The sequence below is a fragment of the Triticum aestivum genome, chromosome 4B (assembly GCF_018294505.1).
Source record: "Triticum aestivum cultivar Chinese Spring chromosome 4B, IWGSC CS RefSeq v2.1, whole genome shotgun sequence".
Classification (NCBI taxonomy): domain Eukaryota; kingdom Viridiplantae; phylum Streptophyta; class Magnoliopsida; order Poales; family Poaceae; genus Triticum; species Triticum aestivum.
In genome coordinates, this window is record NC_057804.1 from 517,365,282 (window position 1) to 517,437,370 (window position 72,089).

Consider the following 72,089-nt stretch of genomic DNA (forward strand, 5'->3'; position numbering starts at 1 on the left):
CTAACCTGGTCGTCTTGCAACTGGTATAGCGATTCGGTCTCTTCGGTCGAGGACTCGTCGCCGGAATAGACGACGGTCTCGCTACCGTGTTCTGACTCGTCCTCACGCTCTCCTCCGTGGGTGACTCCAACGAAGGCATGCTTCACGACCGGTTTAGCCTGGGTAGATTTCGCACGCTGAGCCGTCTCGACGAGGTCGGTGCAGATGTTCGGCTCAGGCCCAGGCTCACCGATCTTGCCGATGAAAATGTGTATGCCACCAAAGGGGACCCGGTACCCGTACTCGATCGAATCGGCCTCGGGACCCCATCCTGCATCGTCGATGTAGATCTTGCCATGACGACTCTTGGTCATCCGGCCCACACCATAGCCTTCGAGTCCATTGAGCTTGCCCTCCAAGATCGTCAAACCATCGTGCGATAGCCCCACGGTGGGCGCCAACTGTCGTGGATTTGTCACGGCAGATGTCCTAGTGAAAGGACTTAGTCGTGGAGCCATCGCTACGGGTTGACTCGAAGGGGTTAAAGCGGACACAAAGACACGAGGGTTTATACTAGTTTGGCCTCTTCGATGAAGGTAAAAGCCTACGTCTAGTTGTGATGGAATTGATGTGGTCTCGATGGCTAGGGAGCAAACAAGCTTCGCCTAGGCTCGAGTTGGAGTTGTCTGTCTTGAACCGCCGTCGGGTCGTCCCCTTATATACATGGGTGACGCCCGTCGGTCCATAGAGTCCCAACCGGTTCATACTCGTATCCCGGTTGGTATCTCTCTATTCCTAACTTACAATACAAGTTATACATTAGGCCGGTTTATGGCTACAGGTTCTAAACCGACTATAGGCCTTGGGCCTTCATCTGCTTATACTACTAATGAAGTTAACCCAGCCCAAGTAGGCCGGTTCACGCCCAGTGGTAATATCCCCAACAGAAAATGAGGAAGAGTAGAACATGGTAGGTCGCCGCCGCTCGGGTCCAAGTAAGGCCATCGCTGCTACCCTCCGGTTGAAGCCAAGCTAGGCGGGTTGACCATTGACGGCCGGTTAGCTTCTTAGCGGCGACGTGGAGTAGGAGAGCTGCGCTGGAGAAGAACGCTGCTTCTACTTAACTGCTGGTGCAGTTGGCTGACTGACACGTGGGCCCAACAGGCCACATGTCCGTTACGCAACTTCACCTGCAGTTAAGTCACTGAAGCTTCTGTTCGGCTCAGCTGGACACATGTGGGTAGCTTCGGTTAATTAATTATACCTCCAGCGCACCCCTTTTTAGTTTTTTTTCTGAAAAGGAGGATGACCCCCGGCCTCTGCATCTGGGAGATGCATGCAGCCACAAACACCCCTTTTTAGTTGAAGAATGTATGAAATGTAATGAAATCCGGCATGTTTATATGAAATCCGACCGTGTATGAATGAATTTATTTGGATCAGTTCAAATTCCTGTATCACTGGCATTGGATGAACATGCAAAACAATACATACTAGCATTATTCCCAGGGTGATCACCACGTTTGCAGCAGTTTCACATGTACTCCCTCCGGTCCTTTCTAGTTTGCATACAAGTTTTGTCTGCAGTCAAAGTATCTCTACTTTGACCAATCTTATACAAAAAAGTATGCACTTTCACAATGTGCAAAGTAAAAAGTAACAGAAGGAGTACAAAGAGTTTGAGCAGCTTTTTAGTGTTTTTGTACATTGCAATCAAACACACAGGCCTGGCAATTCATAGAGAACATTCAAAACAATCGATGATTATGCATCTCAGCGACTCACATGTCAGAGGCAATATTTACTTCACAACTAAAGAATAAAGAAAAAATTGATCGCCGCTGCTGACAGCAAAGGGCATCCCATTCGAAAATATCAAACGCATATCTTGCTAAAATCAATGAGCAAAATTTGACAACGTTGTTCCATTCCAAAATATCAAATGCCTACAATTGTGGAATGGGCAGGGTTTGCCATCAGTTCGGACATTGACATGGCAGCTCGTGCTAAATAAACTAGCTGTTCTTTTTGTGCAGTTCCACCAAAATCAACCAAATTCGTGCGTAACTTGTATGATTTTGCCCTTATATGTTGCAACGCCTTGAACTATGGGAACCTCCTTTCTTGTGGTGGAAATGAATGATTCGATGTATTCATGAACATTTTGTGTAGTTCCCGTTGAAATCAAGCTGAGCACCCCTGTTTGCACAAATACAAAAAAGTGATTAGTATAAAGCAAATTGTACTATGAATTGACAATTTCAACAGGCACATACATGGTCCATGTAGAGCACACTTTTAGAAAAATGGAACTCACCAGAAAGAATCCTAGAACAACATTGTACTCGCGCATCACAACAAAAAAATGGAGATTTGTTAGTCCTTCTGAGCTGAAGTTAGTTTGGTCTTGTGGGGAGTAATGTAACCATCCTTCAACTGCTCCTTCTGATGAGAAGATAGACATGGCTTCTTCATCCTGGCATAATCGGAACTAGTCACTTCACGTACTCCATATTATTCTTCAGAGGAAGATGATCCCTGTTTGCTCGAAAAAAGGAAAGGAAATATTTAAAACAACACATATAAAGCACTTCTCAAGGACAATACCACTTTTTCATGACAGTATCTAAACAGTAGCGCGACACCAATAGAGATGACAAAGCTCAATCATATGCATGAAATCAGTGGGTGAGTACCAACATTTGTCAGGAGGCTGATTGTGTAGAGCATGCATATGAAGCACTTCTCGGGAACCATCTGTTGCTACCTACGGGGGTGGCCATGCTTACTATATACTCCTCAATTAGTTTAATGTTTCCAACATCTTCTTGTGAAGTTCCACTAAAATATATGGTATCTTCAAAGAAGATCCCTGTTTGCACAAGTAGAGATAATTACGTATGGCATCAAATTAGTGGCAAAACAATTGCTCGTTCCAGCCATAGCAATAAATTAAGATGCAAAAATATATCATTACTTGTGTCATCACAGTTCCAGTGCTTCATTATAGCACCGGGAGTTGATTTTTGTTTTTCTTCCGCTTATTCTTCCCCTTCATCACTTGGTTTAATAACAGACAAGCTTCGCCTTCAATGTAAGATTTGGCATGTCAATTAGGGAGCACAAGTATAGTACTAAACTTAATTTTCTGATGAAAGTGGCAAAATACAGGCCAGCAGTTGTGAAATATCCTTATCTTACCTCAATGGGATATTACGGTGCACATACAAATTGGAAGTCTTGTCTCCCTTTGTGCAGTTCACTAAAATCAAGCAACATTATCGTACAAGTAGCACAACATATGAAAGCACACTGCAGAATCATGTGAAAGAAGGATAGTACTAACCTCTCATGATGCGGAATTCAAACAACTCACAAGAAGAAGATCTGAACCAAATTCGCCTTAACGGATAGGAAGTAAGATCTCCTCTTGTGCAGTTCCACTAAGATCAAGCAATCAAGCAACGTTGTCGGTGTGACATTTTGGTTGAACTGCACAAAACACTCTTAAAACAAAAGTGTTTTATGCAGTGCAACAAAAGGTCACAATGGCAACGAGGTGAAGTAGATAACCCTGTTTACACAGAGGTGCAAAGGAAACAATTAGTGGTCAATAACGGTGGATGACACAGAAGCCAACAAAAAGAAGCATCTACCTTATCTAATGGGAAAGAAAGCAAGACAATAGCATTTCTCAAACGGTGGCATTGATTAATATTAACATAGAGATTATATTAACAATAAAATTCGTTAAACATGTAATTTGCTTTTAACTGTGGCATTGCATCAAATTTCCAGCGGCATTATTAGAGGGTGTTTGTTTACAGGGACATTTTGGTGTAGGGACTAAAAAAACTCCATGTCAGTCACATCTAAACCAAACAGGAGGGACTTTTCGGGACTAAAAGTGGGCATTTGGGACTAAAGAAAGAAGACCCCGAGGGAGTCTTTTTGGGACTTTTTCCAACAGTTGCCCATGCAACGCATCGCACCTTGTTTCTATTAGTTCATTACTAGGGGTAACATGGTCTTTTATCATGTCATTTAATAACCTCTAGTCCATATTTAGTCCCTGGAACCAAGTAGGTAGGGACTAGGGAGTTTTTAACCAAACAGGGCCATAGATTAATAATAGCTATTGAGTTGCACGGGATAGTGGACGCACCAGCACCATGTGCATCTACCGATGTACTGTGGTCATGCACAGTCTGTTGCAACAAAGAACAAACAACCAAGGAGCATATTTGTGTTGGTCCCAGTTTTGTTATCTTTAGACACCTTTCCCTATGTGAGCGCAGCAAATCTAGTCCTGCTCAAACTCTACAGCCTTGTCCCTTCCTTTCCTTTTTGAACTAGTACTTTCGCCCCTTCCTTTCCTCTTTGAACCACGTCCTAGATTTATGCGATACAACTTTCCCCACTACTTTCCCCCATTCCTTTCCTCTTTTAACCACGTCCTAGATTCATGCTATACAACTTTCCCCCTTCATTTCCTCTTTGAACCACGTCCTAGATTCATGCTATATACAACTTTTCCCACTACTTTCCCCCACTCCTTTCCTCTTTGAACAACGTCCTAGATTCATGGTATACATGCAGCTAGAGCAATGCATGTGGAGTAAGTAAAATATACCTTAAGGTTCTTGGGGCGTGGTTCGGTGGGCGACGGGACGACGACGAAGAACAAGGGGTCGGAGGCCCTCCCGCACCGCCGCTGGGTGGAAAGTGAACAGCAGTGCCGGTAGTGGATTCCCTCCCTCGCCGACGACAACAGTGTTAAGCCTCCTTCCCTTCCCGGTGGACGGATCTTGCTGGCTCTTTGAGCAGCAATGAGGGGAGAGGGAGGCCAACAAAGTCTTGTTTAGATCTGGAGAGGGCGAGAGAGTGTGAAGAGAGCAACTACAAGCGCTGAGGCTCTAGCGGGAGAGGGCGAGAGAGTGTGAAGAGAGCAACTACAAGCGCTGAGGCTCCAGCGGGAGAGGGCGAGAGAGTGTGAAGAGAGCAACTACAAGCGCTAAGGCTCCAGCGTGTATATATATACTGGAGAGAGAGTGTGAAGCATGCAAACCCTAGAAAACATTTTGACCAGTCAAAGAATCCTCCTGGCAAAAATTATGCTCAAGTGTAGTTATCGAACCCGAGACCTCAAGTTTGATGAGCGAACAGGCTAACCAGCTACACAACCCTCCCGTTATGTTCAACGAGAGGAAAATAACCTTTTATACATTCCTGCATTCGTGTGATAGGCATGCCGTGTTTTGTGTGTGTGTGTGTGTGGGAGTCATTAGGATTTCAATCATAATCGTGTCATGTGGCTTTGGTGGTAAGACTATCCACAGTGGTGCAGAAATAATGCAGCCTTAGTCACCTTACCTCTCTCCACATAGTACGTTGGGTCCCACCAGTCAGTGGGTGAAACAAACAAATTAATAAGAAAAATTAAAAGCACCAGCGGTGTATCTTACTACCTCACAAATCTCGCTACTGCTCGGGAACACTGTCCAATTGATCCCTCTGTTCGCCCACATACTATTTTAAGTGAATCCTTATTATAACATGCACACAAATTTTGGGCACCTGTATTCGACTTAAGTCAGTGTGCCACCGTATCTCCTATACTTACTACCCCCTCCGTCTAGGTGTAATTAGTCACGTTAGAAGGTGCAACGGGACCAAGGTGCGTGTGTGTGCGTGTGTGTGTTTAACAACATGTGTGTGTTAGAGAGTGCGACAGATCGACCTACTCCTATAGAGATATGGTGTGTAGTGTACGATTTTAGCCGCGAGAGTCGGTGCATCCTCTCATTTCCGGGCATGTCCGGTAGGGACATGCGGACAGCTGCCATGCCCGCTCCTGACCAGCCTGGCCCACCGAAAGCCCCTCCACCGCCCGCGCGCGCTTCCCTCCCGATACGGTTAGTGCCGCTCCAAAGAATCGGTGTCGCATTCGTGCCCGGGCAGAGCGGACGCGACCTCTCACTGGCGCAAGAGTGATGGTTGCTTCGTCCGTCCAACTTACTGCTGGGTCTATGTGATTTGACGGCTCATTGGTCTTTATTACTGAGGTGGTAGGACTGCTGGATGTCCCACGCTTTCGGCGAAAGGAGGTACTAGTAGATTACAATTTTCTCCATTCTTACAGTGGATAAGTGCAAGAGCAGTGAAAACACGCAGGCTCAGTGATTACATGGCCCACCTCACACTATCACCGTGCGACACCTAACTCTTTACATAGTACTCCCTCTGTTCCTAAATATTACTAGATGAGTCCTCGCTCATTGCCTCGGAACAGCAGTATATCTCTCTGCGCAAAATTATCGATTTCATAGAACTAAAAAAAAATCTATAACCGCATGACAAATGTGGTAGCCAAACTAAATAAACTCCCATCATCATTTAGATCATCCCACGTAAGGAAAAAAGATCAGCCAACTCCTACTGCATAATGGGATTATATTTTTCTTTTTGACCTGTTAATGGGACTTAAAAGCTCACTTACATGCATGCTATCGGGGCATGCTTGCATGCAGACATGTTGATGTGATTTAAAACCCACTCACATGCATGTGCCACGGTATTTCTGCATGCTTGCATGTGGCTTAGTATGGAGCCTCTCAACGTCTAGATCAGACGGCTATTATGACTGATTTACTTCATCTAACGGCTACGTCAATTTTGATGATGTGGCTCAAGGAGAGGATAGAGAATTCCTAGTAGTGGGGGCTAGCTATTACTAGTAGATAAGTCTTTGTAGAGATTCCACTAGGTGAACTACATACGGAACAAAATGAATGAATCTACACTTAAAAATGCATCTATATACATCCGCATGTGGTTAATGGTGAAATCTCTACAAAGACTTATATTTAGGAACGGAGGAAGTACTAGTATAGTACTAGTACGTACTGTAATTTATCAGCGAGATAAATTTGTACAATGCTATGAAGCTTCCAGCTCCTGTTACATGCATCTTGCGTCCAAGGTTGCCCGTTGCAACATTTCATCAAATACAAAGGAGACTAACATGCATGCTATTGCATCTCAATGATTGACAAATCATAGCAAATATGTACTCCCTCCGTTCCAAAATAAGTGTCTCAACTTTGTGAAACTTTAGTACAAAGTTGTACTACTACTAAAGTTGACACTTATTTTGGAACACAGGCAGCTAAAGAAAAAAACGATCCATGTAGTCCCTAGCCCTTGAACTGTGAACCCTGACCAGGCTTCAATTTGCTGGCAATGTTTGAGCTTCCTAATAAATGAAGTTTGCAACCTTTTGACCATCAGATCATTTTGTGCAGTTTCACCAAAATCGAGATGAGCATCCCCGTGGCAAAGAAATTGAAGAAGCGTGATTAGAATAAGATTACTAGGATTAGTTGATGAGACATAAACTCATCACAAATACAGTACGTAGAAGCCAGTAGATGTATCAGGTATGTGCGGGGCAAAGAAGTAGAGAAATATCCACAGGGAGTGATGTGGGCAGCTAGAGCAGTGGTGCAAGCCGGCTGTAAAGGGAGTTGTACCTGAGGGACGTAGATCAGCCTTGAGGAGGGCGGCGGGAGGTGGCAACTGCCCACGTCGCGGTAGTGAGCAAGGGACGAAGGCAAACTCACCGGCTTTGTGAGAGAGAATGGCGGGGACCCCTGATCGGGACATGTCGACAGTGGGTTTTCGCCGTCGGTGACGGCCACCTCATCTACACTAAGCATCCACCCCTTCCCCAAGCGGACGTGATCCGCTGGGATGTTAAAGATGTGGCCACAGTCGTTTTGTGCGAGAGAGTGTGAAGAGAGCAACCCCAGCAAGCAACCGTGTAGGCTGGCCCGTCCTGACTATGTATATAGTGGAGCGGTTTCCTTTTCTCTCCATATGAACCTATCATATTGCGTACATGCCACTGAAGAAAAAAAAATTATTTATAAATGACGCGGCACCTACTACTCATTCTCCTATAACCTTGCGCTTGGCATCTCCAAAATATTAACCTTGCGATTGGCTCTTCGCCTCTTCGGGAAGTCGAGCAATAATGGTAGTGCAGTATATATCGTTCTGGCTATATGAGACCGAATGAATTGCTGCAAGTCCACCACGTGGGCGAGGGAGAGTGCTACTACATACGGAGCAAAATGAGTGAATGTACACTCTAAAATACATCTATATATATTAGTGTTTGGAGTATGTATTAGTAGTTCATATTGAAATCTACTAAAGGACATATGTATTCCAAACAATATGATATAATCTCTATAACCAAGGTAGTAGGGACGAGGAGTAAACGGAGGGAGTAGTAAATTTTTCTCCTCATCCTGCGAGCCACCGCGCGCATGGGCGAGGGAGGAGCAAGCTTCACCTCATCCTGCGAGCCACCGCGCCCATGGGCGGGGGAGACGGTGTACTAAACAAGCTTCTCCTCGTTCTGCGAGTTGACAGGACACATCAAAAGTACTCAAGTGTATAGAGCCTTGCCTCTAAGGTAGGCCCCACATGGTTTACCTCTTTTTTAAATTTAACATAACGCGTCAAGTCGCAATTTGTTTGTTCACCCGTGGTAGACGATCCTCCCTCCACCAAGTGGACAACCAGTACACGTGCCAAATTACCACGTGGGCTGCCTTTTTCGTACAGAAATGAGCTCCACCGTGTACCCGCGCGGGTATGGTTGGGAAAGAGACGGGAGTATGTGCGCCGTGCATGCACCTCTTCTCTTCGTGCATGTCCCCCACCTACGTGGGTGTGTGTGAGAGATACAAACCGCGTTCGTGAGTGTTTTTTGTTTTGTGGTGGGGCGTGGGGGTGGGGTGGGGGGTTGATTTCATGAATTATTTGTGGGAATATGTGTCAATGACATCTCAAACAAAATTTTGCATGCAATGTGTGTGAAATGGAGGCCTATCCATATCATATATAGAGGGTCGGGCAATCTACGAGAAGAGAGGGAGGGGTCATAGCTATCAATAGAGTCGAAGAGAGGATCAAGTACGGGTGGGTGCGAGATCGATGAAGAGAGCCATCGAAATTGTGTGTGTGTGTAAGTCAAAGATATAGGGAGACTGGCCTACCGGAACGTTAGAGGGCACATGTCAAGTTTGTGTGGCAGGGAGACATGACTAGAGCGCTTGATGTATCAGTGTGTGTGTGGGGGGGGGAGGGGGTGGGGGGAGGGGTAGGCAGAGGCCTAACTATAGAGGTAGAACGACTCGTATATGTGCCGAGAAGGACAGACCCAGCTATGTCTTGAGGGAGATCGGTCGACATCCATACATAACTGAAGGATGGGAAATATGATGGGACAGAGAGAGAGGAGAGAGAGAGGGAGGGAGAGGGAGGGAGAGGGGTAGAGTGCTGGATGGGTGATGGAGTTGCTTCTTGGAGATGTTGGGAGAGGCCTACTAGACAAACTGAGGGTGGAACTGCAATGTTATCAATAAGAGTGGGGATGTGTTTCTGTGTGTGCCTGTGCGTGATAGATCTGTCGGGACGCATCCATGGATGATGAAGGGGAACCATGTGTTTGGTAAGAAAACCTAACTAGATCGGTAGATCAATTGTTGTTTGTCAGAGGAAGGTAGAGACACAACTAATGAGGTAGATCGATTGATGTGTGGGTAAAAACGAGTTATAAGGACCTAGCCGGCTATATGTATAGCGAGATATCCGTCGGTGTACGTCCATTTGTTAGAGGCAAATAAGGCCCAGCGAGACTGATAGACAGAGAGAATGGAGCTAGGAGGTGGTGCGAGAGGCCCAACTACTAGCTAGATAGGGGGAGGAGTGTGCGGTTGTGAGATCGATTAAAAGAGGGGTGAGAGTTTACACGTGTGTCTGACCATATGAGAGACATGAGGCAAGGACACATAAAGGAGGAGATTGAAGCTGTGTGTGTATGCTGTAGGCAGGCATCCCTGGAGAGGTTTATCGATTGGTGTGTGTCGGAAAGGAGTTGTGGAGACTCTGGGAGAACGATCTAAAGAAAAAAATGAATGTGCCCGGTGGATAGAATGCCGAGGGAGGGGGAGGGCGAGGAGGGCGTGTGCATGCACGAGAGAAAGTTAGTGGTAGCTACAAAGGTTAGAGGATTGTGTGGGTGTAAGAGACTAACAAAGATCATAATTTGATATGAAAGCGGATTCATATATTTGAATAGGAGATCATAGTGTTTTAAACATTGCATGCATGAATTTAGCGGTGATACACGTGCTGTGCACATGTTATACCATAATGTGATAATGCATGGCGTTTGCAACTCACAGCTAAATGCTGAACAATCTAAACCATACTATACATCAAACAATCTCACATTTTATTTGAATTTGTGATAATGTGCGGCGTTTGCAGCTTACAACTAAATATCGAGCAATCTAAACAATACTATATATCGAACATTCTCACATTTTATTTGAATTTGTAGTAATGTGTGGTGTTTGCAACTCACATCTAAATACTTGTAGGCGTAGGGGGCGGGGCACCATACATAATGTGATAAACACATTATATATATGAGACATGGTTTAGATTATGAAGATCTAGCTAGAGCTAGAAATGTAATGTGATTTGAATTCAAAATAAAGTGGATTCAAAAAATCTAGTTCGAGTTCATATAGTACACATAGTTCATATGTAACTCGATACTGATCATGTGGTGTGCTGTGAAGATAATACACAAACGATGGTTTAACTTGACAATAATGATGATTGTAGATCTTATTAAAATAGAGAAACGAATTCAAATGCTTTGACTTCACAACAATTATTACTGTAGATCTTATTCAAATTTAGTTCATATTGAAGCGGTAGTATATACGTTTGGAATGCACTAAAATGTTCATTTGAGTAGTAGGTTGCATGCATTATACACGCAGAGAAATTTTTTAATTGAACATAACATGAATTCAAAGTTTTGAATGACATTTGTAGTGCACATTGATTTGGTACAGTACACGTTAGGCTTGTCCGGAAATTTCAACCCGCGCCTTGTTAGCCCGAAATATTTAAGATATATCTTTGTCTCGTTGTGCTCCGACAACTCCATCCATCTCAACCCGCGCCTTGCTATTCCGAAATTACAACGCGCGCGAAAACTCCCACCTCCTGTGAAATCCTGACACGCGAAATGCCCGTGGTACCCCTGAACTGAAAGAACCGCCTCAAATCGGTGGGGGGGGGGGTACTTTCGTAACTTACCCCACATTTCGGACAAGCGCGTCTCTAAGCCATGGTTCCCCACTGCCATCCCATCCGCCCACCCATTCATACACCGAGGCCGCGAAAACCCGCGACGAAACCCCACACCCTGCTCCGTCCGCCACCCAGCCGGAGCCTCTTCCCTGACGACGTCGTCCACAGCAACACCTCATCGTCCCTCATCCACCGTACCGGATGAGGATCCATCGTCGATCTCATTGTCCCGCGGGTTCAGCCACCCCGTCCTCCACCTCCAAGGAGCTGCCCCAACATTCCCCTCGTCTTTCGCGCCACCTCCATTCCCACACCACCGTCTTCACCTGCACCACCGGAAGATCATCATCATCACCGTTTCCTCGGATGAAGTTGCGGCCTAATCGGCGCCACCAAAGAGGTTTTACACTAATCGCCGCATTTTCTTCTTGATTCGATCTCACGGTGCTGCCGGCGCTCGGTCCCGAGCCGACATGACGCGGCTCCATCCACGGCGGCGTCGCCGGCCACTTCTTCCATGGCGTCGCTCCCTCGGCGGCGACGTCCACATCGGTAGGAGCTGCTGCTGCTTTAGCTCTCGCTCGCGCTGCTGCTCTACTCTTGCTCTCGGTCCCCTGCCTGGTCTGCTCTTGCTCGCGCTGCTGCTCTCGCTCTTGCTATTGCTTGCGATGCTGCTCCAATTTGGCTACACTTCAGTCGACTGAATCGACTTTTGGGTCAATCGATTTTCAAGGGGTGGGCTCGCTGGGGTGAAGGAAGAACCAGCCGCAGCAGGGAGGGGGGCTCGCCGGAGAGGTACCCCACTATCTATCTTAGGGTTCAGGATGGGGGCGGTGGTCGCCGGCGGTGGCGGGGTGTTGGCGGGGCGGTGGCGTGGGGATCGCCGGAGAAAAAGCTCGGCGTGGGGGGGATGGCCTCGAGGGATGGCCGGGGCTGCGGCGGACCCGCGGTGGGGAGTGTTGTTGGGGCGAGAGGGGCGGCGGGGGGCTGCTGTTTGGCCGGTGGTGGCTGGCAGCTCAGGGGGGTGGAGGTTGAAGATGAACCGCAGGCCCTTGATTTCGTATCCAACGACTGCAAAATCGACTGACCAAAGATGAAAAAGTCAGTCGACCGATGTGTAGCCTCACCTTGCTAGTGCATTCAGTTTCGATAGCAAAATTCAGTTTCGACAGCAAAATTCAGTTTCGACAGTTAGGTTCAGTTTCGACAGTTAAGTTTAGTTTCGAGAGTTAAGTTCAGAGATGAGCGGCTGATGTATTTTACATCTAGCACTTTGTGGTTATGTATTTTACGTCATGTATTGGAGATGCTATTAGAATTTCACTCAGGTTAACGTTGTTCGTTTTCTCTCTTGTCCTGCTTCAGCCTCGGTGTCGTACAACTCACCGGAGCTGCTCCAACGACGAAACCCTCCATCACAGCGGAGCAGTACCTCGGGCTCCATCTCCAGACGCCTAAGATCTTCTTCCCCCCCTCCGACAGCAAAGTCAGCCGGAGCATCCTCACCGGCCAACCCAATCACGCTGAGATCGACATGGCTTCGCCAAAGAGGTTGTACACTTGTTGCATCTCTTTTTTACTCTACATGTTATGTATATTGTCCACTGAGCACACGGATTTGTTCCTTTAGTGTCTCCTTGAAAGAAAAAACGTAGGAATTTTAATTTTCACTTGTCCTCCTTTTCAAATTCCTATTCATGAAGCACAAGACTAAGAGATAGTAGCATAATAGGATTATAACCATACATTTTCTTGTGGTTTGACTTAATCTCACCATGCTTCTTTGCATCCTGTGATCTTCCAATTGTTATGAATCAAACACCCAATTTGGCAGAAATCATGTGTTTTTAAATTCTCTGTTTTGCACGTGCATTCCTATCCTATTCCTGTCTATTTCCTATCCCTGCATTGTTGGAATCCTCCAATTCAAACGAGCCCTTACAGAATTACTTCTCTTACAAATAGTTGTCAAAGAAAACCTTGCAAGGTTTGTCCCGCTCCTGCTGCGCCGTCGTCCACCCTAGCTCAGTTGCTCCAACGACAGAAGGGTCCAGCACAACAGGGATCCGGCCTCCAGACTGTCTTTCGCCGCCTCAGATCTTCTTACCCGCTGCTGGCAGCCATGAAAACTGCGTTACCATCATCAACCGAGCAGATGACCTCGAGGACTACATGGGTCCGCAAGAGAGGTCGCACTCTTTCGTGTTTGCTTACGTTATGCATCGCTTAATATTACATGCTACATTATCATCCTGTTCACTGATTAGACTCTGAGTCAGCTCCAAACTAATGGTCAAACTTGAGTTTTTAAATGGTTGTGGGGTACATATCGGGGCCGCTATCAATAGTATCTATCTACTATCTGGTTAATCTCCATTGTCTACTATGAGTTTCATGTTGGGTGGGAAACAAACAGTAAAGAAGCCATTATTTGTATTTATTAACTGAAGCCATTATCTGCCTGCTATTATTGGTTTTGGGTCTATCCACAGGTTGCTACCTTCACTCTGGATTTCTGCATGCACTCCTTACATAATCTCACTATGTTTTATTCCTATGCATGACAGTTATTGTAAACAATGGAACTGAACATGTAGAGCAAAAGAGACGAGCCTTGCGTGGCAATATAATTTCATGCAGACGTGGCTCCATGGTAGGCGCAAAGGCAGCCCCCCTCCACGCATTTCGGATTGTAATCGAGAGGAAGATATCTGTTTTGAGGGGGATTCAGAAGGAGAAGATAACTCCTATTTACCCCCTGAGGTCTTCGCTCTAACTTGGCATGCTGATGCTTGTTATATCATGCATATGGTGTCTTGCATTGCTTACTTTATACATCAAATATGTCATCTGCTTAGTTTAGACATTCTTTGTGCGAATGCCATCTGTTTAGTTTATTCATCGTTTATGTGAATTATGCAACGCCACCTTGTTTAGCCAGGCATCATATATGTGAATTTTGCAATACCATCCTGCTTAGCCAGCCATCTTATATGTAAATTATATCAGGCCATCCTTTTTTTCGTTACATATTACATTCGTCAACAATGTTAGTACATTCAACTGTTCTTTGTGTGCATCAGCCATTTGACACGGTGATGGCAAATTCTGGAGTGAAAACAAGGTCTTCTGAGCAGATTATGCTATCTGACGAAGTGCATATCTCGCTCGTTATGGATAGCTCCTCAGAGGAGGATTCAGAGATAGATGACCAGTCCTATTCCCCCCCCCCGAGGTGTATGCTCTAACTTGGCAGAGTTATGTTGCTCATCGTGCGTATGGTGTTTCGCATTGCTATGCCATTTGATTAGTTTAGACATGGTTTGTGTGAATGCCACCTGTTCAGTGTCTAATTACCATATATGTGAATTATGCATTGCCATCTTGTTGCAAGACATTGTATATGTGAATTATACAATGCTATCTTGTTGCAAAGGCATTATATATGTGAATTATGCAATGCCATGCTGTTTAGCCAATCATCATGTATGTGAATTATATCATGCTATCATTTTTTGTATTACGTGTTCCATTTGTTGACAACGTTTGTATATTCAACTACTCTTCCTGTGCATCAGCCATTTGAAGCGGTGATGGAAGTATCTGGAGTGAAAACAAGGTATTCAGAGCAGACAATGCTACCTGCTGAAGCAGACATCTTGCTGGCTACAGAGAGCTCCTCAGAGGAGGATTCAGAGACTGATGACCAGTCCTATTTCCCCCCTGAGGTCTATGCTCAAACTTGGCAGGGTTATATTACCCATGTCATGCATGTTGTCTTGCATTGCTTAGTTTTTACATCATATATAGATTGCCATCTGCTTACTTGCTTACTATATAAATCATATATTTGAATTATATCATGCCATCATGTTTACATAGTACATACACATCATCTATCTGAATTATGGCATGGCAACCCATTTAGTAAAGACATCACATAGTTATATCATCTCATCCTATTTAGTGTTTACAGTCATCATATTTAGAATTATGGCATTCTATCCATGAATGTATGTGAATTATGGCATGCCAACCTATTTAATAAACACATTATATAGTTATGTCATGTCATCCTGTTTACATAGTCTCATATTTTGAAGTATGTCTTTCCATCTATTTTAGTTAGCCATCATAATGTGAAATTGTGTCATGCTATCTTGTTTAGTTAGCCATCATATATGTGAAATTGTGTAATGCTATCATGTTTGGTTAGACAACATAAATATAAATTATTTCATGCCCTCTTTTATTCCCCACTATCCATTGCACCTGTCTATCATACAATGTCTATACTTTCAATTACTTTTCATGTTTATCAGCCATTTGAATTGGAGAGCGTGATGGCAATATCTAAGGGAGTAACAACACGGTCTTCAGAAAAGATAGTGCTACCAGTTGATGCAGATAGAACCACGGTTGTACTTGCCCAAGGACCAGATCCACCACACATAACCCAGACTCTCGCAGATTGTACCCCTACCCAGTTGGATAGAGAACCAGCTACACCCCTTCTAACCCCAACCCTGGCAGATAGTAACCCAGTTCCAGTTGACACAGCACCGTCTCTACCATAGAGCACCCAAACACGAGCGGTTAGTAAGGGAACTGCAGTGCCCAAAGCACGAGGACCACCACTCCAAATCCCAACTCAACGCTTAAAGGAGAAGAAGATTTGTTCTCAGGTCAGGTTCTGTAGCTATGATTCATACTCCTTTGCTCTTGCATTACTGTATTTACTCATACCAACTATTTTCAAATTTGAAGGATGGAATTGAAACTCCAATGGCGCAACAGGTATGTTTTAAACCTGTTTCTTTAACTGGTTTGCTGTTGTAACCTGCTCTATGTTGATTTCAGTTTCAATTGAATAAACAGTTATGTTCTCATGTCATGCACATTACAAGTGTTGTTATTGCTCTATAGTTACCCACACTTATATTCTGTCTATTCTGCTTTGTCTTGAACAAATATTATTTGAACTGTGTCTCTATCTTGATTTGGCAACAAAAACTAGAATGATATAGACCATAAAGTGACCATGGCACATAGATATATGTTTGTTTCATGCTGTTATCCTATCCACTTTACTACTGAACTCATTTACCAAAATGAGTTTCATGTACAACATGGTAAACATGTGATGTGTCTGCTTTTTTCTCTTTTAGAATGCAGACAAAATATTGGAGAACAGTACCGCGTTATCCAATGGTAAAGGAAGTAATGCAGATAAGGTTCAAGATAATGAGACATCCCCGTTGGTCTCCAAGAAAGCTGATAAAAACTATCTTGACGACAGTGAGGGAACCCAAAAGTCCTGTCTTGATGTAGTGTTCGAGTTACTGGCCACTACTGCTAGCACAAGCTCTTCGAACTTGCTGCCTGAATCAGTTCGTCTTCTTGAGTCTCAACTTCAAGTTGAAAGACATCGATCAGATGTGCTACGACAGGAAGCTGAAGGGCTGAGGAAGTCCCTGCAGAATTCAGATGCATATTTTCTGGTGCAACAGCAAGCGCTGGAGGATTTAAGCGCCAGCAAGAGAAAGTTAATAAGCTTGCTAAGCATCTTGCCAGCATTATGGGTACCCAGGATATTGTTTCTTGAGATCTTCTGAAGTGGTTTCAGTTCTGGATTTGTTTTGCTGTGGCGTTTATTTGCGCTGGTCGCCAACTTTGACAACCAGTGTATATGATATGCTGCTTTGTTCCCTATATTTGCACTGGTGGCAAACTTTGATGCCCAGTGGATGTAATATGTGTAATAGCCGTGATAGCCTAGCATAAGTTGCTTGCTTATTTATTTCCTTGTTGTCTTGTTTATTTGTTTGCTTGTAGTGAGTGCAGTTCTTTTTAAAACTAGGCCACAATAACCATGGGCTAATATTTACTGTAGTGACACTGGGCCTCCTACGGGCCGTAGAAACACTGGGCCTTCTACGGGCCGTAGAAATAGTAGGCCTTCTACGGGCCGTAGAAACAATGGGCCTTCTAGGGCCGTAGAAACCATGGACCTTCTACGGGCCGTAGAAAATTGGCCCTTCTACGGGCCGTATCATCAATGGGCCTTATACGGGCCGTATGACCATAACGGGCCATCGTTAATAGGCCGTATTTGATGATGCTATGAAAACGACCCAACGTATTAACGGACCACAAACGGGCCGATGTAACCATGGGCTGAATTTGGCCCACAAGCAGAAAATGACAGTAACAGGCCGTAAGTAAACGAATGCTGGAAATGAGCCCAAGAATAAATGGGCTCTGAGAAGGCCGAAAGATAACATTTGCTGGAAATGGCCCAATTGAATAACGGGCCCTTAATGGGTATAAAGTGATATACTGTTCATTACGGGCCAGTTTCACCATGGGCCGTTAGTGGGTGTAAAGTGATACACTGTTCATTGCGGGCCAGTTTCACCACGGGCCGTTAATAGGCCAAGAGTTACGTAGGGCCTCATATGGGCCGAAACACATCATGGGCCATACATGGGCCAGAAGTGAAAACGGGCTGGAATCATATTGGCTGGCCCAGATGACGCTACTGGGCCTAATTCGGATAGGGCGTAATGGGCCTTGGGTTAGCGGGCTGTAAATGGGCTATATGCGAACAAACCGTTAACAGGCTTTACATGGGCCGGCCCGCCACCTTTTGACCAAGTCAAACGGGCCGGCCTTTTCACAGGAATGGGCCTCTATTGGGCCATGCCACGTGTTGACGTATCATATGCGCCTTCTGTCCAATGAGTGGATGAAATCTGTCCCAACAGTGAGCCGACACGTGTTTCCTCCAGCCAATGATGATTTTACACGTGGAAAATCCCCATTGGTCGGGGCTGTTAACGGGTTATTGGATCCAACCCGACCTGATAGCTTAACGGCGTTCCGTTACGGTGGATGCCACATGTCGGTCACCCTTGACGAAAGCAGTTCTGTGACGCGCGATTTATCATCATGGAAGTGGACACTTCCGTGATGATAATTTGGGTAATGTCATGGAACACTTCTACGACAGCACAGGTATGACTATCTTGATTCTGTCATAAATTTGTCATGGATGTACATGCATGACAAAAAACGCGACCTACTGTGACAAACATGTATCATCACGGAAGTGTATTTTTTGTAGTGATTATAGTATTATACCACTTCTAGTATTACCTATGTTGTTCTTTAATACTTTTGTGTGCCATCTAGTTAATCTCGAGTACAAACGATACATATTCTGTAGCTTTCATCTGTGTTCTCCCTTTAGTTTATGAGACCTGTTGCTGCTAGTTAACCCCAGTCCTACTATTTATGTCGTCTCCTACAGGCACTCATTACATAAATCTAACTACTAGTTGTCTTCCATGCATGTCAGATATAATTGCACACACTGATATATCCACAAGAACCTCACGGAGCAATGTAAAGGCCAATAAACTTGATGTCAATGATACCCAATATGATGGAACATGTAAAGGCAGTTCTTCAGAAGACTTGCAGAAAGATGATGAATCCTCTTCACCCCACAAGGTCCTTGCTCTAACTTGGCCTGTGATATGGGTACAACATGCATATAATGTCCTAGAGTGTATCTACTCTGTTGCAATGCCATGTGCTTAGCATGCTAATCATGCATGTAAATATGTCATGCCTTACTGTTTTTCAGTACCTATTCCATTCATGATAACATGTTTTCAAATTCAAGTACTGTCATTCTACTCTATCGCAATGCCATCTTCTTAATTTGGACATCATGCTTCTAAATATCTTATGCATTGTTATTCATCAGTATGTACTTCATCTGTCTACCATACCATGATTTTTTACATTGAAGTGTTGTTCTAGTGCTCTGTTGCAATGCCATCTTATTTTCCCAATCATACACGTGTATGTTGCCTTAGTTATTTCTGTACGTATTCCTCTAGCATACAGTTTTACATTCAGCTAGTGTTTTTTGCTGTGTTGTCCGATCGTATCCCTAGCTCTTACACCATACTACCTCCGTCCAGATTACATGTTGCCGAAATGGATAAAAAGGATGTATCTAGAACTGAAATACGCCTAGACCCATCCATTTTTCCGGATGGAGGGAATACATGTCAATATGTCATGCCTTTCTATTCTTCAGTACCTATTCCATCTCTCTGCTGTCGCATGTTTTATAATTAAAGCACCATTCTTCTATACAAGGCATGCAAGGGGAAGACGACTATGTTAGAATCTAAAGGGTTACAAACAAGGCCTTTCCAAAAGATCCAAACGCCATGAGATAATAAACCAACTCCAGTTTTTATAAATACTACTCCAGCACAGAGAAACCCAACTCCTACTGATAATAAGCAGATTCCAGTGGCCAAAGAACTAGTCCGCTCCAGTCCAACAATAATATGTCAACTCAATTCTAAGAAGCGTGTGCGTATCCTTGCATCATGAAATTTTATAGCATGCTGATCATATTTTCTACATGTTTCTTACCCATCTCTCTTTTAGAAAATAAGCTTAACAGATAGAAGAATTTCTGCAATGGTATCATTTATGAGGAAAGATTCTTGCAGGAATTCGCTGTGCTCTAATGTAGATGTAAGTACCTGTTGTATATCACTATATTTTTACATCCGCATGTATTTTGTTAATCGGCGTGAATCCAACCTTTATCTGATCTAAATTTAGTTGTAGCAAAATGTATGATTAAAGGCCACAATGTTCATTTTTGTAAGGAAAACTGCCTGGTAGTTTTGCATCCTGAGCTGCATGAGTGTACTACCTCATATTAGTGGGTTTGAATACTTTGGTTCTGCAGTGGATTTTTTAGTGTTTTTTTACTGTGTTGTCCTGTCGTATCCCTAGCTCTTACATCATACTCCCTCCGTCCGGATTAAATGTCGCAGAAATGGATAAAATTGGATGTATCTAGAACTGAAATACGCCTAGACCCATCCATTTATTTCCGGATGGAGGGAATACATGTCAATATGTCATGCCTTTCTATTCTTCAGTACCTATTCCATCTCTGTTGTAGCATGTTTTATAACTTAATCACCATTCTTCTATATAAGGCATGCAAGGGGAAGACGGCTATGTTAGAATCTGAAGGGTTACAAACCAGGTCTTTGCAAAAGATCCAAACGTCAGGAGATAATAAACCAACTCCATTTTTCATAGATACTGCTCCAGCACAGAGAAACCCAACTCCCACTGATAATAAGCAGATTCCAATGGCCAAAGAACTAGTCCGCTCCAGTCCAGCAAAAGAATGTCAACTCCATTCTAAGAAGCGTGTGCGTATCCTCACATCATGAAATTTTATAGCATTCTGATAATATTTTTTACATGTTTCTTACCCATCTCTCTTTTAGAAAATAAGGTTAAACGATAGAAGACTTCCTCCATTGGGATCATATTCGAGGAAAATATCTTGCGGGAATTCTCTGTGCTCCAATGCTGATGTAAGTACCTGTTGTATATCACTATATTTTTACATCAACATGTATTTTGTTAATCGGCGTGAATCTAACCTTTATCTGATCTAAAATTAGTTGTAGCAAAATATTAAATGCGCCAATGTTGATTTTTGTAAGGAAAACTGCCTGGTAGTTTTGCGTACTGAGCTGCATGAATGTACTATCTCATATCACACACATTACTGAATTGTAGTGCTTCTCTGGTTGCCCATTCATTCATTGTGCCAATGTTGCTTTCGTATTACCTTACCTGGCTGATGATATCTGTGCCATATTGTGTTAATTTGGTGTAGGCTAGTTGCCCAAACGTTCGTTGTGTCAATGTTGCTTTCCTATTATCTGACCTGGCCAATGATAGCAATGCTAGTGTGTTAATTTTGTGCAGGCTACTGAAGATAAGAAGACAAACTCTGAAAACAGCAAGGCAACCCCATTGTTTCTTTCCAGTAAATCTAGGTCAGGTAATATGGCAATAACTCATGATTAATCTGTTTGGTTCCCGTCCTAATTTATTTTATGATGCAGTGGTCGAGACACTCTCCACTATCAATAATACAAGCCTGCCAAAATGGCCATCTGAATCTGTTTAGTATCCTCTATCTCGAATGCAACGGAATAAATGTATGTTTGTGAACCAATTAATGGCTGAAGCAATGATGGAAATGGTGGATGAATCAGAGGTGCAGAGTCGTGCGACACAACAACTGATCAATGTTTTCAGAGACAGTGTGGCAAAGCAGCAAGAACTTGCCCACTTGCTTATGGGCGTCATCTGTGCTGAGGTTGCAGATTGTGACGTTGTAGATGGTTATGTTCTGCTCATTTATTTGCACTGGCATCAATCTTTGATTACTGAGTGGATGTAATTTCCTGTAATATATGCTGGATGTGCAACGTTATTTGCTGTATGCCGTACCTTTGCTTGATCGGTTTTGGTCCTGTGCATAATTGCTTGTCGTAATGGGCTCAAATTATCTAATTTGGCCTAAAGACATGTACGAACTTTAGTGGGCCCATTAAGTTAATGGGCCGTTACTAGGCCGAAAGTTAATGGTCGGCCCTCTTACCTCCCGGGTCGTTAATAGGCCGACATCGAAGCGGGCAATAGGTGGCAGCAATTTATTTCACGGGCCGTTAACAGGCCGTTACTAAGTTTGGCTACATATGGCCCAACTATACTGTAGGCCTTTAGCAGGCCGAAAGAGATAGCGGGCTTGTACTGGACCATGAAGAGCATGGGCCGCTAAGAGGCCGAAAGTCAGGTCATATTGTAAATGACCCAACTGTGTTGTGGGCCTTTAGCACGCCGAAAGAGAAACCGGGCTGGTATTGGACCATGAAGGGCATGGGCCGTTAAAAGGCCAAAACTAAGGTCCGACTACAAATGGCCCAACTCATTTATGGTCTGTTAACAGGCCGAAAGGCACACAAGGCCGGGAATTGGCCCAACACTTAAATGGGTCGCTAAAAGGCCAAAACTCAGGTCCGACTACAAATGGCCCAACTGATTTATGGGCCGTCAACAGGCTTAAAGTGACACCAGGCCAGAAATTGGCCCAACACTTAAATGGGCCGCTAAAAGGCCGAAACTCAGGTCCGACTACAAATGGCCCATCAGATTTATGGGCCGTCAATTGGCTGAAAGACACACCGGGCCGGAAATTAGCCCAACATTTGAATGGGTTGCTAAAAGGCCGAAAGGTGTACATCCTGAAAATTGGCCCATCCATTAAATGGGCTGTTAACATGCCGGAATCTCATCGGGCCGATATTGAGCCCCAATATATAGCGGGCTGTTAACGGGCTCGAACTGACAATGGGCTGCAATGGTGTCAAATCTTTAATGGCCCGTTGACGGGCCGAATTGGCACATCTCGTATGGTCCGTGGGCTTAAATGGACCTGACACAAGTAGGCCTTATATGGGCCGTCCTGCTAATTTTTACTGGGCCGGCCTTTTTCGCCGGAATGGGCCACTGTTGGGCCATGCCACGTGTTGACGTATCATAGCCGCCTCCTGTCCAATGAGTGGATGACATCTGTCCCAACAGTGAGGCAACACGTGTTTCCTGCGGCCAATGATGATTTTACACGTGGAAAATCCCCATTGGTCCGGGCTATTAACGGGTTATCGGATCCAAAACTGGACCCGATAGCTTAACATCGTTCCGTTACGGTGGATGCCATGTGTCGGTCACCCTTGACGAAAGCACTTCTGTGATGCATGATTTATTGTCATGGAAGTGGACACTTCCATGATGATAATTTTGGTAATGTCATGGAACACTTCTTTGACAACACAGGTATGACTATCTTGATTCTGTCATAAAATCGTCATGGATGTACATGCATGACAAAAAATGCGACCTACTGTGACAAACACGTATCATCACGGAAGTGTATTTTTTTGTAGTGGTGGACCCTTCGTGGGTGGAGCCCTCCGTGGACTAGCGTAACCATTACCCTTCGTGGGTTGAAGTCTCCATCAATGTGGATGTACGATAGCACCACCTATCGGAACCACGGGTAAAAATTTCTGTGTCGACATCGCATTTGCCTCCTCAAACTCCTCCCTTTACCTTCATATGCAATTGTTTTACATTCCGCTGCTATATTCTTAGAATTGCATGTATGTTGATTGCTTGACTTGTGCTAAGTTGCTAAAATCTGCCAAGAACTAAAATTGGGAAAAGGCTATATTTTTATTTGGTCAAGTAGTCTAATCATCCCCCTCTAGACATACTTTCGATCCTACAGTGTGATTGGAGTTTTCAAGTTTTGGGTGAGATCACGATGGATGAAGGAATAAGGCGTGGCAAGAGCCTAAGCTTGGGGATGCCCGAGGCACCCCAAGTTAATATTCAAGGACTCCCAACAAACTAAGCTTGGGGATGCCCCGGAAGGCATCCCCTCTTTCTTCTAACGACCATCGGTAATTTTACTTGAAGCTATATTTTTATTCGTCACATATCATGAGTTTTGCTTGGAGCATAGTGTATTATATGAGTCTTTGCTTTGTTTGCCTTTTAGTTTGTCACAATCGTCCTCGCTGAAAACATCTATTTGAGAGAGCCAGACGTTTATCATGATTTGTTAGAATGCTCTGAGTGCTTCTTGAGCTAGGCACTTGCTCTAGTGCTTCACTTAAATCTTTTTTAGCACGACGGTGAATATATTTTAAATAAATACACTCTCATGCTTCACTTATATTATTTTGAGAGTTGATGTGATCAAATTTTGAAGAAATATTTGCACTCTCATGCTTCACTTATATCTTTTTGAGAGTTGATAAATTTTGAAGAAATACTTGCACTCTCATGCTTCACTTATATCTTTTTGAGAGTTGATAATAGTAATGGTAATTTGCACAAGATATGAATTTGGTCCCGAAGTGATGAATATTCAAGAGGGATATAATAAAAACTTTCATGAAAGATCACTGGACATGATAAGTTTGATTTCTTGCAATAGTTTTGCGATATGGAGGTGATAATATGTGAGTCATGTTAGTGAGTAATTGTGCTTTAGTAAGAATATTGGTGTTAAGGTTTCTGATTCCCTATGCAAGCACATAAGTCAATAGTTATGCAACGAAGTTATATACTAATTTTGGTGCATTATTCAAAGTTAGTTATGTTTAATGCATGTTCATGACCATTTTTTTGTTGGTCGTTTCTCAATCTATTTGCTAGCCTTCATTTGTACTTAGCGGGAATGCTGCTTGTGCATCCAATTCTTTAACCCAAAGTTGTGCCAAATGAGTCAACCATACCTACCTATATGCGGTATTTCCATGCCTTTCTCAGTAAATTTGCATGTGCCAACTCTAATCATTCAAACTAAATTTCTGTTTTGTGTGCCCATACCGCTCATGTGGCGCCAGGGGGTGGCCAATGTTTTCCATGCTAGGCGGGTTATTCTCATGATGAGTGTTTATCCATTTGCCATTGCACGAGGGTGTGGCAGGTAATAGGGATGCCCAATCCTAAAATGAAAAAAAATTATGATGATAATAATAAATTCCTTGGAAAGGGATGGTATGGAAGGCACCTGTGGATATGGGTAGCCATGGCTTGTGAAAAGAAAGGTGGAAAAGAAATAAACTTTATTTTCTGTTTGGGAACCGCCTATAATGTGTCTAGCATGGAAGATATTGAGAACTTTCGGTTGTAGCATTGACAGGAAATGCATGCCTCTCAAAATAATTTTAGCTCTCAATTTAAGCTTTGAGCTCTAGCACCTCTGCAAATCTCTGCTTCCCTCTGTGAAGGGCCTATCTATTTACTTTTATGCAAAAAAAATTTGAGTCTCCATCTTCTCTTTCAAAGTACTAAACGGGAGCACTATTGTCATACTTGTGCATTGGATGTAGCTAATATTTGAGTGTGTTTCATGAATTTATCAATGATTGAGCATAATGGTCTAGGGATAACTTTCTTTAGCGTTGATATTTTGAAAGACATGGTTGCTTGTTGGTATGCTTGAGTATTGATGTCTTCATGTCAAATTATAGACTATTGCTTTGAATTGTTCAAGCCCAAATGTCCATGCTACAAAAGAAAAGATTATATGATGAATATGATAGGTAGCATTCCACATTAAAAAAAATCTGTTTTTATCATTTACCGACTCGAGGACGAGAAGGGATTAAGCTTGGGGATGCTTGATACGTCTCCAACGTATCTATAATTTTTTATTGTTCCATGCTATTATAGTATCAATCTTGGATGTTTTATATACATTTACAAGCAACAACATATCATTTTTTGGGACTAACCTACTAACTTAGCGTCGAGCCAGTTGCTGTTTTTTGTTTGTTTTTGGTTTTGCAGAATATCAGTACCAAACAAAGTCCAAATTCCACGAAACTTTTTGGTGATTTTTTTTCTGGACATAAGAGACCCTTGAACCTTTGAGAAGGTACGAAAAAATGGAACAGTGTCCCATGAGGCACCAGGGCGTGCCCATGCGGGGTAGGGCGTGATAACCCACAAGTATAGGGGATCGCAACAGCTTTCGAGGGTAGAGTATTCAACCCAAATTTATCGATTCGACACAAGGGGAGCCAAAGAATATTCTCAAGTATTAGCAGCTGAGTTGTCAATTCAACCACACCCAAAAGACTTAATATCTGCAACAAAGTATTTAGTAGCAAAATAGTATGGAAGTAATGGTAGCGGTGGGAAAAGTAACAGTAGCAGTTTTGTAGCAATCGTAACAGTGGCAACGGAGAAGTAACTAAGTAAAGATCAATATGAAACGAGCTCGTAGGCAATGGATCAATGATGGATAATTATGTCGGATGCAATTCATCATGCAACAGTTATAACATAGGGTGACACAGAACTAGCTCCAGTTCATCAATGTAATGTAGGAATGTATTCCAAATATAGTCATACGTGCTTATGGAAAAGAACTTGCATGACATCTTTTGTCCTACCCTCCCGTGGTAGCGGGGTCCTATTGAAAACTAAGGGATATTAAGGCCTCCTTTTAATAGAGTACCAGACCAAAGCATTAACACTTAGTGAATACATGAACTCCTCAAACTACGGTTATCACCAGGAAGTGTCCTGACTATTGTCACTCCGGGGTTTCCTGGATCATAACATGTAGTAGGTGACTATAACTTGCAAGATAGGATCAAGAACTCACATATATTCATGAAAACATAATAGGTTCAGATCTGAAATCATTGCACTCAGGCCCTAGTGACAAGCATTAAGAATGGCAAAGTCATAGCAACATCAATCTTAGAACATAATGGATACTAGGGATCAAACCCTAACAAAACTAACTCGATTACATGTAAATCTCATCCAACCCATCACCGTCCAGCAAGCCTATGATGGGATTACTCACGCACGGCGGTGAGCATCATGAAATTGGTGATGGAGGATGGTTGATGATGATGATGGCGAGGGATTCCCGTCTCTGGAGCCCCGAACGGACTCCAGATCAGCCCTCCCGAGGAAGAATAGGGCTTGGCAGTGGCTCCGTAATGTAAAACGCGATGAATCCTTCTCTCTGATTTTTTCTCCCCGAACGTGAATATATAGAGTTGGAGTTGAGGTAGGGGAGGTCCAGGGGACCGACGAGGCGGGGGGTGGGTGCCCTGCACCCTCATGGACAGGGTGTGGGTCCCCCTCTATTGATTCTTTTGCCAATATTTTTTATTAATTCCAAAATGTGACTCCGTGGAGTTTCAGGACATTCTGAGAACTTTTATTTCTGCACAAAAATATCACCATGGCAATTCTGCTGAAAACAGCGTCAGTCCGGGTTAGTTTCATTCAAATCATGCAAATTAGAGTCCAAAACAAGGGCAAAAGTGTTTGGAAAAGTAGATACGTTGGAGACGTATCAACCCCACAAGCTTAAACCTTTGCTTGTCCTCAAGCAATTTAGTTGGAAAACTGAAAGTGATAAAGAAAAACTTTTACAAATTCTGTTTGATCTTGTTGTTGCAAATATGTAAAGCCAGCATTCAAGTTTTCAGCAAAGATTATGAACTAACCACATTCAGAATAACACTTAGGTCTCACATTTACTCATATAAATGGCATAATCAACTAGCAAGCAATAATAATAAATCTCAGATGACAACACTTTCTCAAAATAATCATAATATGATATAACAACATGGTATCTCGCTAGCCCTTTCTGAGACTGCAAAACATAAATGCAGAGCACCCCTGAAGATCAAGGACTGCCTAGACATTGTAATTCATGGCAAAAGAGATCCAGTCAAAGTCATACTCAATGTAAATTAATAGCAATGCATACAAATGATAGCGGTGCTCTCCAACTGGTGCTTCTTAATAAGAGGATGATGACTCAACATAAAATTAAATGGATAGGCCCTTCGCAGAGAGAAGCAGGGATTTGCAGAGGTGCCAGAGCTTGAGTTTTGAAACAGAGATAAATAATATTTTGAGCGGCATACTTTCATTGTCAACATAACAACCAAGAGATCTCGATATCTTCCATGCTACATACATTATAGGCGGTTCCTAAACAGAATGGTAAAGTTTATACCCCCCCCCCCCACCCCCAACGAGCACATTCCACGGCTGATCCGAAACAACGGGTACCGTCCAACTAACAACAATCCCAGGGGAGTTTTGTTTGCAATTATTTTGATTTGATTTGAGCATGGGACTGGGCATCCCGGTTATCGGCCATTTTCTCGTGAATGATGAGCGAAGTCCACTCATCGTGAGAATAACCCACCTAGCATGGAAGATATATATAGCCCTAGTTGATACATGAGCTATTCAAGCATACAAAACAGAATTTCATTTGAATGTTTAGAGTTTGGCACATACAAATTTACTTGGAACGGGAGGTAAATGCAGCATATAGGAAGGTATGGTGGACTCATATGGAATAACTTTGGGGTTTATGGAAGTGGATGCACATACAATATTCTCGCTTAGTTCAAGTGAAGGCTAGAAAGATACTAGGAAGCAACCAACTAGAGAGCGACAACAGTCATAAACATGCATTAAGATTAACCAACAATGAGTGAAAGCATGAGTAGGATATAAATCACCATGAACATAAATATCGTGGAGGCTATGTTGATTTTGTTTCAAGTACATATGTGAACATGTGCCAAGTCAAGCCATTCCAATCATTCAAAGGAGGATACCACCCTATCATACCACATCACAACCATTTTAATAGCATGTTGGCACACAAGGTAAACCATTATAAACTCCTAGCTAATTAAGCATGGCATGAATAACTATAATCTCTAATTGTCAGAGCAAACATGTTTCATTCATAATGGGCTGAATCAGGAATGATGAATATTTACAAAACAAGATAGGTCCAGTTCATACCAGCTTCTCTCATCTCAATCATTTCATCATATATCGTCATTATTGCCTTTCACTCGCATGACCGAACGGTGTGGATAATAATAATAGTGTACGTGCATCGGACTAAGCTGGAATCTGCAAACATTTAATTCAAAGGAGAAGACAAGGTAATATGGGCTCTTGGTTAGATCAACAATAATGCATATGAGAGCCACTCAACATTTTCATTGTGGTCTTCCCCTCTCAACCCCCAAAGAAAAGAAAAGAAAAGAAATTCAAAGAAACATAAAACTATTTACACGGGAAAGCTCCCAACAAGCAAAAGAAGAACTAGAAATCTTTTTGGGTTTTCTTTTAGTTACTACTACTACAAGCATGGAAAGTAAACCAGCTACAAGCTACAACTATTTTTTTGGTTTTTCTCAAAGTTTTTCAAACACACCAAAAGAAAGCAAGAAAATAAAATAAACTAGCATGGATAGTACAATGAAAAAGTATGAACATCGACGACTAGGATGAGTGTGTGAACATGAATGTAATGTCGGTGAGAAATACATACTCCCCCAAGCTTAGGCTTTTGGCCTAAGTTGATCTATGGCCACGGCTGGCCTGGCGGATATCCAAAGTTGTAGTCAGGGTTGTACTGAGATGCAAGAGCTATTGCCTGGAGAGCTGTAGCCTGGAGGCGAGCTGCCTCCGTCCTCATATCATATTCATTTGCCTCCTCCCTGGTTATAAAATATCTCCCGTTTGCTTGAAAGTTAAAGAAAGTAGGAGCAGGAAGAGTAATATGGAGGGACTGGTGGGACTATTTGTTCCTCTCAAGAAACTAATGGCGAATCATATCATTATAATCTAGAAAAGTAGGTGGCAACTCAATATAATTTTCATTTATGGATACACCAAGATAATTAGCTAAATGAGTTGCATAAATTCCACCAAATAAAACTCCATTTTTACCATTAAGATGTAACCTTCGTGCAATGGCCCCCAAGTTATATCGTTTATCGCCTAATACCGCACTCTTGAGGACACTAAGATCTGGGACGCACATGCGACAAAGTACATCTTTACCATTAATGCATCTACCTATAAAGAGAGCAAATTAATGTATGGAAGGGAAATGAATGCTCCCTATGGTAGCTTGTGTGATATCTCTAGTTTCTCCCACAGTGATGCTAGCAAGGAAATCATTATAGTCAGATTTGCGAGGTTCACTAAAGATGCCCCACTGTGGGATTTTACAAGCAGTGTTAAAATCTTCAAGGTCCATGGTATATGATTTATCATAGAGGTCAAATATAACAGGGTGAGTGTTGCGCTTAGATGAGAAGTTAAACCTCCACACAAAGGAATCAGTGAGGTGATAATACTGGCAGCACTTATCTGATACGAAGTCCTCAAGATCAGCATTACGCACATACTCATCAAATTCATCCTTGAAGCTAGCTTGGATCATAAATTCATCCGACGACCATTCGCAAGGCCACACTAGAGCTTCTCTTCGTGGTTCAAGGTCCGGCTCACGTATCGCAGGACTCGGTGTTTGCTTCCTTAAAGAACCACCTTGTTACATTTTCCTAAACATTTTTCTTCCTCTGAAAAATTTCTGAAATTTTTAGTGACTCAAAATAAAAGTGAACCAAACTCAACAAGATTGATAGCAACTACTCCCACAAGTGCCTAGAGGCTATATCATGCATTAAAACTACTTTTGACCATATAAATTTGACATGCAAGCTCAAGAATAGGGTCACCTCAGCAACAAAAATTTGCAATAAATAAAGCACTAGAACAAAAACTAATTGGACCATTGGAGGAGTCACATACCGAAGAACAATCCCCCAAAGCAGTTTTGTGAATGGAGCTTTGAGCAAGGAGATCGAAAATGGCAGCAAAACGAGCAAGAACACGGTTTTAAGCTATGGGATGATTTTTTTCTGGAGGAAGACGAAGTGTGTGGGTGCTAGAATAAGTGGAGGGGGTCCACATGGGGCCCACAAGGCAGGGGGCGTGCCCAGGGGGTAGGGCGCGCCTTCCACCCTCGTGACCAAATGGTGGGTCCCCTAGTGTGGTCTAAGTGCCAGAAATTCTCAAATATTCTACGAAAAATCATACTCCATTTTCAGGGCATTTGGAGAACTTTTATTTTTGGGGTATTTTTTTATTGCACAGATAATTCAAAAAACAGACAACAAATACTTTTTTGCTTTATTTAATCTAAATAACAGAAAGTAAAAGGAGGATACAGAGAGTTGTGCTTCCTAACTTCATCCATCTCATACTCATCAAAAGGAATCCACTAACAAGGTTGATCATGTCTTGTTGACAAACTTCTTCCGAATAACATGAAACCGGAGATTTTTCGAATAACACTAGGTTACCTCAACGGGGATATGCATGTCCCCAAATATAAGAATATCATATTTCTTTTTGACAGTAGGAAGAGGGAATTCAAAACCTCCAATAGTAATCGTTGAAAATTTACCAATAGAATTGATACTATGGACTTGAGGTTGTTTCTTCGGAAAGTGTACCGTATGCTCATTACCATTAACATGAAAAGTGATATTGCCTTTGTTGCAATCAATAACAGCTCCTGCAGTATTTAGAAAAGGTCTACCAAGGATGATCGACATACTGTCATCCTCAAGAATATCAAGAATAACAAAGTCCGTTAAAATAGTAACATTTGCAACCGCAACAGGCACATCCTCACAAATACCGATGGGTATAGCAGTCAATGCTACCTCTTGAGCATGCATTGGTTTTCCCTTGAAGAGGAAAGGGTGATGCAGCAAAGTAGCATAAGTATTTCCCTCAGTTTTTGAGAACCAAGGTATCAATCCAGTAGGAGGCTACACTCAAATCCGTCGTACCTGTACAAACAAATAAGAACCTTGCAACCAACGCGATAAAGGAGTTGTCAATCCCTTCACGGCCACTTGCAAAAGTGAGATCTGATAGAGATAATAAGATAAATATTTTTGGTATTTTTATGATATAGATTGAAAAGTAAATATTGCAAAATAAAATAGATCGGAAACTTATATGATGGAAAATAGACCCGGGGGCCATAGGTTTCACTAGTGGCTTCTCTCAAGATAGCATAAGTATTACGGTGGGTGAACAAATTACTGTCGAGCAATTGATAGAAAAGTGCATAGTTATGAGAATATCTAGGCATGATCATGTATATAGGCATCACGTCCACGACAAGTAGATCGAAACAATTTTTTATCTACTACTATTACTCCACACATCGACCGCTATCCAGCATGCATCCAGAGTATTAAGTTCATAAGAACAGAGTAACGCATTAGGCAAGATGACATGATGTAGAGGGATAAACTCAAGCAATATGATATAAACCCATATTTTTATCCTCGATGGCAACAATACAATACGAGCCTTGCTGCCCCTGCTGTCACTGGGAAAGGACACCACAAGATTGAACCCAAAGCTAAGCACTTCTCCCATTGCAAGAAAGATCAATCTAGTAGGCCAAACCAAATTGATAATTCGAAAGGACTTGCAAAGATAACAAATCATACATAAAAGAATTTAGAGGAGAATCAAATATTGTTCATAGATAATCTTGATCATAAGCCCACAATTCATCGGATCTCGACAAACACATTGCAAAATGAATTACATCGAACAGATCTCCAAGAAGATCGAGGAGAACTTTGTATTGAGATCCAAAGAGAGAGAAAAAGCCATCTAGCTAATAACTATGGACCTGAAGGTCTGAGGTAAACTACTCACACTTCATCGGAGAAGCTATGGTGTTGATGTAGAAGCCCTCTGTGATCGATTCCCCCTCCGGCGGAGCGCCAAAAAAGGCCCCAAGATGGGATCTCACGGGTACAGAAGGTTGCGGTGGTGGAAATAGGGTTTCTGGTGCTCTTGGATGTTTTCAGGGTATAGAGTATATATAGGCAAAAGAAGTCGGTTAGGGGATCCACGAGGGGCCCACGAGGGTGGGGGGCGCGCCTACCCCCCTGGGCGCGCCTCCCTGCCTCGTGGCCTCCTCGTTTCTTTCTTGACGTCCGCTCCAAGTCTCTTGGATTGCATTTGTTCCAAAAATAACTCTCCGAAGGTTTCATTTCGCTTGTACTCCGTTTAATATTCCTTTTCTGTGAAACACTGAAATAGGCAAAAAATAGCAATTTGGACTGGGCCTCCGGTTAATAGGTTAGTCCCAAAAATAATATAAAAGTGCATAATAAAGCCCATTAAACATCCAAAACAGATAATATAATAGCATGGAACAATAAAAAATTATAGATCTGTTGGAGACGTATCAGTCAAGTTATTCAAATCAAGTCTACAATACAAAGAGAGAGGCATAACACTAACACCGGCTCCAAGATCACATAAAGCAATTTTAACATAGTTTCTTTTAATAGAGCATGGTATAGTTGGTACTCCTGGTTCTCCAAGTTTCTTTGGTATTCCACCCTTAAAAGTATAATTAGCAAGCATGATGGAAATTTCAGCTTCCGGTATCTTTCTTTTAGTTGTAAAAATATCTTTCATATACTTGGCATAAGGATTCATTTTAAGCATATCAGTCAAACGCATACGCAAAAAGATAGGTCTAATTATTTCATGAAAGCGCTCAAAATCCTTATTATCCTTTTTCTTGGATTGCTTAGGAGGAAAAGGCATGGGTTTCTGAACCCATGGTTCTCTTTCTTTACCGTGCTTCCTAGCAACAAAGTCTCTCTTATCATAACGTTTATTCTTTGATTGTGGGTTATCAAGACCAACAGTCGGTTCAATCTCTACATCATTATTGTTACTAGGTTGAGCATCAACATAAACATCATCATTAACATTATCACTAGGTTCATGTTCATTACCAGATTGTGTTTCAGCATCAGAAATAGAAATATCATTGGGATTCTCAGGTGTGTCAATAACAGGTTCACTAGAAGCATGCAAAGTCCTATCATTTTTATTTTTATTTTTCTTAGAAGGACTAGGTGCATCAATATTAGTTCTCTGAGAATCTTGCTCAACTCTCTTAGGATGGCCCTCAGGATACAAAGGTTCCTGGGTCATTTTACCACCTCTAGTCATAACTCTAACAACATTATCATTATTCTTATTATTTAATTCATTGAGCAAATTATCTTGTGCCTTAAGTACTTGTTCTACTTGAGTGGTAACCATGGATGCATGTTTACTAATAAGCTTAAGGTCACCTTTAACTCTAGACATATAATCACTCAAGTGTTCAACCATATAAGCATTACGTTTCAATTGTCTACCAACATAAGCATTGAAGTCTTCTTGTCTAACAATAAAATTATAAAACTCATCCAACCATTGACTAGCAGACTTATTACGAGGAATATCACCTTCATCAAATCTATAAAGTGAATTTACCTTTACTACCTGTGTTGGGTTATCAAGACCATGTATTTCTTCAATAGGTGGTAAATTCTTAACATCTTCGACTTTAATACCTTTTTCTTTCATAGATTTCTTTGCCTCTTGCATATCTTCAGGACTGAGAAATAGAATACCCTTTTTCTTCGGAGTTGGCTTAGGAGTTGGTTCAGGAAGTGTCCAATCATTATCATTACTCAATAGCAATTCAGCTTGCTCAATAGTTCTTTCCCTGAAAACACAACCAGCACAACTATCCAGGTGGTCTCTAGAAGCATCAGTTAGTCCATTATAAAAGATACCAATTATTTTAGTTTTTCTTAAGAGGATGATCAGGCAAAGCATTAATTAATCGGAGAAGCCTCCCCCAAGCTTGTGGGAGACTCTCTTCTTCAATTTGCACAAAATTAAATATTTCCCTTAAGGCAGCTTGTTTCTTATGAGCGGGGAAATATTTTGCAGAGAAGTAATAAATCGTATCCTGGGGACTACGCACACAACCAGGAGTAGAGAATTAAACCACATCCTAGCATCACCCTTTAACGAGAAAGGAAACAATTTAAGGATATAGTAATAGCGAATTTTTTTCCTCATGAGTAAATAGGGTGGCTATATCATTCAATTTAGTAAGATGTGCCACAACAGTTTCAGATTCATAGCCATAGAAAGGATCAGATTCAGCCAAAGTAATTAACTCAGGATCGATAGTGAATTCATAATCCTTATCAGTAACACAGATAGGTGAAGTAGCAAAAGCAGGGTCATATTTCGTTCTAGCATTCAAAGACTTTTCTTTCAGCTTAGCTAACAGTTTCTTAAGATCATATCTATCATTGCAAGCAAGAAAGTCTCTAGCCGTTTCTTCATACATAACATAATCGTCAGGTACGACAGACAATTCATATCTAGGGGAAGAATCTTCATCATCACTTTCATTAATATCATCAGTTTCAATAATTTCATTCTCTCTAACCCTAGCAAGTTGTTCATCAAGAAATTCACCTAGTGGCACAGTATTATCAAGCAGAGAAGTAGTATCATTATAAGCATCATTGTCGGTGTCAAAACCGGCAGATCTCGGGTAGGGGGTCCCGAACTGTGCGTCTAAGGCTAGTGGTAACAGGAGGTGGGGGACACAATGTTTACCCAGGTTCAGGCCCTCTCTATGGAGGTAATACCCTACTTCCTGCTTGATTGATCTTGATGATATGAGTATTACAAGAGTTGATCTACCACGAGATCATAGAGGCTAAACCCTAGAAGCTAGCATATGATTATGATTGTTGTTGTCCTACGGACTAAACCCTCCGGTTTATATAGACATCAGAGGGTGCTAGGGTTACACAGAGTCGGTTATAGAGAAGGAAATCTACATATCCGAATTGCCAAGCTTGCCTTCCATGCAAAGGAGAGTCCCATCCGGACACGGGACGAAGTCTTCAATCTTGTATCCTCATAGTCCAACAGTACGGCATAAGCATATAGTCCGGCTATCCGAGGACCCCCTAATCCTGGACTCCCTCAGTAGCCCCTGAACCAGGCTTCAATGACGATGAGTCCGGTGCACAGATTGTCTTCGGGATTGCATGGTGGGTTCCTTCTCCGAATACTCAAAGGAAGATTTTGAACACAAGGATCGTGCCCGGCTCTACAAAACAAATTCCACATACCACCCTAGAGAGCACAATATTCCACAAGTCTAATCTGCTGACAACTTTTTCATAGCGTGAAATCACACCATGGCCCGGTCATTATTCGAACCATTTTTCTCAACCTGCTGCTGCACATCTTGCGAGGCGATTTCATAGGCAAGTCTTGTCGAAGCAGAGATCATGTGCCCTTATCACGGGATTCTCATCAATACGGGTGTGGGTAACCCAATCGCGCCATTAACACGGCGCTCGGGGAATAAGAGAGTTTACACGGCAAGTGGGGAGGCGCATAGTTTCTACCGCCCTTGTAAAGAGATAAGGATTCCCCTTTTTCACCCACGCCTTCTTCTTCCTCTGCTCATCCATTCTCTATCGCTCGAGCTCCAGCGCCCAAGCCTTCATCTTCCCCGCAAAGTCATTCCAAACATGTCCGGAGTGGGAGGCAACTGGATGGTCTCCTCCGTTATGGAGGAGGACATCATGAAGCTTCGGGAGGCCGGATACCTGTCCGCGAATATCGCGCATCGGCTTCCGGCCAAAGGGCAGATCGTCCCTACCCCGAAACCCCAGGAAAGGGTAGTATTCCTACCTCACTTCGTCCGCGGACTGGGATTCCCCCTCCACCCATTCGTCCGCGGACTTATGTTTTACTATGGGATGGACTTTCATGATCTGGCCCCCAACTTCATCCTCAACATCTTGGCGTTCATCGTCGTGTGCGAGGCCTTCCTCCGCATCACGCCCCACTTCGGCCTATGGCTGAAGACCTTCAACGTGAAGCCAAATGTGGTGGGCGGCCAGTAAGCGGAGTGCGGGGGCGCCATGTGGGCAAGATGCCCAATGTCACCTGGCCCGAAGGCTCCTTTGTGGAGACCGTGAAGGGGTTCCAATTGGGGTGGTTCTACATAACCAAGCCGCGCGACACCAACTGGGCGGCGACCCCCGAATTTCGATCCGGCGTCCCCATGCGGCTCACCTCCTGGAAAGAGAAGGGCTTAGCCTGGGGCTCGGCGGTGGAGCTGACCGGACTTTAGACCTGCGTCCAAAATATGATAGGCAAGAAAATCAAGCTTGTCAACGTGGTCTAGGTCATGCTCCTCCGCCGGATTCAGAGAGGGGCTTACAATCTGTGTGAGTTCGACCCAACCGAACACCAGATGCTGCAAGAGCTCTTCGGCACGATGCACGAAGACGTCTGGAAGGTGCTTTTCAAGGCCAACAAGGTCCCACCACCCATAACCAAAGATCGCCTACTCAGCGCAAAACACCAAGCCCATCTGGTGAGTTTTTATATTTTGCAAGATGTTCCTTTGACCAGCACATCCGCAGGAGGAATCTAAGGCCCCCATGCTGATTCAACCAGGACTGGGTAGCGATAGCGGAGCGGATTGACTGTCCGGCTCCGCTACCTGAAGATCAAGCATCGCCTCTCCTAACGAAGATGCTGTTTCCGGCGCCCTATGAGGTGCCGGAGAAGAAGGTCAAGAAGAAGACCGCGGGGTTCAGGAAAGGTCTCCATCGCAAGGTGACATCGGGCGTGACGTTCGAAGACACCAAAATACACTCCTCAAACGAAGATGAGGAGGAGGAAGAGGAAATCCCTCCCCCCAAGCGGGGAGGGGGGAGAAGAGAAAGGCCACCCCGCAGGGGGAGGCCGAGGTGTCCAAGAAGGGGAAGACCATCCTTCCGGACCACTCCACCACAACCACCTACAGCGGCGAGGAGTGGGAGCCCAGGGACAAGCCCCTTGCTAAGTCGTAAGTATCCGGACAGTATAATACTTCCAGTATGTTTTGCTTTATTGCTTCTTATCATGCTGAACATGCATACGCAGTCTGGCCAAATCCCATATCGAGGTATCCTCTTCTGAGGGGTCTCTGGGCCCGTCGGCGATGCACAACAATTCACTCCCGACAGCCTCCTCCCCCAGGCCTGCGGACGACACTGAGGTGTTGTCTCAAAGGATACCCGGCCAAGGGGAGACAGTTCCGAAGACGCCCTCAGGCGAACCAGTCGCCGGGCACACAGGGGGGAAGACCCCCATGGACTCCGATAACGGGGGCCTCGGCAAGCTTGGCCCCTAGCTGAATACGGCTCCGGAAACCCCAGTGGTTCCGAATTCAGGCAGGCAGCCTCTCTCTAAGGGGGGCGAGCCACCTGTACCAATGACCTCTGTCCATCCAGAGGTATCAGACAACTTGCTGGAAGCGCTTCGTGGTGCTTCCATTGATGAAGAACACCGTACTCTTATGAGTATGGTGATTGAAAAGGTCCGTTCCGCCAAAAGTGGATTGACAGAAGCCTGCGCTAGCCTTCTAACAGGCTTTGAGGTAAGTAATAAAATTGTAAGAAAATATCACAGTATAGACAGTAGCCCTTGATGCTCTATTTGGTGTTCGGAAAGAAAAGCCGAATAGAGGATCAAAATAACATTCGCAGGAGTCTAACAGAAGATGTCTATGTGAATAAGCAGGTGTCGCTGCTGGTCGCTGCTGCACGTACTGCGGAGGTCTCCGGACTAAAGCGGGACCTGGAGCGGACCGAGGGAGACCTCGGCCTCGTGAAGTGGCAGCTCGAGGAAAGTCAAGGTATACAATACCCCGTCTGTATATTGATAAAGGATAAATAGTTTCTGCTAATAGAAGCGTCATGAACTTTAATAGGGGCCACGACCGAAGTGGCGGCCCTTAAGAAGGTGCTGACCGAGGCCAAAGACAAAGCGGCCAAGGAACATGCCGAGCGCGAGAAGCAAGAGGCCTAGGTCAACGAGGTCCAGCAAGAGCTCCAGGATTTCGTCCAGAAATACGAGTTCTTGGAGCGTGACTCTAAGACTCAAGAGCCCGAGCTTGCTAAGGCCCTCCGGAGCATGCAAGACCCAAAGCCGAAGCCCAAAAGGCCCTCTAGGAGATTCAGGTGGTCAAGAAGATTGCGGCGGGTAAGGCATTTGTTATGCAAAGCAAGCATGTGAAGGAGACTTTCCTTTTAGTTACCCGATTTTGGAGCTCTCCAGGAGCGTTCGCAGATCTACCACGCAGCATATCTGATGCCCCAGAGTTCTACCGAGCCGAAGAAGGGAGCTCGACGGAGAAGTTGTTTTGGTCTCAGTATCTTGGGACAAAACATCTGATGCCCTTGAGCGACCAGCTGAAGCAACTGGTCGAACTACACAAGGTAGCCGAACTGGCCATGAAGGACCTCATAATCCGGCTATGGCCTGTCGAGCCTATGCCCAGCAGCTACTTCGGCCTTGTGAAGCAGCTTGTGAATGCATGCCCGCGACTTGAAGTCATAAAGCGGTCAGTTTGCATTGAAGGTGCGCAAATGGCCTTCGCCCGCGCAAAAGTGCACTGGGCAAAGATGGATGCCGAGAAACTGATGACGGAGGGGCCACCGAAGGGCAAGAAGCACCAACGACCTAAAAAGTATTATGATAGTGTCCTGAAGGGCTCCCGCCTTGTGGCGGAACAATGTGCGAAGGATGTAATCTTTGAGTGAATGCACTCATTTTATGCTGTAATATGAAACAAGTTCATTTGTGCAATATAACGCTTGTTGATTTAAAATTTTACCTCCTGTGTGGCCGCTTACAAAATCTGAGAGTTGGCCAGTCGTCGGCTTCTGCCCCCATGTAACTAGTACAGGGGTGTTCGGGATAAATCTAAACACTCTTTATCCAAATTTTTGGTCCTTTAAGGAGGTGTTTAGCGCAACGAACAAGGCAATCGGACTATACAGCTTTATCACCCTCACTTAGCCATAGAAGTTCTATAATTTTAAATTTTGGCGTAGCCCCTGGTATTCGAAAGGCCGAACTTGGGGCGCTATACACGCCTAAATCGGACAAAGACCGATTCCTCACCCAAAGCGGAAAGAATCTTTAAGGATTTGAAACCTCTCAAACAACGACCAGCTCTTGCAGCATCATGACAGTCAGTTTTCGGCTTTCTCTACTGAGGTGCTTGTCTGGAAGAACCAGGACACAATCGTAGTAGTTCTCCCTATGCCACCTTAGCCAATATAGCGGAACATAAGGCAGCAAAACATGGGAGCCGGGCAACCCAACTATTGACCCAAGACATGAATTGGAGCTGATGCATATAATGCTATAAGTTCGGGGTGCCGCACTATCGAAAGTGTTCGGACTTTCTTGCCGTGTTATGGGGTACACTGAAGCCCCTGGCGAACTGAACGTACCAGAGTGTACGGGTGCGATTTGTAATAAATAAACAGTCAAGGAAAAGGAAAAAGAAATGTAATAATAAGCTGACACTGTACATTATTTTCCATTGTTATTTGAATGATACGTCAAGGCATATGTATACAAGTAGTGCGATAAGCAAAATAGGACTATTTGACATGTCCTAACCAAGAGCGAGCTGCGTGCGGGTATGTAAAAACAGGTATTGCGATCGTTATCAGAGACCACCTGGGGATTCCCTCATACGTCAAAGCTTCTTGCCTCCTTGGTGGGTCCGATAATCAGGTTATCGAAAGAGCCTCAAGAAGATAGGGACTTGAAAGAAATAAAAGGGTGAAGGTATACGGGTCCTGGTGCGGTTGAGTCGCATTGTGGACCACATTGTAATTGTGCCTCCGCCTATTCCCATGCTATTTTAAGTGCGTAATTATGTACGCGCGGCACAAATTTCACCGCTTGACTGGGACTAGGACCGAGGCCGAATTTCTAGGCGAGCTCTGGATGTGTCGGACGATCCTGTTGCAGAGTACTTCAGACTCGCTTGACGGTGTCTGGGGGCTTTATTGCCGAATTGAAGGTCTGCCTAAGAAGGCCGCTCTGTACTTCTGCTGCGAGGGCCGCAGTGTGTTCCTCCGTACGGAGGGAGCGCTCTGTGTTTCCATTGACCGTTATAACCCCACGAGGTCCTGGCATCTTGAGCTTGAGGTAGGCATAATGCAGCACCGCACTGAATCTGGCGAATGCGGTTCGTCCGAGCAGTGCATGATAGCCACTGCGGAAGGGGACGATATTGAAGATTAACTCCTCGCTTCAGAAGTTGTTCGGAGATCCGAAGACTACTTCCAGTGTGATTTTGGTGGGTTTGATCCTTGAGGGATCGATGCCCATTTTGCGCACTGTATCCTGATAGAGCAGGTTCAGGCTGCTGCCACCGTCCATGAGGACTCATGTGAGGTGGAATCCGTCAATGATAGGGTCAAGGACCAGTGCAACAGAACTGCCATGATGGATACTGGTCGGATGGTCCCTACGATCAAAGGTGATCGGACAAGAAGACCATGGGTTGAACTTTGGGGCCACTGGCTCCATCGCGTAGATGTCCCTTAGTGCACGCTTCCGCTCCCGCTTGGGAATATGGGTGGCATATATCATATTTACCGTTTTTACTTGGGGAGGAAATTTCTTCTGTCCTCCTATGTTCGGCGGCCGGGGCTCCTCGTCGTCATCACTATGCGGCCCCTTTTCTTTTTTTTCGGCATTCAACTTGCCGGCCTATTTGAATACCCAACATCTCTGTTGGTGTGGTTGGCTGGTTTATCGGGGGTGCCGTGGATTTGACATGAGTGATCGAGTATGCGGTCCAGACTAGACGAGCTCAGATTGTTTCTTTTAAATGGCTTTTTCCTGACCGGATTTGGAGCCACTGAATCCGGCATTGACGACCGTGTCTTCGGTGTTATCGCCATTATTGCGGCGCTTGTGTTTGTTGCGCCGGGGCTTGCCGTTGCTATCTCTGGCGTCTGAAGTGCCAGGATTTCTTGATGTGCTGTTGCTACGAGCCAACCAGCTGTCCTCGCCCGCACAAAAGCGGGTCATAAGTGTCTTAAGGGCTGCCATGGATTTCGGCTTCTCTTGGCCAAGGTGTCGGGCAAGCCACTCGTCATGGATGTTATGCTTAAAGGCCGCTAGGGCTTCAGTGTCCGGACAGTCAACAATTTGGTTCTTTTTAGTTAGGAACTGAGTCCAGAATTTCCTGGCTGACTCTCCAGGCTGTTGGGTTATGTGACTTAAGTCATCAGCGTCCGGTGGTTGCACATAAGTGCCCTGGAAGTTGTCAAGGAATGCGTCTTCCAGGTTCTCCCAACAGCCTATGGAGTTTGCCAGTAGACTATTCAGCCAATGCCGAGTCGGTCCCTTCAGCTTTAGTGGGAGGTACTTGATGGCGTGTAGATCATCACCGCGGGCATGTGAATGTGGAGAAGGAAATCTTCTATCCATACCGCAGGGTCTGTAGTCCCATCATATGGCTCGATATTCACGGGCTTAAACCCTTCTGGGAATTCATGCTCCATTACTTCGTCAGTGAAGCATAGGGGGTGTGCGGCGCCTCTATGCCGGGCTACATCACGACGCAGTTCAAATGAGTCTGGTCTGTTGTATTCGGCCCGGTCGGATTTGTATTTAGTATATCTGGCGTGGCGGTCATGTCATGCGTTGGGGCACGCCCCCGTGATCCGTAGATCGATCTTGACTGTCCTACTTTGTTTTCCAATTCGTCTCTCAGGTCCTGCGTGTAGCCCCAGGCTTTCGTGTTTTTATTTGTTTCGCGACGGGGTGCGGGCTGGTGTTCGCGCTGCTACGCCGCTTTGTCTCAGCCACGGGGTGGCCGGTCAGCCGCATCCTGCACTGGTAGTATAGGCTCTAGTGCCTCATCCTCCAATTGAGGTAACTACCTGAGCTTCGGGTAACTTTTAGTTGGGCGCTCTAGTTCGTATTCCTCGGCTGCCAGGACCTCAGTCCATCTGTCAGTTAGCAGATCTTGATCAGCTTGAAGCTGCTGCTGTTTTTTCTTCATGCTTTTTGCAGTGGCTATAAGCCGGCGCTTGAAGCGCTCCTGCTCGACGGGATCCTCAGGCACGATAAATTCTTCATCGCCAAGGCTCACCTCGTCTTAGGAGAGGGGCATGTAATTGTCATCCTTCGAATCTCCATTCATTGCCTGTTCGTCGGGGCTAGCCTGCCCATCCTCCCATCCGGCTTGCTTGAAGCTTGGCTGGGCGGGATTGTTTTCGTCTTCAGCATTGTCCGGAGTGCTATTGTCTCTTGTGCCGGTATCGCTGTTTTTGCTATGGCGGGATTTGGAGCGGCGCCGCTGACCTCGGTGCTTGGTTTGCTTATCAAGAGGATCATCCTCCGCTGCATCCTTTTGATCCTTGCCATTATCTCCTTTGGGCGTGTCCACCATATATATATATCGTATGATGAGGTGGCTGTCCAGCGCCCTGTGGGCGGTGGTTCCTGTTCTTCTCCGGCATTGTCGTACATACCGTCGATGTCTTCGGAGTCGAAATCAAGCATGTCGGTTAAGTCGTCGATAGTGGCTATTAAGTGGGTGGTGGGTGGGTAACGAATTTCTTTGTTGTTCGCTTCCCACTCAAGCCGGACATAGTTCGTCCAAGAGTCTCCTGACAGGGAGAGAGATTTTAGTGAGTTTAGGACGTCGCCCAAGGGCGAGTGCTGAAAGATATCCGCGGAGCTAAACTCCATGATCAGCGCCCAGTCAGATCCGATGGGCACGGATGCACGCGATTTGGAGCCTATGGCCGGAGATGAGTCCGAGGGTCTGATGATACAGGTCTCCTTGGAAGTGAGACCTGTGTTCGGCTCTATCGCCGTTGAGTGTGTGGCCTCCGTGGCGGGGTCGATCCACCCGTCCTTAGATGGCACGATCTTCTGTGGATTTAAAGCCAGGGCAGTTGCAGGTGTGAACTCCTGAACACCATCCGACGGCCGATCTAGGTCATGCCTATCATGACTGTGGGGTGTACCTGTCATGGGCTTGAATGCGTCGAAGATCAAGTCTCCGCGGATGTCGGCAGTGTAGTTCAAGCTTCCAAACCTGACCTGATGGCCAGGGGTGTAGCTATCGATCTGCTCCAGATGGCCAAGCGAGTTGGCCCACAGTGCGAAGCCGCCGAATATGAAGGTCTGTTTGGGGAAGAAAACCTCACCCTGGACCGCATCGTTGTAGACGATTGAAGGAGCCATCAAGCCTTATGGTGACGACACAGTGGAACTCTCAATGAAAGCACCAATGTCGGTGTCAAAACCGGCGGATCTCGGGTAGGGGGTCCTGAACTGTGCGTCTAAGGCTGACGGTAACAGGAGGCAGGGGACACAATGTTTACCCAGGTTCGGGCACTCTCTATGGAGGTAATACCCTACTTCCTGCTTGATTGATCTTGATGATATGAGTATTACAAGAGTTGGTCTACCACGAGATCGTAGAAGCTAGCCTATGATTATGATTGTTGTTGTCCTACGGACTAAACCCTCCGGTTTATATAGACACCGGATGGGGCTAGGGTTACACAAAGTTGGTTACAGAGAAGGAAATCTACATATCCAAATTGCCAAGCTTGCCTTCCACACAAAGGAGAGTCCCACCCGGACACGGGACGAAGTCTTCAATCTTGTATCTTCATAGTCCAACAGTCCGGCATAAGCATATAGTCCGGCTGTCCGAGGACCCCCTAATCCTGGACTCCCTCAATCATGCATAGCAAAAGTGGCATCATCAATAACATGCGACATATCAGAATCAATAGCAGGTGTAGGTGTCGCAAGTTGACTCAAAATAGAAGGTGAATCAAGTGCAGAGCTAGATGGTAGTTCCTTACCCACCCTTGTAGTTGAGGGAATAATCTTGGTTGTTTGATCTTTTAAATTCCTCATAGTGATCAACATATATAAATCCCAAATGACTCAAAGAACAGAGATATGCTCCCCGGCAACGGCGCCAGAAAAAGGTCTTGATAACCCACAAGTATAGGGGATCACAACAGTTTTCCAGGCTAGAGTATTCAACCCAAATTTATTGATTCGACACAAGGGGAGCCAAAGAATATTCTCAAGTATTAGCAGCTAAGTTGTCAATTCAACCACACCTGAAAGACTTAATATCAGCAACAAAGTATTTAGTAGCAAAATAGTATGGAAGTAACGGTAACGGTGGCAAAAGTAACAGTAATAGTTTTGTAACAATCGTAACAGTGGCAACAGAGAAGTAACTTAGCAAAGATCAATATGAAATGAGCTCGTAGGAAATGGATCAATGATGGATAATTATGTCGGATGCAATTCATGATGCAACAATTATAACATAGGGTGATACAGAACTAGCTCCAGTTCATCAATGTAATGTAGGCATGTATTCTGAATATAGTCATACGTGCTTATGGAAAATAACTTGCATGACATCTTTTGTCCTACCCTCCCGTGGCAGCGGGTTCCTATTGGAAACTAAGGGATATTAAGGCCTCCTTTTAATAGAGTACCAGACCAAAGCATTAGCACTTAGTGAATACATGAACTCCTCAAACTATGGTCATCACCGGGAAGTGTCCCAACTATTGTCACTCCGGGGTTTGCCGGATCATAACACGTAGTAGGTGACTATAACTTACAAGATAGGATCAAGAACTCACATATATTCATGAAAACATAATAGGTTCAGATTTAAAATCATGGTACATGGCAAAGTCATAGCAACATCAATTTGGAACATAATGGATACGGGGGACCAAACCCTAACAAAACAAACTCGATTACATGGTGAATCTCATCCAACCCATCACCGTCCAGCAAGCCTACGATGGGATTACTCACGCACGACGGTGAGCATCATGAAATTGGTGATGGAGGATGGTTGATGATGACGATGGCGATGGATTCCCCTCGCCGGAGCCCCGAATGGACTCCAGATCAACCCTCCCGAGGAAGAACATGGCTTGGCGGCGGCTTAGTATCGTAAAACGCGATGAATCCTTCTCTCTAATTTTTTTCTCTCCGAACATGAATATATAGAGTTGGAGTTGAGGTCGGTGGAGGTCCGGGAGACCCACGAGGCAGGGGCGCCCCGGGGGGGGTGGGCGCGCCCTGCACCCTCGTGGATAGGGTGTGGGTCCCCCTCTGTTGATTCTTTTGCCAATATTTTTTATTAATTCCAAAACGTGACTCCATGGAGTTTCAGGACATTCCGAGAACTTTTATTTCTGCACAAAAATAACACCATGGCAATTCTGGTGAAAACAACGTCATTCCGGGCTAGTTCCATTAAAATGATGCAAGTTAGAGTCCAAAACAAGGGCAAAAGTGTTTGGAAAAGTAGATACGTTGGAGACATATCGGGGTATGCCTGGTGGCTTGTGGGCCCCATGTGGATCCGTTTGACCTAACTCCACCTCTATAAATTTCCTAAAATCATGAAACCAATAGAGGAGTCCACAAAATACTTTTTCCGCTGCCGCAAGCCTCTGTTCTTGAGAGATCCCATCTTGGGACCTTTTTCGGTACTTCGTCGGAGGGGGAATCAATCACAGAGGGGATCTACATCAACTTTGCTTCCCTTTCGATGATGCGTTAGTAGTTTACCAAAGACCTACGGGTCCATAGTTAGAAGCTAGATGGCTTCTTCTCTCTCGATGTTCTTCAATACAATGTTTTCCTTGATGTTCTTGGAGTTCTATTGGATGTAATCACTTTTTGCGGTGTGTTTGTTGGGATCTGATGAATTGTGAGTTTATGATCAGATCTATCCATCAATATTATTTCAGTTTTCTCTGAACTATTTTATGCATGATTACTATAGCTTCATATTTCTTCTCCAATCTATTGATTTGGTTTGGCCCACCAGATTGATTTATCTTGCAACGAGAAGATGTGCTTTGTAATGGGTTCGATCTTGCGGTGCTCAATCCCAGTGATAGAAGGGGACATGACACGTATGTATCGTTGCCATTAAGGGTAAAAAGATGGGGTTTATTCATATGTGAGTTTATCTTGTCTACATCATGTCATCTTGCTTAAGGCGTTACTCCATTCTTTATGAACTTAATACTCTAAATGCATGCTGGATAGCGGTCGATGTGTGGAGTAATAGTAGTAGATGCAGAATTGTTTTGGTCTACTTATCTCGGACATGATGCCTATGTATGATCATTGCCTAGATATCATCATAATTATTTGCTGTTTTGTCAATTGCCCAACAGTAGGTTGTCTACCCACTATATGCTATTTTCAATGAGAGAAGCCTCTAGTGAAAACTAAGGCCCCAAGGTCTATCTTTTATCATATATTATAGCCAAAAATACCTTGCTGCATTTTTACTTTATTTATTTTATTTTGTATTTTTGTCCAATCTATCTATCAAATACCATACAATTTAATCTTGCAATTAACCGCCAAGGGATTGACAACCCATTGTTCACATTGGATTGCAAGGATTTGTTGTTTGTGTGCAGGTGCTGCTAACGGGTGTTGCTTGGTTCTCCTACTAGATTGATAACCTTGGTTCTTAACTGAGGGAAATACATATCTCTACTGTACTGCATCATCCTCTCCTCTTCGGGGAAATCCCAATGCAGTTCACAAGTAGCACTTCGCCTCCAAGAAGGATAACAACGCTGAAAGGCGTCGCCGCTGCCGGGCTGAACCAGCCAACCAAAGTTTCCTCCGGTCCCAATTACACCACCAACCTTTGTTCGCTCTGGATGAGCTGTCAACCAGAGCCTACAGGGAAGAGAGTGCCATGAGGGTCAACCCACCAGATATGGCAATGAGGAAGGCCGCATTTCTCCATGGTTACCTCCCGGTGGCACCTAATCATCCGCATGGCTAAAGGCGCCGGCAACACCATTAGCCATGGAGACGACGTCGCCCTTTGACCAGGCCTCGATATGTACAAAGCCAATCATACGGTTGATCTAGGTAAAATCCAATGACCCCGGTCAGGCCCGCCACCGCGCATGCCAGGCCACAGGACCCCGCCGGCCGATGAGGTCCGATCCCCATAGATTGCCACTGTTTGCCGAGACCCACCCCTTACACCCACCGCACAGATTGGGTCACCGCCGGCTTCTACCAAGTGTTGTCAAAAACCAAGGGTTGCTGAGAGAGAGAGAGAGAGAGAGATCCCCGCCGCCGCCGTCAGCCACGTGGGTTTCACCCGACGGCTCCCTCCAGAAGTGGCGCAGGGTAGGAGATGAACTGGCGGAGGTTTGGTAGTAGTAGGAGGAACCCTTGAGTCGCCCTAGGCCACATCAATGTACATGAAGTCCGAATGCCAAACATCCATGATTTGAATGAGACCATGAAGGTTGGATCCTCCCGATCCACGCTTCTCTTCATCACCGATGGTTGTTGTTCTGGTGTGCTGGTCCTATGGGGCTTAGCACGCAACTTCCTGACTGTCTATTAGAACAACTTTTACCCAGCTTCGGCAAGGGAGCGGTGATGACGGCGGTGTGCCTTCGGCTCACTTCAGTGTTTGTAGTCGTTGCTAGGTCGTCTACAGATCTAGATGCAATTTTTATTTTTTTTGGTGTCATTATACTGCCATGATTGATGATGAATATATCAAAAGTTTCTCCGCAAAAAATAAGAGATACCAAGAAAAATCCACCCATCTCACGCAAACATCATACACATATCATTATTTTCCGAGAAAAACTTCCATTTTCTTAGAGAAAAGGCATCAACTGAGCCTGAGATGGGCCTCGAGCCTGGCCTGACCTTGTGTTGACGCTCAAAAGTGGCATAGTCATAGAATTAGCATAGGCTGCATCAAGACTAATTCTAACTTATGATTGGAGGTCACCTTTGAATGGCTCTCTTTAAGAAGATTGATGTGGATATGAAGATGGTTTAATACGGAGCTCGGAAGCAATAGTTGTGACAAGTTTAGAGATGCTCATGTTGACACCAAATTAAATAATGACAAGAAACTTAATTAAGATGGCCTCTAATGGAAAGAGTTTCAACACTAAAATTGTGCGCCTCATCGAAACGGTTGATTTGGACATAAAGATCGTCTTAATCTGATGCCATATGCAACCTTTGGAGGCAAAACAAGGTCAGAAACAAAAGCTGGAGAGTCATTTCGGACCGACCGAGTTGATTTGATCGGTGAGACTGAGTTGGTCCGAAAATTTACTAGAGAGTTGGCAATGTTCACTCGGTAAGACCGAAGTAAACCAATCGGTGAGACCGAATTGATCCGAGAAATTACAGACGGATACAGAGAGTTGGCAACGTTCACTCAGTGGGACCGAAACGAACCAATCGGTGGGACCGAGTTGATCTGGGAAATTACCAAAGATTCCTGTCCGAATTAGGTTAGGGTTTTTGATGTTTTGGACAGAATTTCTTGTACGAGAAGTCCAGCCGCCTCATAAATAGATCAGAGGTGACGACCGATTGAACAACACACAATCGATCAACCCATCTACCACTTTTTATCTTTTATCTTTTCTCCTTAACCCTAGTTCTTCTTCTTCTCTTTCTTCGTTTGTTCTTCTTCATTGCAGGGCGGCAAACCTCGAGGCCCTAGGGGCGATCATGTCGACCTAGGGAAGCCCATAGCCGCTGCGCGCCCTGACGGGGTCCCTCCCGGGTGTGTGGGGTTTTGGGTCTACAAAAGAACCCGCCGGATTGTCTTGCATACCGCGCTTCCGGCGGGTCTCCTTCGACGTGAGCTGCGGTGCATCACCCCCAGTGTCGAGGGTACACGGTGACGTGTTCGTGTGCGAACACACTTTTTGGCAACTCCACTGGGGACGAAGCTTTGAACGGTCTCCAGCCCATTCTTGCTCCAAAGAGATCGTCATCTAGGGTTTGCAATCTACAAAGGTAATATGAATACCCAATTCCCTATTGTAGATGCAAATAATTCATATGATGTTACTATATCATTTAATGAGTATACTCTATCGGCCAACCCTAGTTTTTTCAGTCAGGCATCTAAATACGTGCAAGGGGCCAATTCAAAGTAATTTACATGCTTCAACTTATTATAATACTAGTAACATGAGACATATGTATTCCAACTCACATGCACCGGCAACCCAGCAAATTCATATGCCGATGAGCAACATGATGAGTTCAGTTAATCAATTTGAAACACCCCAAGTTAGAAGTTCTAATTGCATGCAACAAAGTGTTTCACCTTCTTATTCGTCGGCAACGAACTTGCAATATGTCAATCCAAACTTGCCGATGAATAGGAGAATTGGCCATGCTACTACTAGCTATTCGGTCAGTTACTCCCAACCATCATATGCTACACCTATTGTTAGTAATTTTTAGGCACCGTATACAACTCTACATGTTCATAATTCGGCTTCATACCTTGTCATAGCCGAATAAATGTAAATTTTACAGGAGCGGTTGGGCCCAGTATTATAGAAGATGAGGTAGTGGTGGATGCATTGAAGAGTTTAGCCCAAAATAAGAGGATTAGTGCTCTTTGCCTTGAAGAACATGATAATGGGCTAGTTTCTGATTATAATGCAATAAGAGCTAGAGTTTTGCAAGACGATGAATCTTTGCCAATTGATATAATCGGCGAGCAAAAATATGGTTCTACAACAATGCATATGCCTTCACCTAGTACTACATCATATTATACACCCCCTACACAATTGCAAAATTTTGGCAACACTCGTGTGTCATTGCCGAAAGAATATAAAAGCATTGGGGGGCAATCATATCCGGAGTGGGCTGAAATTGAGAAAAAACTTAAAGCCAAGCTCGCCGCCAGAAACAAACAGAGAAAGAATTGGCTCAAATAAAAGAAGCATTGCCAATTGGTAGTATTAATGAAAAGAAGGATGATTTGGAACTTGAAAGTGCTTCGGTTAAAAAAGCCGAATCAAGTAGTATATATTCCGAATCCATCAAATCCAAAGAGGCAATCATTATTGAGAAAGGGCATGGCAAGCATATCAAAACAACCATGCTTGATTTTTCTGAAATTAATGGAACCTACTTCCTGCCCTATGAGTTTCGTGCCGTAAAAATTGACAAGCCTCAAGGACAGGAGAAAGTAGCCAAACAAAGTTTGGCTGATAAGGATCTTCAAGGTAATGATGCACGGAATAAAGAAAAACATGATGAAAAGGAGTTGGAGAGTCATCCAAAGACGAAGCTAGATATTGTTCAAGTCACACCACCATCATGCTCTCCCAACGTATTTGAAGAGGTATGCATAGCGAGTAATTCACGTATTTCTAGATTTGGTCGCAACTTCATTATTGATACATCTATAAGAAATATTCTCATAAGTAATTTTGAAAGACCAATGAAGAAGGGTAATTTACTTGTTAGCAATAAATTTTTTATGGAACATATCGGTCAACTCATTGCGCCATTTATAAAAACCGATAATGACTTATTGTTACAGCCAAAGCTTTCCCTGTTGCTTTATCTAAAGTTCATATTTAGTTGGGTAGCTTTGCTTATTTCGTACTTGGCTTGCACTTGGTCTCAACTGAGACATGTATGTTCTAAATATCTTTGTTTCAGAAATTTAAAGCTAAGGTTAAATTCCATTGAGAAAACCGGTGCTAATATAATATCTTATCCAAAGATATCAGAGATAGAGTGGAAAACACAATGCATAGCCGAACGGGGAGATTCCAAATCTGAACCATTCGTTTGCTTATCTCCAAAGCCGTTCAAACAACAAGATCGGCTAGAAAACAAGAAGTATACCTTCAATTCAAGCATGTGTGATCAAATATTTGATTTGTTGCTGAAAAATAATTACATTACAATTCTTGATATCCATGTTAAGCCATCAATCCAAGGACGAATGTATTGTAAGTTGCATGATTCGTCCAAGCATAATTTTGAGGATTGCAACATGTTTCGTCAAATAGTTAAATCGGCCACTGAAAAAGGACGATTGAAGTTTGTTGAAACACCAAGAGATGACCAGTCTATTCCAATTGGTCCTGATGGAAAAAAGTTTTTGCATCGGCTGCTTCAAGCTAATCCATTTAAAGAGAATGTAAAAGCTGCAGGTGATGGGATCAAGCTTTCAAGTAAAGAAGTTGTTGAAGAGCATAATGAACATAATCTTGAGGGCGAGAATTCCATTGAAGCTACAATGGAGACGCTAAGGACTGGGGGGCAGCAAGCAAATCCAATGATCGATGAAAGCAAACCAAAAGAAAACAAAGGCCGAAAGCGCAAGTGTAAGAGATCAAAAATCACCTTCATTGGACTATTGAAAAAATATCAAAAGAAGAGTGAAGAGAAGAATGCTTATCAGCCAAATCATGCAAAGAAATCAAGATCACCCCCAAGGTGCAAATATGAGGATCGGTATTGGCAAAGGGAGAATTTTAATGCAACATATTCATATCCTTATTTTGTGCCGCCAATGCCAATGTCGTGGATGCCTCCCTATGCTCATATAGATACATATCCATCATGGGACAGGTATGATACAAGGGCGCATTCTCCATCTTATTTTAGACCATCTCACCAATATTATGCAGCTCCGAGAAGATCAACATTTGAACAATCACATGTTAAAGACCGTTTCAATCATAAGGAATCGGTCCAGAGCTCAAGGAAGAAGAAAGAGGTGGTCAAGCAAGTTTACCGTGTTAAAAGAGATGGTCGTAAGAGTGCAACTTTAGATTTGATCTCAAATGAAAAAGAGCCAATTAAAGTGTTGACATTGGCTAATAAAGGCAATGATACAAAGCAACAAATTATTGAGAGTCAAAGTGCCAAATCTGAAGAAAAGAAGTTGAGAGTACACAAGGCCAAAATGGAATTGCCATTGGTTAAGACAGAATCACAGCCGAGATGCCCACTCAGCTTATCGTATTGGCAAAATAATAAATTACAAAATCTTAGCGCACAAGAGCCGAGACAGAAGAACATGGCATGGGTTCCCAAGAGGATCAATTATAACAAAAATGATGTGCATACTTCTATTGCAATAAGTACAATAAAAGTGAAGCAAGAGAAGAATGGAAGAAACAAACAATTAAGCCGAGGGTGTGCATCACAACATCAAAATCTTCGGTTAGCACATCATCCATTTTCTTCAACAATGACATTGATGCCTTTGCCATGGAATTCATCCATAGGTATGATCTATTACCCTCCATGGATTTATTTTGATCCATGGATGCAATATAATTTTCTATATCATGAGAGGGTATTGCCAAGTCACTATACATTTGATTAGTTACATTTTTATTGCTAATACAAATGGGCCGGAATATTTTATTGCTATTTCATTTGTTTATTTTGGCTACTCATGATTTGGTGGATGAATTCTACATGGACCTCATGGTAATGGCCGATACTTAACTATCACCCTAAGAATATATCTATGAATGGCCGGTGTAGTATCCTAACATCGTCCTTAGTTCAATTGGAGGCCAAAACGAGGTACATGTTCATTGATATTGCCCTTGTCTTTCTAGTACTATGGAGATTATTTCGATGGTTAAATTTGTGGCAATGGCCATGGTGTTGGTGTTGTTTATTTATCTCCATATGGAGCTATTTTGTGAAGCCTCATGCCGCTTAGAATATTTTTGCACAAATAATCAAGCTGAATATGAAGCATTGTTATTCGGCTTAGAAATGTTGCTTGCCATAGGTGCTACACATATTGAGGCTTTTGGTGATTCGTTATTAGTAGTGCAACAAATATCCAAAGTCTTTCAATGTTTTGATGAATCACTTAATGTTTATCTTGATAAATGTCTAGATAAAATTTCTACTTTAGATTATTTTAGTATTGCTCATATATCTAGACATGACAATTGGAGAGCAAATGAGTTGGCACAACAAGCATCCGGCTATCATCTTGATCATGGCATGTTTCATATTTCTCAAAGGCCAACGTCTAGTTTTGCCAACATACGGGAGGCCGAACCGGAGCCCACTGTTTCGGCCACTAATGAAATATTTAATGCAGGAGAAAATCAAGACTGGAGGAAACCTATAATTGGTTATTTGTGTGATCCTAGTAAGAGGGTGGATAGGACTGTTCTGCGCATGGCTTTCAAATACACAATGAGAGATGATGGTCTCTATCGCCGAACGGTTGATGATGTTCTTTTAAAGTGCTTGGACGAGGACCAAGCGAGAGTTGCTGTGGGAGAGGTCCATGAAGGTATTTGTGGAACTCATCAATCGGCTCCCAAGAGCTGAGAATTAAGCCGAGGGTGTGCATCACAACATCAAAATCTTCGGTTAGCACATCATCCATTTTCTTCAACAATGCCATTGATGCCTTTGCCATGAAATTCATCCATAAGTATGATCAATTACCCTCCATGGATTTATTTTGATCCATGGATGCAACATAATTTTCTATATCATGAGAGGCTATTGCCAAGTCACTACACATTTGATTAGTTACATTTTTGTTGCTAATACAAAGGGGCTGAAATATTTTATTGCTATTTCATTTCTTTATTTCGTCTATTCATGATTTGGTGGATGAATTCTACATGGACCTCATGGGAATGGCCGATACTTAACTATCACCCTAAGAATATATCTATGAATGGTCGGTGTAGTATCCTAACATCGTCCTTAGTTCAATTGGAGGCCAAAATGAGGTACATGTTCATTGAGATTGCCCTTGTCTTTCTAGTACTATGGAGATTATTTTCGACGGTTAAATTTGTGGCAATGGCCAAGGTGTTGGTGTTGTTTATTTATCTCCATATGGAGCTATTTTGTGAAGCCTCATGCTGCTTAGAATATTTTTGCACAAATAATCAAGTTGAATATGAAGCATTGTTATTCAGCTTAGAAATGTTGCTTGCCATAGGTGCTACACATATTAAGGCTTTTGGTGATTCGTTATTAGTAGTGCAACAAATATCCAAAGTCTTTCAATGTTTTGATGAATCACTTAATGTTTATCTTGATAAATGTCTAGATATAATTTCTACTTTGGATTATTTTAGCATTGCTCATATATCTAGACATGAAAATTGGAGAGCAAATGAGTTGGCACAACAAGCATCCGGCTATCATCTCGATCATGGCATGTTTCATATTTCTCAAAGGCCGATGTCTAGTCTTGCCAACATAGGGGAGGCCGAATCGGAGCCCACCGTTTCGGCCACTAATGAAATATTTAATGCAGGAGAAAATCAAGACTGGAGGAAACCAATAATTGGTTATTTGTGTGATCCTAGTAAGAGGGTGGACATGACTATTCGGCGTATGGCTTTCAAATACACAATGAGAGATGATGGTCTCTATCGCCGAACGGTTGATGATGTTCTTTTAAAGTGCTTGGACGAGGACCAAGCGAGAGTTGCTATGGGAGAGGTCCATGAAGGTATTTGTGGAACTCATCAATCGGCTCCCAAGATGAAATTGTTATTACGACGTGTTGGGTTTTATTGGCCGACAATGGTTAATGATTGCTTCTGGTATTATAAAGGATGTGAAGCTTGTCAAAATTTTGGTGATATTCAGTTGGCTCCTGCTGCTATGTTACATCCTATTATCAAGCAGTGGCCTTTTAGAGGTTGGGGATTAAACTTTATTGGAGAGATTCATCCTTCTTCTTCAAAGGGGCATCGGTTTGTGTTGGTGGCGACTGATTATTTCACTAAATGGTCTGAAGTGATACCACTCAAAATATGACTCATACAGAGGTAATTCAATTCATAACTGAGCGCATTATTCATAGATTCAGCATTCCTCAGACATTAACTACAGACTAAGGTTCATCCTTTCTGTCACATCAAGTTAGAGAATTTGCCGAATCATATGATATAAAGTTGCTCAATTCCTCTCCATATTATGCCAAAGCCAATGGACAAGCTGAGTCTAGCAATAAAATATTAATCAAGCTCATCAAGAAGAAGATTGAGGAAAATCCAAGGAGATGGCATGAGCTACTGTCCGAAGCTTTATTGGCACACAGAATCTCAAGGCATGGTGCTACAAAGGTAACTCCATATGAGCTCGTATATGGTCAAGAGGCCGTTTTACCAGTTGAAGTGAATTTGAATGCTTTGAGAATAGCCAAACAAAATGATTTATCAGCGGTGGACTTTTATAACTTGATGATGGACAATACTGATGAAGTCATCGATAAACGTTTGGCTGCTTTGGAGGCCATGGAGAGAGATAAGTTGAGGGTGGCAAGAGCTTACAATTAAAAGGTCAAGTTGAAGACTTTTCAAGTTGGCGATCTCGTGTGGAAGGTGATTCTACCAATTGGTTCAAAAGACAGAAAATTCGGGAAGTGGTCTCCAAGTTGGGAAGGTCCTTTTAGGATTACAAGAGTGGTTCCTGGAAATTCATACTTGGTGGAATCCATACAAGTGGCATTGTTCCGTCGAGCTCTCAATGTAAAATATTTGAAGAAGTACCACCCAAGTGTGTGGCAAGAAGCCTAGATAGGTAACGGCCGATAAATAACTATCGCCCTCAGCATAAACATGGCTGATATATACTTATCGTCCTAAGAACATATAAATGTCTGATGGAGTGTGGACATCGTCCTTAGAACAAACACCGTACAAGTTATTTTTCGGCGCTCTAGCTATGTCAAAAAAACAGGGGGGCATGTGTTCACGCCAAAAAGTAGCACAGTCATAAAATTAGCATAGGCTGCATCAATACTAATTCAAACTTATGATTGGAGGTCACCTCTGAATGGCACTCTTTAAGAAGATCGAGATGGATATGAAGATGGTTTAAAATGGAGCTCGGAAACAATAGTTGTGACAAGTTCAGAGATGCTCATGTTGACACCAGATGAAAGAATGACATGAAACTCAATTAATATGGCCTCTAATGGAAAACGTTTCAACACGAAAGTTGTGCGTCTCATCGAAACGGTTGTTTTTTAAAGATCGTCTTAGTTCGAGGTTGTATGCAACCTATGGTGGAAAAACAAGGTCAGAAACAAAAGCTGCAGAGTCATTTCGAACCGACCGAGTAGATTTGATCGGTGAGGCCGAGTTGATTCGAAAATTTACCAGAGAGTTGGCAATGTTCATTCGGTAAGACCGAAGCAAACCAATCGGTGAGACCGAGTTTATCCGAGAAATTACAGAAAGACACAGAGAGTTGGCAACATTCACTCGGTGGGACCGAAACGAACCAATCGGTGGGACCGAGTTGATCTCGGAAATTACCAAAGATTCCTGTCCGAGTTAGGTTAGGGTTTTTGATGTTTTGGACGGAATTTTTAGTCCTTTTCTTGTACGGGAAGTCCAGCCGCCTCATAAATAGATGAGAGGTGATGGACGATTGAACAACACACAATCGATCAATCCATCTACCACTTCTTATCTTTTATCTTTTCTCCTTAACCCTAGTTCTTCCTCTTCTCGTTCTTCATTCATTCTTATTCATTGTAGGGCGGCGAACCTCGAGGCCCTAGGGGCGATCAGGTCGACCTAGGGCAGCCATAGCCGCCGCGCGCCCTGACGGGGTCCCTCCCGGGCATGTGGGGTTTCGGGTCTACAAAAGAGCCCGCCGGATTGTCTTGCGTACCGCACTTCCGGTGGGTCTCCTTCGACGTGAGCTGTGGTGCATCACCCCCGATGTCGAGGGTACATGGTGACGCGTTCGTGTGCGAACACCTTGTCTTAACAAAACCATCAACTAGCCAGGATTACAAGCATACACCCCAGATAAAGGAAAGAACAACACGACGGAAGATACGTAGGCGAAGAATAGCACCAAACTACACATCACACGCTATGAAAATTGAAGATGAACAAACAATGGTACAGCGAGGTGCTATACAAACAGTTTTTAACCCCTTTTCGTGACAGCGTTCTGAACTATCACCTAGTGAGTGACTGCGATAGGGGGGTCCTTCCCTCACGACCCAGAAACCATCGGGGATATGCCCTCCTGGCACACACGCTCGACAAAATGAGGTCATGTGCGACCGGCGAGCGATCAAATACAATTATATGTACAGTAGTGCTAAAAAATTACAATTATATAGGTGAAATCGTTTTCGGTCATAAGTACATCCCACACAGTCAGTCCCCGCTAAACGTTTCCGTTCGTATATACATCCCACACAGTCGCTCCAAGGAAAATGTTTCCATTTGTAGGTACATCACACACAATTTTCCATGTTAAATTGTTTGTGATAGCATTGCCATTGCATATGATATTAACAATCTTATCGTTTGCATTATTGAATGCATCACACACGGTGCATAGAAGAAACTGTGTGGCAAAGGCTGTCCATCACACACAGTTTTTATGTGGTAAACGTTTGTGCAAGGTGGCCTAACGCAAAAAAAATTCAGGAGAATGTCGTGTGTGATTGTCCATTGATCCAACACTGTTTATTCCTAGAAACTGTGTGTGTTGCCTGAGGTCATCACCCACGGTATTTTCTCAATAACCGTTTGCAATAACAAAACCCAATTAGCAGCCTAATTTGCCATTAGCAGGCTAATCGCTCTATTATTAATATTCCATTTATTAATATAATTGACATTCATATTAAGAACATAATATATTTCATTTCCATATTAAGGAAGCAGGATTTCATAATTGAAATACATCAGAGTACAACATGATATAGCTTCAGCACTCAGCTACCCCATTACACAACTGCACCAGCACCAAGTTTCACATGCAACATCTAGAACCTTTCGAAATTAGCATCATAGACGGTACATAGACAGATGCATCTCATTTGGAAAACTGTTGAAGCGGAAGGAGAATATTGAGCCTTCATTCATGTTGAAGGTCTTGCAACTTTAGGCCAGTGCCCGTGGATGATTGACCGTCCATCCTTCGTCCTCTTTAGGAACACTTCAATATTGAACCGTGGTGTTGTATGAAAACCTTCCTCGCCTTCCGACCATAGAGGTGGTTTGAGAGGTAATCATCAGTGAACTGCTTTGGAAAGGCCTGAAAACAATGATGTGCATAAATATCTTCTCTATATTGGAAATGGGGCAAAGGAGTAAAAAAGGCAAGGTATAATAGTTAGTACCATCTTGTAGTGAACTGATGTCTTCTTCGTTGTGCAGACAAAGATCTTATTGTTTTTTGTCGCTAATTTCTTTATCCTAACAATCTTTCTGAGTTTCTTGACTTGATTGATATTCATGGACAACTCATTTCCCCATGTGCAAAAAGGGTCGAACAGTGGGTCAAAACCTCCGACAGCAGGACCTACATGTGCAAGACCAAATTGTTAAAAACCTAAATGTTAGAATGGTTCCTGCAATTGCACAATAATGTGCTATTAGACAATGGACCACGCACGTGCTAACCTCGATTGTAAACCTCAGTGATTCCCTTTGTTTCCCCGCAACACATATAAGGTAGTTAGTCATCAGGTTAAGTAAGGGTTCACATGCTATGAGTAAAATATGTTGATGAAAAATAAGCACATTGTAGATTCATCAGATTAATTAAAGCCGCATGGAAAACCCATTTATCCAAGCCAAGCATGATTACTAGGGAATATAGCACTTCTATATGTTTCTCATGTATTAAGTGCAGCCAAAATCGATTTATTCCTCACATGCACAACAATAAAAAATTCTACCCACGACAATTAGACATCGCATTGCAAAATTGAACCAAGCAGTTAACTAAACTCCACAACAAATAAACCAAACATTAACTAAGCACCACATTGCACAATATAACATACTCCTAATAGAAGATCAAATAGTTAACCGAACCAAGCATGCTTAACAACTTGGAGATATAGCAATAGTATTTGTTTCTTATGTATTTACTACAGCCAAATTCAATTTATTCCTCACATGGTATACAATAACAGAATGCACCCACAACATTGAACATCGCATTGCAGAATTGAACCAAACAGTTAACTAAACACCACAACAAATGAACCAAACGTTAACTGAGCACCACATTCACAATACAACATACTCCTAATAGAATATCAGACAGTTAACCAAACCAAGCATGCTTAACAACTTGGAAATATAGCAACTATATTTGTTTCTCATGTATTTAATACATCCAAATTCGATTTACTTCTCACATGGTATACAATAACAGAATGCACCCACAACTATTGAACATCGCATTGCAAAATTGAACCAAGCAGCATGCATGACAACTTGGAAATATAGCAACTGTATTCATTTATCATGTATTTTGTAAAGATAAATTTGATTTATTTCTCACATGGAAGACAATACAAAATTGCAACCTGAAGAATTGAACATCACATTTGCAGAATTGAACCAAACAGTTAACTGAAGACAATAACTAATTAACCAAACAGTTAATAAGTGAGCATCACACTGCACGACATATAGACACTACAAAAAAAGACACATCCATGACATTTTGGGCTGAATGAAATTTTTTTCTGTCATACTTATGAAACTTCTATGACAATAATTGTGACAAAACCCGGTATCATCATAGATGTGGTGGGCTCCTACTTCTATGACAAAAAATCATGATAGAAAATGGGCTTTTCGTCGTGGGCGGGCCGGAGACGCAGCTGCATGACATTCTTTGGGTCACGCATGACGGAAAAAATGATGGTAGAAGCGAGGGCGAGGAAAATATCTGGGAGTTCCCGGTTACGGTGGGTGGTCGGGGGCCGAGCGATGCACGTTTCTCTCATACACGTACGCACATGGGTGCGAGGCGTTGGGCCCTAAAAGAACCCGAGCGAGGCGTTCGCCTACTGAACCCGAGCGATTGCACCGCAGGCTACACGTTACTGAACCCGAGCGATCGAGCGATTCCTTCGCTATTGCTGCAAACTGAAGCCAATCGATGCTGCCTCTGGATGAATAGTGACCGTTGTTGGGGGGTTTGGATGACCAGTTCCCAGTGGGGGGTTGGATGAACAGGACCCCGTGGTGTTGCCACTGGATGAACAGGATCCCAATCGATCGAGCTGGTTGGGCGTGGATGACCAGGAACCCGTGGAGGGCTGGATGAACAGGACCCCGTGGAGGGCTGGATGAACAGGACCCTGTGGAGGGAAGGTTGAACAGTAGCTGGTGGAGGGCTAGTTGAACAGTAGCCGGTGGAGGGCTGGATGAATAGTAGCCCGTGGAGGGGTGGTTGAACAAGACCCCGTGGAGAGGGCTGGTTGAATAGTAGCCGGTGGAGTAGCGCGCGGTGGAGGCTGGATGAACAGGAGCCTGTGGATGAATAGTCACAGGTGGAGGCCGGAGGATATCGACGGTGGATGAACAGTAGCCCATGGAGGCTGGAGGAGGTCGACGGTGGAGATGAACAGTATCTCGTGGAGTCCCATTTTGTGGTACGCCACAACCCTCCCGATGAACAGGACCCCTGTTTCGACCGTAGCGCTCCAACACAAGTCTGTTTCCTCTGTTTTTCAGTATGCCACAACCCTCCCGATCAACAGGACCTTGTTTCGACCGTAGGAGGTCCTACAGAAGTCTGTTTCCTCTGTTTTGTGGTACGCCAGACCCCTCCCAATGAACAGGATCCCGTTTCGACCATGGACGGTCGAACACAAGGCCGTTTCCTCCGTTCTGCGGTACGCCAAGCCTCGTTTCCATCGGTTGTTCCATCCAAGACGGTTGGCTCCCGATGAACACGACGACGCGTTCCATTCTGACCCAGTCGGTTGGCTCCGCATGAACACGATGACGACGCAGTTTCTCCGACCCAGCCATGTACACGAGCCCTAACCGTACGTATGCGCGAGTAGGCGTTCGAGACCCCGCCTGTATGTACGTACGTGTCCGTATTTTCTTTCTTGCACCCTGGCCACTGTACGTACGTGTACATGCTATGTGCGCGCCTCTACTACAACACACACGCGCCTCCACTACGACACGTGCGCGCCTCTACATCGACCAGTATGTACGTACACGTTCACGACCAGAATGACAATGCTATGTACACTTTGACCAGGTGGGTCCCAACTGTCAAGCACTTCCTTGCGTGCGATGATGTAGCTGGTGGGTCCCAGCAGTCAGGGGGGCAAATCATTTTTTTCCTGGACGCACTTCCTTGCGTGCGAAGATGTAGCTGGTGGGTCCCAGCAGTCAGGGGGGAAACATTTTTTTCGCGAAATACGGTGACCCGTCCGGTGGGTCCCTACTGTCAGGTGGAGGAATAATTATTTTGTGTGTAATAAGGAGGCACTTCCTTGCAGCTGCGGTGGACCCAATTGTCAGCCTGTCCATGTACAATACTCTTTCTATGGAAGTTGTTCCTTGACCATGTTGACCACGCTGCGCCGAGAGCACTAGGGCGGTGGATGACGGCGAGGCCTAGGAAGGGTACGATGCGGAGCCGGAAAAGACGCGGCAGTGGAAGCCCGTGCGGAGAGGAGTACGAGGGTTCACTGGTTCAACTGCGGTGTCAGGTTGCTGTCGCCGCAGAATAACAGGGGGTGTGGGTGAGTAGAGGGATGGCCTGGCCAGCGGTGGGAGTAGTAGGGGGCAGTGAGGCCTCCGCGGCATCACAGCCGACCATGGGAGGCAGGAGCGCGTGGCACGACCGACGCTTCTTTAGGCGGCTGGAGCAAGAAGACCAGAGGTTGAAGAAGCACTATGGCCGTTGGATGGACATCATACGGTCATTGCAGCTAGAATCGTTTATATTGACTAAGTTGACAAAGCCCTTGGTACGCGTCAACTTAGTAGGCCCACAGGTCAGCCTCCGAAATGGTGCGCCCCAGATGTCAGGTGGAGGAATCATTTTTTGGGCGGCTGAAGCAAGAATATCCGAGGTTGAAGAAGAAGCACGACATCCGTTGGATGGACATCCAACGACCACTGCTGCTAGAACCGTGTGTTGACTATAAGTTGACAAAGCCTTGCATACGCGCCAACTTAGTTTTTTTAGGGGACGCGTCAACTTAGAAGGCCCACAAGTGTGTGGTAAAGAACATATAGCCTATTTGCAATTTGCAAGAATATAAAGCCTATTTTTGAATTCTAATGGAATTTACTACAACCCATTTACAGTTTGTTAAAAGTACAACCCATTTTCTAGCTAGGACAACGATTAATGATTTCAACCAACCGCTCAAAATAGAATTAAATAAAGTTTCCACATTTTGATGGGATCCAAAATATTTTTATCCGAAATTTCTAGTTGGATTAAATATAATTTCAAAATAAAGTTGTATTACGTAAAAATCCAACGAAATATTTCGCGCGCAACAAGTAATGAAATTGAAATTTTCAAATTCCAAAAATAATATATATTTTAAACTAATTACGTGTTTGGTGCATTTTTTATAGTTACTGCCCATTTATTACAATTATATCCCATTTATTATTTCTTAAAGTCCATTTTCTTGTTAAGCCTGATGCATCCCTCCTATGAAAGTTTGCAGCCCAGCGGGGCGGAGAATAACAAGTTGACATGAATATTGTGTACAATCGTCGGCCCAGTTGCATTGCTGATGTTGAAAAAAAGGCCTGTGTAGTACAGTACAACCTTACATGGCTACTCAGCCCACATTCAGCGACACCGGAAAGGCCCAAACAAGGCTTCTGTACAACTTTTTGAAGTCACTGAGCTCAATTAATAACTTAAGAAAAAAGTTAGAGTATAGTGGAACCTAATTAAAAGCTGTCACAAGCAAAGAAATAATTCAACGGGTCCCACTTGTGCATGTGTGCGTGTGCGTGTGTGTGTGAGAGAGGGACCCATCAGTCAATGCTCATAAATACATCTTTCAGCCATATGCATTGTTGATGCTGAGTAAAAACTTATATAGTTGACAATCATATAGAACATCATAGCACACTGAACTTGCATACAAAAATTTCATGCAGGCGACACAATCAGGATGGAAGTAGTGGATCGCTACGGGTAGGGCTATGTTGAAACGAACAAACTCGTACATAACGGTTCATCGTCTTTATCAATGATGGGGAAATATCTTGAATGATGTGGAAAGAAAACAGACAGACAACACAATAAGTTCTGCTAGCACATTAAGTTGACATACAACCCTTTCTAAAAAAATCAGGTACAAAATTAGAACAGGTCACAATCAAATGTACTGACACATCAATGCTTCACACCCATAGCTCAGATTTAACTAGTATCTGACAAGATTCAATTGTTACCTCAAATTAGAGCACATCTAGGCAGCAAGCCCTGCCTCTTCTCCCAAAGAAGTAGTGGCCTCCGCCGCGCGATGGAGTAGGCCCTATGCCATCCATCGTTACGAGCAACACAGGGAAAGTCTAACATTGACTCCTGTAATGGACGTCATCGACGGACCCTGGCACCAGCGGCAGCGGCAGGACTTCGATTGATGGATTGACCACTTCTTCGACATGCATGAACACTCGATATAGGTACATCCCTAACGTGGTCTGCAGCGGCATTGGTCGCGACGAATAGTACAACCCCGGTTCCTACACCGGTATCTCAACACCAATAATCTTCGGTATGGTGGAAGACGTCTTCATCCATGCCATAACCGTCAGAGCCCAGCTGTCTGGAGGAACAAACATACTTACAAGCTCACCTCCAAGGTCGTTGCTAAGCTCATTCATGGACTCGCTGTTCCAAGCACGTCGAGGCATGCCGGGGAAGGTAAGCTTTGTTAAACACTCAAGCTCAGAGGGCACCGAGCCCCATCCTGGGTGCCATCGAGCAAAGCTCACCAGCACACCATCGCAGAACAAATTCTAGGAAGATTCGAACACACGACTGCAGTCGAAAGTTGTCCGGAACCTGAAGAAGAAATCAGCCGGTGGCAGACAGACTTCGATGACCAAGTCACTTATTTGGATGCCATGTGCAATGCCAAGAGCTTTGACAAGGTCGTCTAGCGAGACGGGATGCCGGTCGTTGTTGATGGTTACCATCAGCACTTTGCCGGCAAACTGGTCGTCAAGCGCCACCATGCCACTGTTGAGCGATAGCACGCAGCGACCGAAGGCAGGACGGACCTCAGGATCTCTGGCTCGGACATCCGTGTTAACCGGTGACATGATAGTGCGCTTGAGTACAGGGAGTACAGGAGGGGGATTTGGGGGAACTGGAGTAGGAATCGAGATTCCAGAGGTGGGGGAGGGGCGGGGGATTGGGGATGAAAAGGTAGCATGAATTTCAAACACCCGCCAATTTGCTCTCGGCGCGCAAGCGCATGAAAACACCGGTGGTGCCCACATGTCTGCCTAAGAGTCCTTATTCTTTCTTTTTTTGGAGAGCGCGGCCTTTTTTAAGGATCTTTTGAGAGCCCGGCCTGAGAGTCATAATTGACCTATTTGGCATTGCGTTACTACTCGGCCCATATTCAGCGACACCTCACTGGCCCAAACAAGTGTACATCCTCGAAAAGACAATGAGCTCAAATTATAACTTGAAAAAGGAGATATACTCCGAACACTGGAGAATGGTGATGCCCTCATTTAGCGCACCAACAGTTCAAGACAATAAATAGTTTGACACAACGATATATACAACATTCAAACACTGACTAGTGACTACTACTGACATAAACATCAAGACATTATAGTTCATAAGAAGTCATGCTACATGAGCAAAACGCACCCATCAGCAGCGCTCATACTATCGTGATCCAAACGAGAATGACATTCTAAATAGAGGCAACTATTACATAGTAAGAGTGACATAGACAAGGATGACCAAATGACAAGGAATATGCATACCAAAAGAGAGAACTACCCATCCAAAACAAGCAGCAAAGACAACAAGTCATTCGAAGTGGGATGATCCAACACCATCATAATTTCCAGCCCCGCTTCAGCGACCAGTGATCTGGAGACACCAGTACTCCACCCTTTCGACGCAACAGCCCAATTACCTATCAACCTGAAGGGTTGAACCACATCACTGCCTGTCGTAATTGAGACATCCAAGGATCAAAGTTAATCTGGATGCCTTTGTCATTCTCACCTTCTTTTGGCTGCAGGCTGTATCGTTGACAATCAGGGGAGTTTTCTCCCAAACTCCTGGGGCTCGACATGTAGACACAATTTTCCATAGCAAACCGAGCCTCTCTGCCATCAAGGTTCTTGCCAACGGTGATCTCCTGGTTAATCGGATAATTGAGTCCGAGAAATGGAGAGTGTGAACCAAGGCTTTTTACCCGCCTCCAACTCAAAAATCCTGAAGGCCCCAACAAGCTGGTATCCTGCTCATAGAAGTAACAGCCACTGTCCGGATACTCACGTATTTCACGGTGCTTGTATATAGTGGGGTTTTTGCAATATAACTTTTCTAGCTCATGTGTCCGAAGGATCATCAGTCTTTTGCCGTTGTCTGATCGAGTGATGATCCAGTTGTGCTTCCTTGTTTTTGGCAAAGGTGGTGTGATGACAAAGGGTAGTAACTGTAGGGACACTGGATCATATCAAAAAGGACAGGCATTGTGAATGTAAGATCAGCATTGTTTCGAGTATGAGTAGGATAATGCAAGAAACAACATTGATATATCCCTGTTGGAACTGGGAGGAAAATACAGGGAAATGTATACTGGGTTCAAAAATATAGAAGTGCCATGCATGGTTATACTCATTTTATCTCGTAATCGATTCTTCACAGGAAACTACCATGTCATGCATGTTATGTAATCATGTTCTGTCCTCACAAACAAATTCTTCAAGGTAACTAACATACCATGCATTGTTATATACTCATGTTCTGTGGGCAAAGTTTTTGTGAGGATATTATTCTAGCCATTGATTGCTGAAGGGCGAATATAGGTATGTACACATGGTAAGCATTACAGGATTTCACTACTTCCAAATATAGAGTTCTCCATATGCACATTTACTTCCCTAATGTATGGTTAGATGAAACCAACAGTGTGGTGAATGTTTCTACATCATGAAAATGAGGAAACTAACATGGCCATTGATACACACTCATATTTAGTAGTAGTATATAGATTACTGTAAATAAGGAGAATATCCATATATTCCTAACCGTTTGATCATTCAGGGGTACAAATTGGCTGTAATGACATGGTCACAATCGCACAAATTAGCTCATTCCAAATGTAGCTGATTTACGGCGTCTCTAATACATTGCCGTAGTTCTACTCAAATTCTGCTCAAACAGGGATATGCCAATCATCACAAAAAGTTTAAACAGTGTCATGGTGTCATCATTAACATGAGAAAGAAACAACTTACACGCGCCGTCCCAGCAATATGTGGTTCCATCTGCTTTTTCGATCGCGTAAATGATGCGATTGTGTTCAATAGCATCACAAAAGTGTGTATCAGCTTTGACGATGATCCACTACGAGCTGAGTTGTCTCTAGCTAAAGAAGGCACCGACATAAAGATAGGCGATTCCGCGGTCGAACAAGGCAATTAGCTTGAAGTCTACATAATTCGCATGTCGTGTGGACACTTGGCATATTACAATCTTCTGCAAAACAAGGTCCGTCCAACTGACGTGGTAATCTAGGTGACTTGGACCGCGATGGTAAAACTCTATATAATCCAACGGAGGAAGGATAATCTCATGGGAGGTCTGGAAGTTCACGAGAACCAACTTTTTCCCATCTTCTCTGACGGCAGCTGTCGGTGTCAAAACCGGCGGATCTCGGGTAGGGGGTCCCGAACTGTGCGTCTAGGCGGATGGTAACAGGAGACAAGGGACACGATGTTTTTACCCAGGTTCGGGCCCTCTCGATGGAGGTAAAACCCTACTCCTGCTTGATTGATATTGATGATATGGGTAGTACAAGAGTGGATCTACCACGAGATCAAGGAGGCTAAACCCTAGAAGCTAGCCTATGGTATGATTGTTGTTCGTCCTATGGACTAAAACCCTCCGGTTTATATAGACACCAGAGAGGGCTAGGGTTACACAGAGTCGGTTATAATGGTAGGAGATCTACATATCCGTATCACCAAGCTTGCCTTCCACGCCAAGGAAAGTCCCATCCGGACACGGGACGAAGTCTTCAATCTTGTATCTTCATAGTCTTGGAGTCCGGCCAATGATGATAGTTTGGCTATCCGGACACCCCCTAGTCCAGGACTCCCTCAGTAGCCCCTGAACCAGGCTTCAATGATGATGAGTCTGGTGCGCATATTGTCTTCGACATTGCAAGGCGGGTTCCTCCTCTGAATAATTCATAGAAGATTGTGAACACCAGGATAGTGTCCGGCTCTGCAAAATAAATTCCACATACCACAGTAGAGAGAATAATATTTACACAAGTTCGATCTACTGACGTATTTCGTGATACGACGTCACACCACGGCCAAGCCTTTACTCGAATCGTTTTTATTGTTCCACCTCAGTGCGTTTAGCAAAGCGGTTTCCTTGGCACGTCTTGTCAAAGCAGAGATCGTGTCCCCATATTCCGGGATTCTCATCAATACGGACGTGGGTAACCCAACCGCGCCATTGATTACGGGGCTTGGGAGATAAGCGAGTTTTACTGGGCTGGTGGGGACGCATAGTTTCGTCCGCCCATATATAAGGGGATAAGGATCCACCTTTTTGCCTACGCCTTCTTCCTCCTTTGCTTATCCATCTCCGTGCACTCGAGCTCCAGCGCCCAAGTCCGCACATCTCACCTCAAGCTTCTCCAACCATGTCCGGAGCGGGAGGCAAGTGGATGGCCTCCTCCGTTACGGAGGGGCACATCAAGAAGCTGCGCAAGGCCGGATATTTGTCCAGCGATATCATGCACCGGCTCCCCGACGAGGGGCAGCTCATCCCCACCCCCGGGCCCATGAGAGGGTGGTATTCCTTCCGCATTTCCTCCCCGGACTAGGCTTCCCACTCCACCCCTTTGTCCGGGGGCTCATGTTCTACTATGGCCTGGATTTCCATGATTTGGCCCCGAATTTTATCCTCAACATCTCGGCGTTTATCATCGTGTGCGAGGCCTTCCTCTGCATCCAGCCCCACTTCGGCTTATGGCTAAAGACTTTCGAAGGTTGTGGGCGGCAGCCAAGCGGAGTGCGGAGGCGCCATGGTGGGCAAGATGCCCAACATCACCTGGCTCGAGGGTGCCTTCGTGGAAACCATCAAAGGGTGGCAATTGGGGTGGTTCTACATCACCGAGCCGCGTGACCCTGAATGGGCAGCAGTCCCCGAATTCAGATCTGGCATCCCCACACGGCTCACCTCCTGGAAAGAGAAGGGCCTGTTGTGGGGCGATTCGGAGAAGCTAACCGGACTCCAATCCTGTCTCCAAACCCTGGTGAACAAGAAGCTCAAGCTTGTCAACGTGCTCCAGGTCATGCTCATCCGCCGGATCTTCCCGTGCCAACAGCGGGATTTCAACCTGTGGGAGTTCGATTCGACACAGCACCAGACCTTGAGCGGGCTCTTCGACACTACGTACGAAGAGGCCTAGAGGGTGCTGTTCAAGGGCGCTGAGGCGCCCGCATTCGCTACCGAAGATCGCGGGTTCAGCTCATAGCGTCCGGCTGGCGAGGTAAGCCATATTATCCTTTACGGGACACTTGCTTTCCATAGTTTGACTCTATGTGGGATCTAAACTCCCAATACCTTTAACAGGCCTGGCAGAAGACGTCCGGACAGGTTAACTGTCCGGCTCCCCTTCCAGAAGACCCAACGGATGCCCGTTTGACAGGGCTGCTGGTCCCGGCGCCTTACGTGGTACCGGAGAAGAAGGCCAAGCAGAAGGCCACGGGAACCCGGAGGAGTTCCCGGCGCCAGGTGTTATCGGATTCATCGTCCAATGACTCCAAGGCGGACTCCTCCCACGAAGGCGAGGAGGAGAAGAAAGAGGCCTCTCCCCTAGTGGGGGGAGAGAAGAAGAGGAAGGCGTCCCCAACGGGGGAGGCCGAAGGGTCCAAGAAGGGACGGACCCTTCCCCCGGACTGTTCCACCAACACCGACGACGGCGACGAGGAATGGCCCTCAAGGGCCAAGCCCCTAGCGAGATCATCAGTGTCCGGACTCCTGAATAACTCATAATTTTCCTTTTTGTCGCATAGCGTCTTCTAATGCCGCATACAACCCTGTACTCTGTCCAAGGACGATCTCCCCGCTTCATCGAGCGGGTCCTTGGGTTCGTCGGATGTGAATAGCACTTCACTTCCAACCGCCTCCTCCCCCCGTGACGCCGACGATGCCGAGGTGGGGTCCCAGAAGGGGACCCACCAGGAGGAGGAGGCCCCGGAGGTGCCGCAGGGCAACCTCCGGGACTTTGGACCGGGCTCCGCACCGGAACCTTTGGTGGTTCCGGAGTCCGGCGGGCGGCCCCTTCGTAAGAAGGGCAAGACTGTGACACCGGCAGCCTCCATCCAACCGGAGGCGCCGGATAACTTGCTGGAGGCGCTCAACGGCGCTTCCATCGACAAGGAACACTGCACTGTGATGAGTGCGGTGATTTAGAAGGTTCAGCTCGCCAAAAGCGGGCTGACCGAAGCCTGCACCAGCCTTCTAACAGGCTTTGAGGTAAGAATTTTTAAGATATGTAAAATAGTACCGCATAGACAGTAGCCCCTGATGCTCGGTTCGGTGTTCGGAAAGAAAAGCCGGACCGAGGACCTAAAAAGATATACGCAGGAGTCTAACAAAAATATGTCAATGTGGGAATGCAGGCTGCACTGCTGACCTCTGCCGCACTAACTGCGGAGGTCAATTCCTTGAAGCAGAGCCTCGAGCGGTCCGAGATCGAGCTCGGCCGTGCCAAGAAGCAGCTCGAGGACAAGGAAGGTGAGTAACACCTTATTAAAGTTGTACCTTACAGAAAAGGATTTGGTTGCAAGAAAAAATGACAAGAATAATGTGGGTACTCCAGGGGCTACGAACGAGGTGGAGACCCTGAAGGAGGCGGTGTCCGCGGCCGAACACAATGCGGTCGCGGAACGCGCAGCAAGAGAAGCAGGAGGCGCGGGTGGCGGAGGTGCGGCAAGAGCTCCAGGCTCTCGTGGAAAAACACGAGAGTTTGGAGCATGACTCGAAGACTCGAGAGTCCGAGCTTGCGTCGGCTCTTGAGAGTGCCAAAGCCACTAAGGCCGAAGCAAAAGGCCCTCCAGGAGATTGAGGCAGTAAAGAAGATAGCGGCGGGTAAGGCATTCTCCATGCAAAGCAAGCTTGTAAAAGTGAATTACCTGTTACTTACCCGAAATCGGAGCTCTCCAGGAGCGTTCGCAGATCTGCCCTGTAGCGTGTCTGATGCTGCCGCTTTCAACAGAGCCGAGGAGGGGAGCTCGACGGAGAAGGTGTTCTGGTCTCAGTATGCTGAGGCCGGACATCCGGTGCTCCTAAGCGACCAGCTGAAGCAGCTGGTCGAGCTCCACAAGGTGGCCGGACAGGCCATGAAGGGCCTCATAGTTCAGCTGTGGGCCAAAGAGGCCATGCCTGGGAGCTACTTCGGTCTGGTGCGGCCGCTGGTGGACGCCTGTCCGTGGGTCGACGTCATCAAGGATTCCGCCTGCATTGAAGGTGCCCGTCGGGCCCTTGCCCGCGCTAAGGTGCGCTGGGGTAGGATGGACGCCGAGAAGCTTGTGATGGACGCGCCACCGTCGGGCAAGGAGTACCGCACGCCCAAGATGTATTATAAGGGTGTCCTGAAGGGTGCCCGCATTATTGCGGGTGAATGCTCCAAAGATGTAATTTTTGAGTAGACTCGCATTTCCTGTGCGCTGAAAACTTTGTTCATATGCGCTAAGCAACGCTTGTTAATTTAAAATATTACCTTTTGTGCGGCCGTTTATTAAATCTAAGAGATGTCAAGTCGTTGGCTTCAGCCCCCACGAGTGCTGGGGTGTTCGGGATAAACTTGAGATCTCTTGTTCTCATTTTTGGGTCCTTCTAGGGAGGCGCTCAACACAGCGAACGAGGCAACCGGACTTATAGTGCTTGAACACTCTCACTTAGCCATAGAATTCTATAATTTTAAATTTCGGCGAAGCCCTTAGTGTTCGGAAGGCTGAATTCGGGGCGCTATCCATGCCTGGGCCGGACAAAGCCGGTTCTTCGCTCTAAGCGGCATAAGTCTTTAGGGACTCGAAAAAACCTCTCGAACAGCGACCGACTCTCACCCTATCATGACAGTCAGTTTTAGCTTTCTCCACTGAGGTGCTCACCCAGCTCAACTGGGGCACAATCGCAGTGGTTCTCCCAGCTCTACCTTAGCCAATATAACGGAACGTAAGGTACCAAAACATGGGAGCCGGGCAAACCCAACTATTGACCCAAGACATGATTCGGATCCGATGCATATAATGCTATAAGTTCGGGGTGTCGCACTTGTGAAACTGTTCGGACTTATCACACCATAATATGGGGAACTTAAGCCCCTGGTGTATTTAGCCGTACCAGAGTGTACAGATGCAACATGTCATAACTGAACATATGTATAAAAAAGGAATGCAATGGTAGGCAAAAAGCAATGCATTGTTTATTCAAGAATTACTGCCATGAATGCAGAATGATAGAAATAGTGCGATAAGCAAGGGGTGAGACTATTTAACATGTCCCCCTCCAGGGGTAAGCTGCGGAATGGTGTATAAAATAGGTATAATTCTCGTAATGGAGACCACCTGGATTCTCGTCGTAGCTCTTCTGCTTCCCTGGCTGTTGTATCGTGAGTTCGGCGGGTCTACTGCCGGACAGGGCTTCTGGTAAACGGAGTCCTGAGGATAAGAGAAAAAAAGAAAAAAGTATGACACATTTGGGAGCCCCTGGTGTGGTTGAGCCACACTCTGGGCCTGCCGTGGTCGTGCCCCTCCCCCTATGCCCATGGTATCTCCAGAGCGTAGTGATGTACGCGTAGTACTGGTCTTGCAACTTTGCGAGGGCTGGGGTTGGGGCCGCATTGCTACGCGTGCTCGGAACATGCCAGGTGGTCTTGTTGTAGGTTACTCCGGGCGTGCTTGACGGTGTCCGGTCGCTTAACAGCCGGACTCGAGAATTGCCTTAAGAGGCTG